The sequence below is a fragment of the Aethalodelphis obliquidens genome, unplaced genomic scaffold (assembly GCF_003676395.1).
Source record: "Aethalodelphis obliquidens isolate GAN/ISIS:26980383/991018 unplaced genomic scaffold, ASM367639v1 scaffold4, whole genome shotgun sequence".
Classification (NCBI taxonomy): Eukaryota; Metazoa; Chordata; class Mammalia; order Artiodactyla; family Delphinidae; genus Aethalodelphis; species Aethalodelphis obliquidens.
Window position 1 is genome coordinate 83719922 of NW_020837948.1, and position 72089 is coordinate 83792010.

Below are 72089 nucleotides of genomic sequence, written 5' to 3' on the forward strand. Positions count from 1 at the left end.
ATTAAGTTAAATGAAGTCATAGGGTGGGCCTTAATCCAATGTGACCGGTGTCCTTTTTTTTTTTTAAATAAATTATTTATTTATTTATGGCTGCATTGGGTTTTCATTGCTGTGCGCGGACTTTCTCTAGTTGTGGCGAGCAGGGGCTGCTCTTCGTTGAGGTGTGTGGGCTTCTCATTGCGGTGGCTTCTCTTGTTGAGGAGCACAGGCTCTATACATGCGGGCTTCAGTAGTTGTGGCTCGTGGGCTCTAGAGCGCAGGGTCAGTAGTAGTGGCACACAGGCTTAGTTGCTCCACAGCATGTGGGATCTTCCCGGCCCAGGGCTCAAACCTGTGTCCCCTGCATTGGCAGGTGGATTCTTAGCCACTGCGCCACCAGGGAAGCCCCTGACTGGTGTCCTCTTAAAGAGATACCAGGGATGCATGTGTACAGAGAAGGCCACGTGGCAAGACAGCAATAAGGCAACCATCACAAGCCAAGGAGAGAGGCCTTGGAAGAAACCAAATCTGCCAGTGCCTTTATCTTGGACCGTCAATCTCCAGAACTATGAGAAAATAAATTTCTGTTGTTGAAGACAACCAGTCTATGGTACTTTGTTATGGCAGCCCTAGCAAACTAATACAGACATATTATCCAATTTAAAAATGCACAAATGATTTGAATGGGCATTTCTCCAGAGAAGATATACAAATGGCCAGTATGCATACGAAAAGATTCTCAACATTGGGACTTCCCTGGTGGTACAGTGGTTAAGAATCTGCCTGCCAATGCAGGGGACACAGGTTTGAGCCCTGGTCTGGGAAGATCCCACATGCCACAGAGCAACTAAACCCATGCGCCACAACTAGTGAGCCTGTGCTCTAGAGCCCGTAAGCCACAACTACTGAGCCCATGTGCCACAACTACTGAAACCCGTGCACCTAGAGCCTGTGCTCCGCAACAAGAGAAACCACCACAATGAGAAGCCCACGTGCAGCAACGAAGACCCAACGCAGCCAAAAATAAATAAATTAAAAAAAAATATATATATATATAAAATTACCATTTAAAAAATTATAAAAAAGATTCTCAACATCATTTGTCACTAGGGAAATGCAAATCAAAACCACAGTGAGACACCACTTCATACCCATTAGGATGACCGTAATAATTTAAAAAGACAATAACATGTATTGATGAGGATGTGAAGAACTTGAAACGCTTGTACATTGCTGGTGGGAATGTAAAATGGTGCAGTCACTTGGGAAAACATTTGGCAGTTCCTCAAAAAGTTAAATATATACTTAATAAATGACCCAGCAGTTTCACTCCCAGGTATATAGAGAATTGAAAACAATATGTTCCCACAAATACTTGTACACAACTGTGGCTATCAGCGGTATTAATAACAGCCAAATAATGGGATCAACCCAAATGCTCATCAACTGATGCATGGATAAACAAAATGTGGTATATTCACACAATGAAATATTATTCAGCCATAAATCAGGAATGAAGTACTGATTCATGCTGCAACATGGATGAACTTTGAAAATATTATGCAGACAGTAAAGGCCACATATTGTATGATTACATTTATGTCCAGAATGGGCAAATCCATAGAGATACGGTGGTTGCCAGGGTCTAGGGGGAAAGGTGAATTGGGAGTGACTGCAAATGGGTATGTGGTTTCTTTTTGGGATGATGAATATGTTCTGGAATTAGGAGTAATGGTTGCACTCTATGAATATGCTACAATACTTTACAAGGCAAATTTTATTATATGTGTTTTATTCCAATTAAAAAAAAGAATAAGCCAGAATCAGCATTCCGGGTGGTGAACCTGAAGTAAAGGATGAGTGAGATTATGCCTTGACTATTAGTAATGCTGACTTCTGAATGAGGCTTTGTTTTTCCTCCGTGAACATGGGTGATGAATATATATATTCATTTATACGTAAATTTAGATGTTGTCTCATTGTCCATATATGGAAGAAAAACAAAAGCTTCTCTCACAGGTAAAATATTCTCTGAAAACATTGTTTCCTATTCATTGGTTAGCACGGTAAAGTAGAAAGAGCCAGATCTCCTTTTCCCTCAGCCGGAAATCACTAAGCCATCAGGACTGTGAAGATGACAGTCTAGCTTTTCTGATATCATCCAAAAATCTCTCTAAAAAAAAAATCGCAAAAAAAAGAATCATAACCTCACTCCTGGGGATTGCTACTCAGTGTGTTCTAATACTGGCAGCATCAGCATCACCTAGGATATACCCCAGACCTACTGAATCAGAAACTTCGTGTTTTCACAAGACTTGCAGATGACTGTGATGCATGCTAAAGCTTGAAAAGCACTGATCTAGAGAATTAACAAGTAGGAAGGGTCACAAGTTTATGCTAATTTTTTAATATTAAATATTTGGATACTTCACATGTAGCAAGTTAAGCATAATACTGTCTCCCGTACTATCCATACAGACTGGTAATTTTGAGTACACTTCGCACCCAGATCTTGGTTTCTAAATGCCCGTCTTCACTAAGTGGATCCAAGGCTCTGTGCTATTCTTGTAACTTTACCTTCGACATTATTTTAAAATAAAAAATTTTAAATATTTCAATTAAAAAAGATGAAAGATGACCTGAAACAAACACACAAAAATCACACAAGTTTTCCAAAACTGATGATATGGAACTCAGACTGAGTGTATTTATTTATTATAATCTCCAAAATAATTTCAGTTGGTACAACTGCTTAAAACCACATCACTATCAGGCTCAATTTAATTACAACCAAGCAATTCACAAAAACACTTTAAGCAACAAAACATGCTTAATATTTCTTTGAGAAAGTCCTTCAAATATGTGTACAGCATTACTGGGCGTTAACACAAAACTTTTAAAAGATGACCCTTACATGCCCAATTTCTGTACCCCTTCTGTTGTGACATCTGTGAAAGGCTAATTTAACCAATCCTTCCACGCCTCCAAGTAAAGCCCTTCATGGTGCAATCTGCCTTTCTCTTAAATTTTAAAGAATATTCTAGATCATTCCTTAGGAAAGTAAAACTATGCACAATTCTGGGGGGGAAACAAGCTGCTTAGACTTTTTATTTTTATATTATACACTTCAATTATGGGTTACTTATTAAACACTTTTTAAAATTTATGTTACATTTTAAAAAGTACCAGCTAGAGAAGACAGAAGTACAAAATATTTATCAGCATATTAGTTTCTCCTGAAATCACAGTTTTCTGGATAAATGCATGCAGCATCACTAAACGTTTTTTACTATGTATTACACATAGCTTAGAAAGAACTTTAATATTTTGGCCTGTAATTTTCGTGTCTTCAATAGTATTTTGCTTTATTCCTTTAATAGTGCTAAACTCTTTCTTTTAAAAATTTATCTTTTTTATAGATACGACTCTCACTGTGAATTTTCAACACCATAGCCTGAACTTGGTTATGAAAAATATCTAACATCTGCAACTTCAGCTGGTTATACTAGGGGAGAGGGGTTACCATAATTTTATTATACCTTGTATTAACAATAAACCTTCTCACAGAGAAGACGATACTTTAAATACTTTAAATCATATTTACAACAATAAAATTCACATTTCATGCTTTAGTGAGACACGTAAATCATCCATAAGATAGTCCTCCTAGTTTATTGGAATAGAGCCCTTCTGTACCTGGCCTTCTGCTGTGTGCCAGATATAAAGCTCTTGATGTTATGAAAATAGCAAACTTATGCCATCCTCCTATCAAGTAGAAAAACTGAGGGTACATCTTCCCAGCCATCAAGTTGTAACCGAAATCCTGTATCATAGCGAGATGGCAACCAATGTGCTTCAGACCTCGGGACCCATAGGAATCAACTTGATTGTTTGAAAAGTGCCCAAAAGCCAGGATATTCTCTAATGTGCATTGTAGAATGAAGAGGGCCCTTCTGAGCACGGCTAAACAGTTCATTTATGTGTCTATTGCACAGGATCTTAGAAGCTTCCAGAAATAGTGCTGTATTTCTTTCCTTCACTACTATATACATTTTTCTGATAAGTTCAGTGTTTCATTGGGAAATGTGACTTGCAGGGAGCTCCCCTTTGGGGCAGGTCCAGCCCTGCCACTCCCACCAACCTCGTCCACCAGTAAGACACTCTCCGAGTCCTGCCCCTGTGAGGAGTCTGAGGTTTCTGATATTCGCAGAGTCCTAAGTGATGTGCTGTCTGTTTGGGTCAGGCCCATGCCAGGCACACCCGGAAGCAAATTCCTGCCTCCAAGGCTATTTTCACTGAGGTCTGGCATGTAAAGGAGGGTCTGAGACGTGCTGCTGACCTCCTTCAGCTCCCGGGAGAAAAAGGAGCGAGAGTGGCTGGACATGGCAGAGGATGTCCTTCTACTGTCTGAGCAGTGCTGCCCCGAACGCTCTCTGCGCGAACCCCCGATGCGGCAGAAGAGGCATTTGATCTTCTCTATCGCTTTACTGAGCACTGTCTTCCGCAGGAGGATGTATATCCAGGGATCCAGGATGGGGTTCACAGCAGCAATTCGGATGGCCTGCAAATCTGGGTTTTTGCTGATCACTCGCTCCAAATTTGGCTGATATAACTGGTTGACGAACACCCGCACCTGTGTAAATGAGATGCCCACATTTTAGTGGTTATCATTAAGCAACTGGGAGAAACATTTTTATGCAACGTCTAACTTAGTAACATTAGGTAGCTGCCCTCTTTTCTGTTAATAAGTGCCAGGAAAAGAGCAGCATACACAATTAGCTTCAGAAGAACCACCGATTAACATTTATGTTTCAAGTCAGTGTAACTTTAATATATTTGTAACTACCTTATGAATATCTTCCCAAGATCAAAGAGGGTATAAAAGAATGCAATGTGTGTACAGGTAACATATGCATGAAGTTCCCTGGAGAAGAATTTTATTAACTTCATTTCTGTGAGTGCTTTCAAGTTTTTGTAATTCTAATGAAGTATCTTTTTTTCCCCAATAGGCACTCATTTCCTTTATGCCAGTTGGCTTTGTATATATTTAAATGAAACTTATTTTGGAAGTCAGCTAATCATCTAATCACAGAAAAGCCCAGAAATTTATTTTAGGATCTAGAAAGAATAGCCTGGAAACTTTTAAACCAATATCTGAATCTAGTATCATCTAGAATGACCAGAGAATAGTTTTTATTTTCTCTATATGAATCTGTTCCCCGGTTATAATAATCAACTAGTGTTATCAACTCTTCCTTCAAAAATCTTTTCTATAAGCTAACTATATGTCAATAAATAAATAAATACAATAAATGAAAAGAAGAAAAAAAGAAAACCTTTCCCCTTTTTTTCCCTCTAACTGCATTCCTCACCTGGCTAACTGTATCAACCACCAAACTAGCTTTCCCACCTCCGATTTCTGTTCTTTCCAATCCATCCTCCAAACTACCACCAGGAGGTTATTTTTAAAATGCAGATCTGATTATGCTACTTGGCTGCTAAGCCTTCACTGGCTCCCTGCTGCCTGGGAACTATAGTTTTGCTCAACAACTGCCACTCAGGGAATCCATCCCTCCTTTGTGTCTCTGGAGCATTTGAGCCAGTAAACAGCCAAGAGCACTCTGGACAGCCCAACAGGGATGACAACTCATTCTAGTGCAGTTTGAGCTATTCAAGGGAAGGGGCACGCTGCCAGCCCAGCACAGGCCGGGATGGCATGAATGAAGTAAACACAAGGAGACCCTAACAACCTTTTTGCTGTTGTGGAGTCTTAATTTTGACAGTTAAACGTTTTTGCTCTTACCGTAATCACTTATTTACTCATATTCTTTCATGCATTTAATCATTTAATAGTAAGCCTTTATCGTGTGTTAGGCGTTGTGGTGGGTTCTGGGCACAAAAAGTTGCATTAAAGACCGAACAACACTTGAAGGCAGAGAGTAACCTCCAGCGTGCAAAGCAGGAAGGTAGATCAACTATTGCTGGGGATAAATGATGAGGCATTTACAGGGGGCACAGCTAACCCAGACCTGGAGGGGAGGGCATCAGAAGATGCTTCCTGTGGGAGAGGAGCTTGGACTGAGTTTTGATGGATGAGTGGGAGTTTGCTGAATTTAGAAGGAAGGACATAGCATTTTATTTTATTTATTTTTGGCTGCGTTGGGTCTCCGTTGCCGCGCACGGGCTTTCTCTAGTTGCAGCAAGCAGGAGCTACTCTTCCGCTGCGGTGCGCAGGCTTCTTATTGTGGTGGCTTCTCTTGTTGCGGAGCACGGGGTCTAGGCGCGCCCGCTTCAGTAGTTGTGGCACATGGGCTCAGTAGTTGTGGCTCGCAGGCTCTAGAGCACAGGCTCAGTAGTTGTGGCGCATGGGCTTAGTTGCTCTGTGGCATGTGGGATCTTCCTGGACCAGGGCTCGAACCCATGTCCCCTGCATTGGCAGGCGGATTCTCAGCCACTGCACCACCAGGGAAGCCCAGACATTGCATATAGAATTACTCTATTTAAAATGCCAAGTCATGGAAGAATGAAATGATATGCCAACTTCTGGGAACTTCAGATGACTCAATGAAAAGAGTATGAATTTGTATAAACTGAAGGAAGACTATCATTTTATTCCTTAGAGGTAAAAGCACTTGTTTTTACCCTTTTTAAAAAATTGAAGTATAGCTGATGTACAATGTTATGTAAATTACAGGTGTACAATACAGTGATTCACAATTTTTAAAGGTTATTCTCCATTTATAGTTATACAATATTGGCTGTATTCCCTGTGTTGTACAATATATTCTTGTACCTTATTTAATACCTAATAGCTTGTACCTCTTAATCCCCTACCCCTTTGTTGCCCCCTCCCCCTTCCCTCTCCCCACTAGTAACCACTAGTTTGTTCTCTATATCTGTGAGTCTGCTTCAAAAAAGTACTTGTTAAATGTACACTTTCACATTTACTCCTGAAGAGCAGATCTTAGAAGTTCTCATCATAGGAAAAACATCTTGTAATTATGTGTGGGGATAGATGTTAATTAGACTTATTGTGGTGATTATTTTGTAAGATATAAAAATATTGAATCCTTGTTCTGTGCACCTGAAACAAATATATATCAATTATATCTCAATAAATAAATATATGTGTGTGTGTATATATATATATAAATTCAAAAAAACCCCAGAATTTTTCTCTTAAAGGATGATGATGATGATGATGTCTGGGTCTTACTTTTAATTCCACCAGGATCCTTTATATAAAAATCTCATTGTAATTCATATAAAAATAGTGGTTTTAAGATAACTGCCATCTGTCTTTAGTAATTATTTGATAATTATTATTGCCTTCAGTAATTATTTAAGGTTAGGGAGAAGTAAGAAGTGAGTCTCACAGCCAAGGAGGATGCATTAAAAACCATAAAAAGAAGAAAGAACTCATAAAAACATAGCTGGAGCCATTTAATTAGGGACAAATATCTCTAACTTTAATAAGAGTTGATGACATTGCCACTTTGCCATACAGTATAATAATTAATGTTCATGGTGTATGAGTCACTAAGAAAGAATAGGGATATTTTAGAGATTTATAACAAATTGGATAAAAATGTCTAAAATGTGTAAATAAATTTCATTAATCTGCAAAACTCAACTTATATGAAACTTATTTCTAGATGATGCTATAGATCAGTGAAGTGTAACTGCATTTCTGTTTCTTCCTACACTGGAGTTTAGACCTCAATCAACCACAGGCTTATAATCCTTTATCAAGAAGTTGTTATTGTTTTGTTATTCATTTGTTTTGTTTTTGGTTGTAAAACCTGAACTGACTAGACCATGAAGTGATTTATAATTTTATTTATTCTACTTAATGTGAATATTCCTATGTTTTGCTCCAGAGGTCCTGTTCCAGTTCTGATGGGGATATTACATTTTATACATTTATACATTTAGTATATTACTAAATTACTCTTCTGAAAGCCAAGAAGTTCTGAATTTAAAACACATCTGGTGCTAAATGTTTTGAATAAGCAATAGCAGTCCTGCAAATCTCATAGAATAATGCAGTCACATGGCTCTAAGATGAAATTATTACCTTGATCTCTGGAAGACAGCTAAATAAAAACTGAACTAGAATGAACAGCAGTATATGATGACTACTCTTAAAATATTAGAAACCATGTTTGGTTAAATACTATCAAGACAAAGGATGACTGATTTTCTATCCTTTCAAAAACCAGTGAAACAAAGCATCTTGGTTTCCTCCCACCATACTCTTTATTGAGGTTCTCAGCTGCGCCTGGGCATCGAGATTCCCTCAGGTCTACGGACCTTTTCTCAGATGAAGTGTTACAGAAACCTGGACGTTTTGAGAATCTTATTTAGATCCCCCACCCTGTTGGTGGGCGATTTTGGTCTGGGGCTCAGGTCTCCAGATGACTTCCATGTTGCTTTTTCTGCTTTAAGGCCGGCTGGCCTTCTGTTTAAGAATTATTTCCTGACAAGGGAATTATTGGTAAAAAGCATAAGATCTATATTTTACTCTCACACAGTAGGTTCCTAAGGGTAAAAGAAAGGATAGATTTAAATCTGTTAGTATCAGGCCCTCCCTGGTGTATAGTAGCCTCTAGTGAAAAATCTAAGGCAGGATTTGTGCGAATTTGAGACTTCCAACCTCTAGGTGGCAGTGTTGCTCCACTTGGGAGTTTGTGGTCCCACAGGCCGCTTAAGAAGCGTTTTGCAGGCTTCCCTTCCCGCAGTGGTTGAGAATCTGCCTGCCAATGCAAGGGAACACACGGGTTCGAGCCCTGGTCTGGGAAGATCACACATGCCGTGGAGCAACTAGGCCCGTGAGCCACAACTACTGAGCCTGCGCGTCTGGAGCCTGTGCTCCGCAACAAGAGAGGCCGCGATAGTGAGAGGCCTGCGCACCGCGATGAAGAGTGGCCCCTGCTTGCTGCAACTAGAGAAAGCCCTCGCACAGAAACGAAGACCCAACACAGCCAAAAACAAATAAATTAATTTAAAGAAAAAGAAGTATTTTGCCCAGCCACCTCCAAGACCCTCTTTCAGAACAGAATCTTGGTTAATTCTAAACTTTGCATTTCTCAAATTTTTTTTTTCAAATTTTTAACATAGAAATGTTTTGTTGCTAGTTGTTTCTCCCACCGCTTCCTTACTACTGAAAGGAGGAAGAATTTTGAACAGCTGAAATGGATATAGAAGGAATGAAATTTGTAGCTATTTAAGGGAATGTAATATTAGGAGTTACCATTCAATTTTTAAATTCCCATGACCTTTCAGAAAAGTCAGAGTGCTGTAAAAAAAAAATTAATAATGGACTTACATAATCAAAGGTGACGAGAGGCAAGGAAAGAATCATCTTTGTGGCTCACTTCATATTCAGCAGTAATTAATTCTGACTACTGTTAAGGGAATGAAAGAGCCTTATTTCAGAGTTCCGTGGTGGGGGGGCCGGTGCTTACAATTAATACAAGCTACTGAACCTGGTCATTTAATGTCTTCTCAGGAAAGGAGACCTCACGGGGTAGCATAAACGTGAGTTTGAAAAGCAACATTCCAAATTCGGGTAAAAACATTCTCAAAAGTTGGTCAAATCATTGGAAAAAAATCAAGATGAAAGAGTTTTCCTTTGCAGCATGTTCTCAATGGAGACTGACTTTAAGCAGAGAAAAAGAAGGCAAAAAAGAACAAAATGCCCACGTACTTCATAAGGTTTGAAAAAAACACAGCCATCTCTGCCTCACTTTAAAGGCTACTTGATTTGCTCTGCTGAAAGGGGGGAAACCCCAGATTAAGATGGGACCATCCACAGCAGGACTTCAGTGTCATGTAGGGAGGGGAAAGCACTTTTCTGCAATTCTTGTCCAATGGGCTCTTGTTACACAAATAAACATGTTCAGGCAGTTTTCAGTTTTGGAAGAGTGTGCTGCTGAGAAAACTGAACCTCTGAGTTGGAGGCGGGCGGGGGAACACCTTAAAAGAATTCACTGAATACAAACAACACATACAGTCTCTTGCAATTTTAAAAGTTAGTCTACTTTTCAGTAGCTGCAGATTTGCGCCTATGGCCTCTTGTTAAAATTGGCATACACGACAATATTCTAAACTTCTCAAAGATGACTAGACATTAGGATTCAGGAGCATTGGAACATAACTTGGAGAAAAGATGATAAATTCAAAATTAGATGTGATGACAGGAAAGCTATAAGGGAGGCTACATGTTGTAAAGATAAATGCCCACGTTCTGTTCAATTCCTGGCCCTGCTCCATAAAGAATTTATGAGCAAATTATGAAAGGGCTTAGTACAAGTATGTGGAGGCTTGGCCACTGTGGAATATACCAATAATTTTTAAACCACAGCTTAGAGGTAGCTTTGGGGTATATAGTTAATGACACGGTATCAAAAACACACACTTCCTGTTTAAGAATTAACTTGTTGGTGGGGAATGTCTAATTGAAAAAGAATGTTGAAATTTTGATTAGACTGATTTGGTAGTTGACTGTCGAGGTAGAAATGTTTTCCAACAAATGACAAGAACCTGTAACTGGATTTGTGTGCGTGTGCTCCTTGTTCTGTTCTGAGCACATAAAAGGAGTGCTCTGTGTGTGCTCAGTTATCTAACTGCCCTGTGAAGAGTCCAAAATTGACACAGCTGTTACTAGAAATGCTTACCTTTTTTTTTTTTAATTTAGTGACAAAAAATATCTCTAAGTAAAGGAGAGTGGAGAGAGTGCTTGGCTGTGTGGTGGAGTGAGAGCTCTGTTCTCCTTCCCTCTGCCTCACTAACTGGCCATTTTAACTGCAGGCGAATTGCCTCGTCTCTGTAGGTCAGGTCTGTACATTGAAAATTTATTTCTGCAGTGTTTGTTTTTTTAAACTCTAACTTTCAACATTCTAATAGGAACCTGCAAGAATCACTTCAGCTCTGGGGGAAAAATATCTTATTAGCAGATGTTCCATAACCAAGCCTTGACAGGTCAGCACAGCATGGCGAAAGGAACATTAGACTAGGACTCACCCACAGCCACCCAGGAAGTAGCATGATATAAGTCTTCATCTGCAGTTGAGGAATCCTAGAGCTTTTTTTAAGACTCAGATGAGATGCAGGGAAAACACCTTACTTTTACGTGCTGCTTTGCAGTCTTCAAGGTACTTACTACTGCTGGGTCTGCAATTTTATGTTATGGCTAAAAATCTGCTTTGGGGCATTGCTATTTTTTAATTTAGCCAAATATATTTGAAAACAATAATCAGATCCTTCAGGTTCTGCTGTAATCGTGCCTGGATTTATGGTATTCCTCGTGTACCTCTAGATGTGATTTTTACGCATCTGAAACCCCATCAGTTGTTTTAAGATTCCAATTTCAGTCTGCCTACAGTAAACAAAAATCTACACAGCTTTCCTCTGCTCTAATAAACCTTTACTGATCAGATGCGGATGAAGTCTTTATGCAGACAACTAGTTTATAGTAAGGAAACAAATAAACACTCACAGGAAGCTATTTTCCTGAAGACCTAAGTTTCACCTGTCCCAGGCAGAAGATGAATCAAATTGGCCATTCTGCCCTTAACAGAGATGAATGCTTGCTACTTCAAAGTAAGAAGAAAATAAAAGAAACGAGTAAGCAATAAATACTGCCATGGCTTGCCTGTGCATGGGGGGAAAATGCCTTTTCAAATCCTACAGTGTAACTGTTTAGCCCTGAGGCAAAAGATTGGATTATAATCATTATCGTAACATTAGTAACTGCAAAATTAGGCACCAGACGTTGATCCAGCTGCAGCATTTAACACCAGGACCTTAGGAGGCTGTCTCACATATTTCTAAAGAATTCAATCCCTTTTATTATCTTAAGCATAGATTCTTTCATTTCTTTAGCTTCTCTTGTATTTTAAAAACCAGAGCCTGGTTATAAATAGAATAGACAAAATGACAACCGCCGCCTTCCCACAAAACCTTGTCATGTAATGTTCCCTGTCCATTGTATTTACATCTTTTCTGTTCATTGTTTATGACTCGCTTTAGAAAATTTTGCAACTTCAGCACAGTTCCTTATATATCCACAACTAATTTTCCAACCTTTCTCAAATTTCCATTCCAAGTTCTATTTATGCAACATATATATTTTGGATAACAAATTAAAATTTACTTTTGATCCTAAATTCAATACCAACTGCCCTCTAAGAGCCACTGTAATTTTTCCTTCCCTGGTGTCCAAAAGATAAAAAATGTGGGTCCTTTGCAGTGACTGCTTGTTTTCCTTATATGTTGTGAGTCACGCTTTGCTAAACTGCACATAAACTGTATTTGCTCTATTATTTCCAAAGCATTTTAAATGTTTCGAAGGGTTTGATTTGCCTCAGATAGGATTAGTGACCAACTTTATTTGATAAAGTTAAAAGAGATGCTTCATTAGTTTCCTTGGAACTGAAGATAGATCTGACTATTTTAAATGTCAAAGTTCAGAAACTTTCAACTTAAATTACAATATGAATAAGAGAAACATGAAAAACAAGAAAGTTGTAAAAATAACCCAAGGAAGGTTACAGTTGTGGATGTTTCCCTTTTAATTCTTTCAGTAATTGCTAAACTGTGGCTGGGTGAGTAGTACAATGACACCGTTCTTATCATTAATTTACAATTAAATTGATTCTGAAATTAGATTTTAGTGGCCAAAACTAAAGGCTAAAAACTGAAGCTGCCATTACTTGTACGATTCCTTATTCCTTACAAAGGTATGTCCATGTGATTACTTCTCAGCTGAGCCATTGTCAATTTTCAGGGTAAAATGACTTAATATCTACTACTTGATACTGACTTTATATAGAGTATAGTCCCTGTTAGTTAAAATGTGGTTAATTTGCAAACCACAAATACAGCTCCTATAATTTCTTGCCTCTTACTTCTCAAATAATGTCAAAGGCTTTGTGATAAATGGCCCTGCACCATTGGGTCAGATCTGCTATTTCAGCTCATAAGAGGCTTGAAGAAAACAATTCATCTGTGACTGTGCGGTAATCAACAGCTTCACATGCTTATCTCCAAGCAAAACACATTTTAAAAGTATGTGCATGTCGCTAAGCTTCTGGCTCTAATTTGTCAGTTCCTTCAAGTGCATGTTCTGCAAACAACAACAACTCACTTTGGCATTTACTCTTCTGTAAAACATAACGCAGAGGCCACAGAAGGAAGCCCCAGCAGGAGCAGAGCTGTTTCTTCCAAAATCTCACTTTATTCTGAGTTGCCATTACAGACAGTAAAATATATTTATGTGGCTCGATCAATTCTGTAAATTATACTGGGTCCTGCAATGGTTTAAAGGCCCTTCTGGCCAATTATATTTACTTCTGTTTATACAAATTGGCAAGAAGCTACTGTATGCTGGCTCTCAGCCACTTCGAAGTTCCTTCCATTTACAGTCAATTTTACGAGAGATATAATATTTTTATATTAAAGATCCCCCAAACGGCATTAATAAGGGAAAAGAAGGAATAATAAGCTGTTACATTTATTTTCTTTTGCTCCCAGTCAGCATAAAAAAAAACCCAAACTTTTTTGAGTTGATAGTTTAGAATTTCCAGGAATGAGGTGTTTTGAGAGATGGAAAAACTCAGAACTAGTTGCTTTCAAGAGAAACTCTAGATACAGTCGTATGTGCATCTGCCCATGGGTTTCTAGTGCAAACAGAGGAGAACTAGGTAGGCTTTCAACCTTCCGGCTTATGACATTTTAAAACACTTTGAAAGTTAATCCAAAGGCAATTTAAAAGAAGGTGGTGTCCTGAAAATAAAGTGTACCAAAACTCAAATACACGCACTGCTGCAAAGGCCAACATTACAAGCGTTCTCGGAGGGAGACATGACGTAATAGAAGAGAGGCAGGGTTTGGAGTCAGAAGGGTCTGAGGTTCATTTCAAGCTGCACGGCTTTGGCTTGGCAATAAATAAGATGGCCATCTCTAAAACCCCATTTCTCTAGAAAGGCACTGTACCTCTCACAGCTGATGATTCGAATTCAATACCCCATGTACATCAGCCTGCCCTTAATATGCCCCCTGAGAAACCTTGCTTTCCTGGCCCCTAGAGAGAATGACGGAACCCGAGTCTGGACCATGCCTGTGTAGGGCCACATGTGCACTGCGATGTGCTTCTCACCATGGTAAAGAGCAGGGAGTTCAGCTTGATAGACTAGCTCTGCTGGATTATTTTAAGCAAGTCACTCCCTGTGTAAAATGAAGGAGTTAGACTAGACCAAAATGCATCCAATGTCTCTTCTAGCTCTAAAATTCTACATAAGCTACCAAAAAAACCCGACATAAATAAAAACCCCACTATTGTAAGGAGTGTACACCAAAGAGATCACCACCTGATGTTTCAGATTCTGCCCTAGACAGTGCAGAGGACGGGGCTAAGTCACACTACAACGGTTTCCCCTCCGCATCTGACAGAGTGCGGCGGGTGTTCCCGGAAGGCTGAAGACCAGTGTCAGGCATCAAGGGGTAGGGGCTGTCCCGAGAGAGTGAGAGAGTGAGAGAGAGAGAGAGAGAGAGAGCGCGAGCGAGCGAGCGAGAGATTGAGAGTGAGAGAGAGAGAGAGAGAGAGAGAGAGAGAGAGAACCCGGGTTTCGGGGAAGGAAACGGCGATGTAGGGGAAAGGCACCTGCTGCATCTCTTTAGCGACGGGGCCTAAAAAGAGGTCGGGGCTGCTCTGAGAAGCAGACCGTGCAGATCCAGCCCCTACCTGGAGGAGACGCGTTGGTGGCCAAGGAATGAGAGGAAGAGGAGGGAGCGGGAGATGGAGGAGGGAGGTGGATGCAGGAAAAGGGCCGAGTGGAGCCCTGGCCCCAGCCACTCACCACAAGCGGGATGGAGCAGATCAGCACCACTAGGGAGGTGGCGATGAGTAAGATGACCATCTGGATCTCGGCGCCCGCGATGCGGCGGAAGCTCCGGCGGCGGCGAAAGTCGCTGAGGCGCGGCAGGGCGGGCGAGGCGGCGGCCGAGGAGCCCCGGCAGGCGGCCTGGACCACGGCGGCGGTCGCGTGGTGCTGCTCGGTGCCCAGCGAGGTGCGGCGCATGAACTGACGGTGCATGCGGAGCAGCGCGCCGCACACGAGCACGTTGCAGAGCACGGTGGCGAGAATGAGGAAGGAACTGAAGCCCGCGTACATGTAGGAGAAGGCGGCGTGCGCCGTCACATTGGTGGTCCAGTCGATGAAGCACCAGGTGTCCGGGTACTGCAGCCGCGAGCTGCCCAGGCCCATGTTGGGCAGCGCGCAGAAGAGCACGTTGGACGCGTAGACCGCGAAGAGCGTGAGGCCCGCCAGCCGCTTGTCCACATAGTGGCTGTAGAAGTAGGCGTGGTTGATGGCCAGGTAGCGCTCGATACTCATGGCACAGATGATGCTGAGCCCCGACAGGCCGAAGAAGAGCAGGATGAAGGTGCTGTACTCGCACAGCGCGGGGCCCCCGGGCCACTGGCCCTTCATGTACGTGGCGATGGTCACCGGGCTCACCAGCAACGTGCCCAGCAGGTCGGTGACCGCCAGCCCGCATACCAATGTGTAGAAAGTCGTCTCCTTTTGCTCTTTGCGCGACTTGCACAGCACCACGATGGCCACCAGGTTGCCCACCACCCCGAATATGAACATAACCGCCGGGATGGTCACTGGGCTGTTCAGTCGGTCGGAGGCCAGGGCGGATGCATTGCTTCCAGGGGTGGCCATGGTGGTGGCCGGCGGTACACTGCCTTGGAGCGCGAGGCTGGGTCTGCTGTTGGTAGGAGAGAGACAAGACGCGGTGAGCGGAAATTACCACTTGCAAAAAGGTGTCAGACCCGCGCCCAAGAGACAATATGCTGATGAGACCAGGGGAGCAACTCGATCCTACTTTGTGGATTGTAGCCACTTACCAACTGCGGCTACCGAAATCTCCAGGCTCCGGATACGTCCTGCCAGCAGCACCACTCTACTGGCATTAATATTTATACGTTAGTACTGCCATTCTCTCCTCCTCCAAGCCAACTCATCCACTGCCAAGATGAACAAGACTTATCTCAAGGGAAAAGTGTTTTGCTCGTTTTCCCGACAGATTCTGAGTCAATAAAAGTCTCACTGAAACCAGGTTACGGAAGATAATTTGGAGAGCGCGCTCTTCCCTCCCTGGCTCGGCTCAAGGGGCGCCCGCCCACCGCTCTCTGCCCAGTGCCTCCAACCCTATCTCACCTGTGGTAGCCGCGGAGGTGGCAGCCACGTAAGCCCCCAGGGTCAAGCCTCGGATATCCTGGACACGCCTTCACCCTGCCCTCAGCCTTGCCCCGCTCAGTGTGGAGCTTACCAAGCCTTTGCCTTCTCAGAGCCTGCTCTCGGTGGCTGCCAATTTTCCGGTACAGGGGTCAGAGCGGTCAGCTTTCAAAAACTTGGAGAACCAGAAGGACAGCGAAATGGGTCAGTGAAGCCTGATCTTGGATTTTTTTTTCTTTCTCCTTTCCTTCGTTTCTTCAAAGACGATCCAAGCTTTGCGAAGCCCGCGGGTCTCGTCCGCGGACGGACGGCGCTCAGGTGTACTGCCGCGCGCGCAGGTGGCACCGAGCCTCGATCCCCGGCTCGGGCCGCCTTCCTTCCCAGCCCAAGGCAGCGCGGGCGGCTACCGGGGCTGGCGGCTGCAGCTGAGGCCGCTTTTGGCGCCCTGGGGGCGGCTTGAGGTCCACTCGGCCTGAGGCTCTGACCTGGGGCCGTTCATCTTCCTCTCGCGCTGCCTGTTTGGAGCTCCGCTCTTGCCCTTCCAGCCTCTGTACAAACTTTTCTCCTGCTTCAAGTTTCCCTGGCGGAGGCGGGGCCACACTGTGCGCGGCCCGGGCGCCCATTGGCCAGACCGGGAGGGGGCGGGGCGCGTGCTAGCTCCTCTGCGCGGCGAGGAAGCTCCGCGGGTTGGAGGGAGGGGCTCCGGGCTGCGCGGATCCCACCGCGCCTCGGGGGGCGGCTCCCTGCAGTTTTCCCGCCCTCCAACGAGGTAGGGGAGGGGGTGTTGGAGACTTGGTCCTCTCGCCTCAGGCAGGTGGTGCGGAGAAGCAGTGGTCCGCGGGAACCCTGGGGAAGCCCCAGTGCTCTTCTGTGCACCCTCTTAGGTACTCTGAAGTCGGCATCCAGCGGGGCCAGCTCTGAAACCGGCATCTCTTCTTCCTCACTGCCTCCCGCTCCAAGTGGGCTGTTTCTCGCACCTACTTCACGCGGGTCGCAACATCTGGGTGCTGGGAAGGGAGGTCAGCGGCTTAGGACTCTACTTTGGAACGCCCGAGGTGTGTGTGTGCGCGCGTGCGCGCGTGGCCCGGGGAGGAGAAATAGGGTGTGTGCGCGCGTGACCCCGGGTCAGCAGTAGGGTGCGCGCGACGGTTGTGGTGGGTGGATGGGCGGGTGGGCGCCAGGCATGGGCGGGGAAACAACGAAGAATCCATCTTCTCACCAGGAAAGAAGTTAGTTGGCCCAGGCCGTGGGCTGCTCTCGGTAGGGCAGTCCCAGGCAAAAATTAGGAGCCGGGACAGCAACCGCTCCCGGCGCAGGTGGCAGAGCCCTGCGGCTGCGGAGAGGTGGCGCGCGGTCCCCCAGGGGAGGGGTAGTGAGGGGGAAGGGCTGCCTGTCTAACCGCGGAGGGCTTTCTCCTCCTCCGGGGAACTTCTCCGCCTGGCGACAATGGTTAGACTGAGCTTCGTGTCTTGGCCCTGTTACGTTCGTGTTTAGATACCTTCACCACGAATCCTTGGAAAGGCTGATGCAGAGTGAGACTGGGATTTGAAAGTAAAGGAATCAACTCTAACCCTGGTCAACTTGGAAAAGCCCAATTGCTCTACCTTTTTACTTTGAATTACACTATAATTTCTTCTGTGATGGGAACAGTCTTTTTGACGACGCGTTATTCACTTCTTTCTATTCTACCTCCTGAAGTAAGAACTGAAAACTAAAAAAAGTGGTTGTAAAACTTTATGGCATAATAACTGCTTCACCATTTTTTTTTTTTTAAACCATGAAGTGAGATTGTGTGAGCCTTCACAATTTCAGTTCCTAAGAAAACCTCTTTCCAGGGGTTGTATACATGCATTTTAACATATTGCATCTCCTCACAGGGTAGGTAAATAACTTGATTCTTCTTACGATGAGCAGGTACTTATGCCTTAAATATTTCATGAATGAACAAACCTAAGAATTTATCCGGTTCTCCAGTTATTCTCAAATGACACAGTAACAAATAATAGGAGAAACAAAAGAGGGCATTTCAGATTTCAACTAATTACAGGACATATTAGAATTGTATTTACACATTTTGTGTAAGGCACCATGTGGATATATTGATACATCATTCTGTTGTTTGTATTGTTTCCTCATGCATATCAGGGATTCAGAAAGAAAAACACATTTGTTACCCAGTATAAAATAATTGATGGCTATTTGTCAGTTTCTCGGAGTCTTAATCATCACTATAACCACTCCTGTTGTCTGTGCTTCCCATGAGTAGTAAGCTCTAGGATTGTGTCAGCACTGAAATCAAATCAACACTAGAAAAAGGAAACTGCACCTTCTAACCCCCAGTCTTCTCTGACCACATTGTATCACTATTACCCTGTCAGGTGGTTGTCAGTCACAATATGAAGATGAAGTGGGAAGTTCCACTTATAATCAATCACTTTCTGCTAATAAAAATTTTTTTCCAGTTCTCTTTCCACTTGAAGTTCCTAAAATGGAGAACAATTAGGATTAGTACTTGTCAACTTTTCACGATGAAAAGTATATTAAATGTAAAAATTGAGGCACACTGTTGTTAAAATTGAGGCACACAGGTGTTAGCGTGTCGTTGATAAACTGGGCTTGTAATCAATAGAGCTGTGTTTCTTACTAGTCCTTTACATTTTATTTCCACAGTAGCTTAGGAAAATGAAAATAAATAAGAATCCAGAATACAAGACTAAAAAAATGTAGGTTTACCTGTAACTTCTTTTGGTGCATGATTCTTAAAACTTAAGTTTAGCCTTCAGAAGTAGAAGTTGAAGATTTGGGAAACAAATAATTATTTTATTTTCTTAACTTGAAAAGCTGAGACAGTGTAGTTCAGTTTCCCTCACACTCTGCCAGGAATCTACATTGCACAAGGAAATGAAGAATCGCCTTGATTATGTGGACAATTCTTTTCACTGTTTGTATATTTTAATGAAAAGATTTTTTTTCTAAGCACTGTTTGCTATCCTCCCTTGCATTGCTGCCTCAGTCCCTATTTCTCTGCACTGGAAGCCCCTAGTTCAGTTCTTTAGAACTGTCATTAAATCCTCTCTGAAGGTTTGCACTAGTCTAAGAATGGCCTGACTGATCAGTTTGATTGCGCTCTGCTAGCTAATTACTTGACTACTCTTTTAAGTAAATACCATAAAGGGGGAGCTCGTTTAAAAGCACAGTCTGCTTGCAGGGTACCAACCATGTTCCCTTTGGTTGAATCTTCCTTGGGTCAAAGGAATGGGCAACAAAGGGGCTAATTCCTGGAAGGAAGGCAGCAGGACGAATCAGATCTGGCCTGGATCCCCTACTAAGCCGAAGTTGGCCACATCTTAGAGCGTTTCTAAAGCGCTAACATTCACGTAGCAGAGCCTGTGCAAACTGTGTTTGCTCTCTGTCATTCTGGACAGGCCATTACGGATATTCAAAACAGTGAAAAAAGCATCTGTCTGGTACAAATAACACAGTGCCTTTGGATACATCTGCCTTCTACACCCTCACCCAGTTGGTTCAGTAAATTAGAAGCATGGCATTAACCTGACCTTGGCCATGAAAAGAGGTCCACGGTTGTGGTTGTGGTCCTAAGGACTGCCCTCCCTTTTTAGTGGTGCATTTCAAATATGCACCTAATTATTTTCATTTTATAAGCCTAAATTTTGTGCTGAGTCTAGTGCTTGGAGCTGTTACATGTGTCAGTACTGTGATTAACTCCCCAGCGTCTTCATGTGGGGATAAATTACTGCTGTGGAGGCTGGTGGCCACCAAGTGACAGCCTCAGGCTGCCTTCTTCTCCGACAGTTAACACTCCTCAACGGCATGGCTTTCTACCCTTTTATTCTTCCCCTGTTTTTTCTCCAAACAAATATTTCCACTGCATTCCCATTGTGAACTGGACTAATGGACAAAGAAAGGAGATTACTTACCTAGTGTTCCTCATTTTTGAAGATACAGGTGGAGAGATAAAGCCTTATGAGTCCAGGCATCTCTTCTACAGGAAGATGGACATTCTGATTATATTTTAGTTTCTTCTCACACCCCCGGAATTGCTGTATTTTTTAGCACTTCAGAAAATAACACAGGGACTCCCTGGTTTAATCATCAACACCAGCGTCATCTGTAGCTTGTTGGCTGCTTTCCACAGAGCTTTCCCAGTTGCACTCGCATGTGTTCTTATTAGCAACCCCCGAGGATGTTAGGTAGGTGTGATGGAGACTCATGTTTCACCAAATGCTGTTTGCATTTCTGCTTTAACACATAGCTGGATGGTGTGTCCCAGACTTCTTGTGGTCAGGTAAAGCCCGTGTGACTGTATTCTGGCCAGTGGAAAATGGGAGGATGTGATATGTGCCACTTCCAAGCCTGGTCCCTAAAAGACCCTGATCCTCTGTGCTCTCTGTCTTCCCTTTTCTGCCAACAAGATGCAAGGCCCTGGTGTATGGCAGAACCACTAGATAGAAGTTGACCGGGTCTCTGAATGCCTGCATGGAGTAGGGACCTCATTCCAATCCCAGCGACCTTCAGTGGACAATGAAGTGCAAGAGAAATAATCCAGTGAGATTTGAGGGACCGATTGTTTGGGCAGTTAGCTTATACTGACTAATACAGTATAATTGGAATCATCTGTCTTCAGTAATGAGCTTGTGGGCACAGAAAAGCTATGTGACTTACTCAAAGGCACAAAAATTAGTGAGGCCAGCTGAAATTTACCCAGTGCTTAGTCAGTGAGGCACTGTGCTGAATGATTTATGCATATATCATTTAATGCTCACAAGAAACCCATGAGGAGGGTACTACACTTAGTAGGCCCAGTTTACAGATGAGCAAACTGATATTTGGTTAAGGAATGTGGAGGAGGAATGTGGAGTCTTTCTTAAAAGACTACACAGCATCTGGGGATGGTGGTGTGAAGGGTCCCACAGTGTAAGTGGCTGCTGGTTGAGGCATCCTTACCATCTTGGTTAGGCGTGACCTTGACTGAGTTTGCTGCTGCCAGCCGTCCTATTGACTCCTCGTGTGACTGATTGTTTTCCAATAAATTATTTTCCTGCTTAAATTGACCATACTCAGTTTCTATTGCTTGCGAATAATAACCCCACACAGCACAGAGAGGTTGAGTAAATTACAGATCACAGTAGTGATAAATGGCAAAGATTTTAATCTAGGTCTGTCTGATCCCCAAACCTCTATCCCTAACCTCTATATTTCTTAGCCCAAACTGGAACTCCAGCCATATGACTCTTTGTGTTCTTTTTCTCCCCCTCAATATCATTGGCCTTGGGATAAAGAAAGTCTGGCTTCAAGGTCATAGTAGGTAAATTAAGTTGCCTAAGCCTTAGCAAAAAGGAGTTTTTACTAAGTTGGTTCCTTTGCAGTTTAAGTAATATAGTAATCCATACAAACAAAATATCTGGCACATATTAAAAACAATAGTTACTATTATTACGTACAGTTATGTTGCCCAAGTTTATTTCTAATGATTATATGATTAGTTGTTGTGCATAAAATGTTTAGAGGGCATAATAATAAGTTGAGTATATATTACTTTTTTTTTTTTTTTTTTTTTTTTTTTGTGGTACACGGGCCTCTCATTGTCGTGGCCTCTCCCGTTGCAGAGCACAGGCTCCGGACGCGCAGGCTCAGCGGCCATGGCTCACGGGCCCAGCCGCTCCACGGCATGTGGGATCTTCCCAGACCGGGGCACGAACACGTGTCCCCTGCATCGGCCGGCGGACTCCCAACCACTGCGCCACCAGGGAAGCCCGGCACTAGCAGTTTTTGCAGGACAGGGTCCCAGTGGTACCCTGGATAAGCTGATGCCGGGTCAAGGGACCCCATAGCTATAGATAGTATCTGGTAGGACAAGCTGAGTCCTTATGCCTGTCGAAGAACAGCTTCTTTCCTCACAAAGATGCTTGTTCTTTTTCTTTCCATTTTTTACTGGAAATGTTCCCCTCCTGGTCCTCCTCCCCTCTGCAAGGTCCCCACATTGGCTCCCTGCTTCCAGGCGGGTTTGCATTCATCTCTCCCAAATAAATGTGCTTCAATTCTTCTTATAAACATCTCAAAATTTAAAAATTGGAAACTTATTTTGGAAGAAAACCAGATGAATTCTGTGTCTGGGTAATATTCACTAATATCACCTCAATAGCTAGACTGTGATTACAGCCAATATTAGGTATATACCCTTGAGAAATTATCTAATTAAGTTAATCAATATAAGTAGGCAATAAAAATCATCTCTTTGGGGGCTTCCCTGGTGGCCCAGTGGTTGAGAGTCCGCCTGCCGATGTAGGGGACGTGGGTTCGTGCCCCGGTTCGGGAAGATCCCACATGCCGCGGAGCGGCTGGGCCCGTGAGCCATGGCCGCTGAGCCTGCACGTCCAGAGCCTGTGCTCCGCAATGGGAGAGGCCATGACAGTGAGAGGCCTGCGTACCGCAAAAAAAAAAAAAAAAAAAAAAAATCATCTCTTTGAAAGTAATTCTTTCCTTTTCATCAAGGGAAGGGAAGGAGATTGCCTAAATTATCTGAATTAGTACCTTAATTCTCTTTTTGTGATTATATACACAACTAGTCTTTTGATATTTGGGGCTAGGCCCAGGCAAAAATAAGTTCTTTCAAAGTAATATAGGGGGCTTCCCTGATGGCGCAGTGGTTGAGAGTCCGCTGGCCGATGCAGGGGACGCGGGTTCGTGTTACTGCTAGTGCCCTAGCACAATGCGTGGCACATCCAGAGTAGAGTGAGTGTTCAGAACTTACCCTCTTGACCTTTGTCATCCATACACATTTCACTTTGCATCTGGTCTCACAGCAGTCTCTTCACTTCCAGTACCTATATGCATATAGATACGCATCCAACCTAAAGAGACATACACAGAAGTTGCTGCCCTCATCCCACCAATGAACACATTCCTGCATGCATCCTCAGACACAGATCTCTCCAGTTGACCCAGAACATGGAAAAACATGTTTTCATTCTTCCCTGAGCAAGGTACTTTACCTGGTGTACTCATTGTGCTTGAATTGACCAGCCACAGACATTTCTTCCTTTCAATCTGCCATTCATTCATCCATTCAACAAGTACTTGTGTAAAAGGCTGGGTTAACCTCTGACTGCATCCTTTGAACAAAATAAACAGTTCCTGCCCTCACACAGCTTGCTGTGTAATGGGGGAAAGCTTACTGTCCAGAAAGGAAAACAGACATTCAAATAAGCACACACACTTCGATATTTACAACTTGGGATCAATGCTATGAAAGAAAAGAAAGGACAGCCTTCATTTAGATTTGAGAGCAGGAATGGCCATTCTGAAGAGGTTGTATCTCCTAACCAGGGTATTGTTTGTTTCCCTCCAAAATGGCTCTCTAGGTAACAACAGGTTATCTTCCATTCCAAGTACAGGAAGCTTTAAGCGTATTCTGGCTCAGAGCTTCACATCCACTCTGTCTGATGCCTCAGAGAAGACAGGTGCGCGTCCTACGGGCCAATATCTAGAACAGAGAAGGTTGCTGAGAATTCAGACAACAGATCTTAAAGAAATTAGGAGCTGAATAACCCGAGTGAGGTGCATTGAAGTAAAGGAAATCATCAAAGTTTGAAAAGAGGAAGCTATGACCAGAGAGAATCTGCTACTTGACTGTGAACTCCTGAAACAGAGGTTCAAAGCTCTTAACTGGGGAGGGCGAGGTGGGAGGAGAAATGAAGCAGGATTGCTTTCTGAGGATAATACCAACTTCACTGTCTGTTGAAGTTCAAGCCAAAATTAGTCTCAGGCCTGGCCTGCTCCTTGCATTTCAGGTTAGTAAGTATTGGTCACAAAGGAAACTAAAAGTATAATTAAAACTTTGCTGTAGTTTAAGAAGGCCTAAAGGTATGAAAGTCACATTCAACGAATAAGGCTGTTCGTTTTATAGGAAAACAAAAAGCTACAGTGCTTGATCTAACAAGAAATGAGATTTGATTGTATAAACAGCAATTTTAAAAATAAATTTATTTATTTATTTATGGCTGCATTGAGTCTTCGTTGCTGCGTGCGGGCTTTCTCTAGTTATGGTGAGCGGGGACTACTCTTCGTTGTGGTGCGTGGGCTTCTCATTGCAGTGACTTGTCTTGTGGAGCACGGGCTCTAGGTGCATGGGCTTCAGTACTTGTGGCTCACGGGCTCAGTAGTTGTGGCTCGTGCGCTGTAGAGCACAGGCTCAGTAGCTCCGCAGCATGTGGGATCTTCCTGGACCAGGGTTCGAACCCATGTCCTCTGCATTGGCAGGCAAATTCTTAACCACTTAAGAATACCACTTAACCACTGCACCACCAGGCAAGCCCAGCAGCAATTTTTTTAATATGACTTTCTGATGTCAAGTTGTTTTGTGTATCTTCCTATGAAATAATAGATTATATATTAAAAGAGCTATAAAATTTGCCTAAGACATTTCTGCAGTAAGATTCATTCATTTAATGTAACAGAAGAAAAGCAAGTACATTTTTGAAAATTGAAGTATAGTTGACATACAATTTTATGTTAGCTTCAGGTATACAACAGTGATTTGACATTTGCATACATTATGAAATGATGACAGACATATTAACCATCTGTCTCCATACAGAGTTATTACAATATTATTGACCATATTCCTTATGCTGTATATTACATCCTGTGGCTTGTTTTCTAACTGGAGGTTTGTATTTCATAATCCTCTTCACCTATTTCTCCCCACCACTCCCGTCCCCTCTGGCAACCATCCATTTGTTCTCTCTCTCTCTGAGTCTGTGTTTGTTTTCTTTGTTTGTTTGTTTTGCTTTTTGGATTCCGTATATAAACGAGATCATACTTCGCCTTTCTCTTTCTTTCTTTCTGAGTTATTTCATTTAGCGTAATACCCTCTAGATCCATTTTGATTGTCACAAATGGCAATATTTCATTTTTGTTATTGCTGAGTAATATTCCATTTTGTGTGTGTGTATATATATATACATATATATATCGCACATCTTTTATCTGTTCATCTGTCGATGGACACTTAAGTTGAGAAAGCAAGTACGTTTTGAAGATATTGAATATGAGCACTGAGAATTGAATACAAATTCTTTTTCTCTCAATCGCGAATTAGTGTAAAAGTGTCAGTTGCTAAGAAGTAAAAATTTTGTGAACTTTTAGTAGCTGAAAGAACAGCATACACGTCTCAAAACTGTCCTGTTGTGTTAATGATTTGTCTTCATCTCTGATCCTATTACACTAATGCTGCAGGGATTTTAAAAGATCCGCTGACAGTCTAAATTGTCTGAAGTGTAATTCACTCTAAACTATATAAATTGAATTTAAGCTTTCATAGCAGTCACTTCTTACTGAGTGTTCTACCTATGGATTAAACTTTTTCTTATAGCCAAACAAACTGTCAAAAGAAAAAGTATTATTTAGTTTTGTTTTCCTTTTCCTGGCTTGCATCCCATTTAAAATTTTGTTTTCCAAATTGAACATTAAAAAAAAATGCCACAAAGGAATAGAAATAAAATATGTCTTCCTCTTGAGGAAGAGGCCATCCTCTAGGTGAGGTTTTGCCTGGACTCACATAATTTTGGAGATCCTGTTTACAGACTCCTTTAGGTTCTTATATGTTGCACAGTCACTTGGACTTGAAGGTGTGGTGCTAGAAGTGCCCATTTTATGACGTGTTCGTAAGTCCGTGATTATCAAAGCAAGTCCAAAGGTCTCTCTTTTTGGCCCAGATGACAGACCAGTCAGCTTTAAACCCCAAATCAAATATTTTAACCCTTGCCAAGGACTGGCCTTAGGAAAGATTAAAAAATACATTTAAAAAATTCAGTACATTCTATTTATTAAAGATTTTCTCTTGCTATTTTTTTTTAACATCTTTATTGGAATATTATTGCTTTACAACGTTGTGTTAGTTTCTGCTGTATAACAGTGAATCAGCTATATGTATACATATATCCCTATATCCCCTCCCTCTTGCGTCTCCCTGCCACCCTCCCTATCCCACCCCTCTAGGTGGTCACAAAGCACTGAGCTGCTCTCCCTGTGCCATGCAGCTGCTTCCCACTAGCTATCTATTTTACATTTGGTAGTGTGTATATGTCAATGCTACTCTCTCACTTCGTCCCAGCTTACCCTTCCCCCTCCCTGTGTCCACAAGTCCATTCTCTACGTCTGCGTCTTTATTCCTGTCCTGTCCCTAGGTTCATCAGAACCTTTTTTTTTTTTAGATTCCATAAATATGTGTTAGCATATGGTATTTGTTTTTCTCTTCCTGACTTACTTCACTCTGTATGACAGACTCTATGTCCACTCATCTACAAATAGTTCAATTTCATTTCTTTTTATGGCTGAATAATATTCCTTGTATATATGTGCCACATCTTCTTTATCCATTCATCTGTCAATGGACACTTAGGTTGCTTCCATGTCCTGACTATTGTAAATAGTGCTGCAATGAACATTGTGGTACATGTCTCTTTTTGAATTATGGTTTTCTCAGGGTATATGCCCATAGTGGGATTGCTGGGTCATATGGTAGTTCTATTTTTAGTTTTTTAAGGAACCTCCAAACCGTTCTCCATAGTGGCTGTATCAATTTACATTCCCACCAACAGTGCAGGAGGATTCCCTTTTCTCCACACCCTTCCAGCATTTACTGTTTGTAGATTTTTTTGATGATGGCCATTCTGACCAGTGTGAGGTGATACCTCATTGTAGTTCTGATTTGCATTTCTCTAATGATTAGTGATGTTGAGCATCCTTTCATGTGTTTGTTGGCAATCTGTGTATCTTCTTTGGAGAAATGTCTATTTAGGTCTTCTGCCCATTTTTGGATTGGGTTGTTTGTATTTTTGATATTGAGCTGCATGAGCTGCTTGTATATTTTGGAGATTAATCCTTTGTCAGTTGCTTCATTTGCAAATATTTTCTCCCATTCTGAGGATTGTCTTTTTGTCTTGTTTATGGTTACCTTTGCTGTGCAAAAGCTTTTAAGTTTCATTAGGTCCCCTTTGTTCATATTTGTTTCTATTTCCCTTTCTCTAGGAGGTGGGTCAAATAGGATGTTGCTGTGATTTATGTCATAGAGTGTTCTGCCTGTTTTCCACTAAGAGTTTTACAGTGTCTGGTCTTACATTTAGGTCTTTAATCCATTTTGAGTTTATTTTTGTGTATGGTGTTAGGGAGTGCTCTAATTTCATTCTTTTACATGTAGCTGTCCAGTTTTCCCAGCACCACTTATTGAAGAGGCTGTCTTTTCTCCATTGTATATTCTTGCCTCCTTTCTCAAAGGTAAGGTGACCATATGTACAAGGGTTTATCTCTGGGCTTTCTATCCTGTTCCATTGATCTCTGTTTCTGTGCTATTATCATACTGTCTTGATTACTGTAGCTTTGTAGTATAGTCTGAAGTCCAGGAGCCTGATTCCTCCAGATCCGTTTTTCTTTCTCAAGATTGCTTGGGCTATTTGGGGTCTTTTGTGTTTCCATACAAATTGTGAATTTTTTTGTTCTAGATCTGTAAAAAATGCCATTGGTAGTTTGATAAGGATTGCATTGAATCCGTAGCTTGCTTTGGTTAGTATAGTCACTTTCACGATGTTGATTCTTCCAATCCAAGAACATGGTATATCTCTCCATCTGTTTGTATCGTCTTTAATTTCTTTCATCAGTGTCTTATAGTTTTCTGCATACAGGTGTTTTGTCTCCTTAGGTAGGTTTATTCCTAGGTATTTTATTCTTTTTGTTGCAGTGGTAAGTGGGCGTGTTTCCTTAATTTCTCTTTCAGATTTTTCGTCGTTAGTATATAGGAATGCAAGAGATTTCTGTGCATTAATTTTGTACCAGCTACTTTACCAAATTCATTGATTAGCTCTAGTAGTTTTCTGGTAGCATCTTTAGGATTCTCTATGTATAGTATCATGTCATCTGCAAACAGTGATAGTTTTACTTCTTCTTTTCTGACTTGGATTCCTTTTATTTCTTTTTCTTCTCTGATTGCTGTGGCTAAAACTTCCAAAACTATCTTGAATAATAGTGATGGGAGTGGGCAACCTTGTCTTTTTCCTGATCTTAGAGGAAATGGTTTCAGTTTTTCCCCACTGAAAATGATGTTGGCTGTGGGTTTGTCATTTATGGCCTTTATGATGTTGAGGTAAATTCCGTCTGTGTCTAATTTCTTTTTATCATAAGTGGGTGTTGAATTTTGTCAAAAGCTTTTTCTGCATCTATTGAAATGATCATGTTTTTTCTCCTTCAGTTTGTTAATATGGTTTGTCACATTGATTGATTTGTATATATTGAAGAATCCTTGCATTCCTGGGATAAACCCCACTTGATCATGGTGTATGATCCTTTTAATGTGCTGTTGGATTTTGTTTGCTAGTATTCTGTTGAGGATTTTTACATCTGTGTTCGTCAGTGATATGGGCCTGTAGTTTTCTTTTTTTTTGGACATCTTTGGTTTTGGCATCAGGATGATAGTGGCCTCGTAGAATGAGTTTGGGAGTGTTCCTTCCTCTGCAATTTTTTTGGAAGAGTTTCAGAAGAATAGGCGTTAGCTCTTCTCTAAATGGTTGATAGAAATCACCTGTGAATCCATCTGATCCTGGGCTTTTGTTTGCTAGAAGATTTTTAATCAGAGTTTCAATTTAAGTGCTTGTGATTGGTCTGTTTATACTTTCTGTTTCTTCCTGATTCAGTCTCAGAAGATCGTGCTTTTCTAAGAATTTGTCCATTTCTTCCAGGTTGTCCATTTTATTGGCATATAGCTGCTTATAGTAATCTCTCATGATCCTTTGTATTTCTGTAGTTGTCACTTCTCCTTTTTCATTTCCAATTCTGTCGATTTGAGTCTTCTCCCTTTTCTTCTTGATGAGTCTGGCTAATGGTTTATCAATTTTGTTTATCTTCTTAAAGAACCAGATTTTACTTTTACTGATCTTTGCTATTGTTTCCTTCATTTCTTTTTCATTTATTTCTGATGTGATCTTTATGATTTCTTTCCTTCTGCTAACTTTGAGGTGTTTTTGTTCTTCTTTCTCTAATTGCTTTAGGTGTAAGGTTAGATTGTTTATTTGAGATGTTTCTTGCTTCTTGAGGTAGGATTGTATTGCTGTAAACTTCCCTCTTAGAACTGCTTTTGCTGCATCCCATAGGTTTTGGTTGCCGTGTTTTCATTGTCATTTGTTTTAGGTAATTTTTGATTTCCTTTTTGATTTCTTTAGTGATCTCTTGGCTATTTAGTAGTGTATTGTTTAGCCTCCATGTGTTTGTATTTTTTACAGACTTTTTCCTGTAATTGATATCTAGTCTCATAGCATTGTGGTCAGAAAAGATACTTGATACGATTTCAATCTTCTTAAATTTACCAAGGCTTGATTTGTGACCCAAGATATGATCTGCCCAAGATATGATCTGCGCTGAAGAATGTTCCATGAGCACTTGAGAAGAAAGTGTATTCTGTTGGTTTTGAATGGAATGTCCTGTAAATATCAGTTAAATCCATCTTGTCTAATGTGTCATTTAAAGCTTGTGTTTCCTGGGCTTCCCTGGTGGCGCAGTGGTTGAGAGTCCACCTGCTGATGCAGGGGACATGGGTTTGTTCCCCAGTCCGGGAAGATCCCACATGCCGCGGAGCAGCTGGGCCCATGAGCCATGGCTGCTGAGCCTGCGCATCCGGAGCCTGCGATCCGCAATGGGAGAGGCCACAGCAGTGAGAGGCCCGCGTACCGCAGGAAAAAAAAAAAAAGCTTGTATTTTCTTATTTATTTTCATTTTGGATGATCTGTCCATTGGTGACAGTGGGGTGCTAAAGTCCCCTACTATGATTATGTTACTGTCGATTTCCCCCTTTATGGCTGTTAGCATTTGCCTTATGTACTGAAGTGCTCCTATGTTGGGTGCATAAATGTTTACCTTTGATATAAATTGTTATATCTTCCTCTTGGATTGATCCCTTTATCATTGTGTAGTGTCCTTCTTTGTTTCTTGTTATAGTCTTTATGTTAAAGACTATTTTGTCTGATATGAGAATTGCTACTCCAGCTTTCTTTTGATTTCCATTTGCATGGAAAATCTTTTTCCATGCCCTCACTTTCAGTCTGTATGTGTCCCTAGGTCTGAAGTGGGTCTCTTGTAGACAGCATTTGTATGTGTCTTGTTTTTGTATCCCTTCAGCCAGTCTATGTCTTTTCGTTGGAGCGTTTAATCCATTTACATTTAAAGTAATTATTGATATGTATGTTCCTATTACCATTTTCTTAATTGTTTTGGGTTTGTTATTGTAGGTCTTTTCCTTCTCTTGTGTTTCCTGCCTAGAGAAGTTCCTTTAGCATTTGTTTTAAAGCTGGTTTGGTGGTGCTGAATTCTCTTAACTTCTGATTGTCTGTAAAGGTTTTAGTTTTTCCATCATATCAGAATGAGATCCTTGCTGGGTAGAGTAATCTTGGTTGTAGGTTTTTCCCTTTCATCACTCTAAATATGTCCTTCCATTCCCTTTTGGCTTGCAGAGTTTCTGCTGAAAGATCAGCTGTTAATCTTATGGGGATTCCCTTGTATGTTATTTGTTGCTTTTCCCTTGCTGCCTTTAATATTTTTTCTTTGTATTTAAATTTTGATAGTTTGTTAATATGTATCTTGGTGTGTTTCTTCTTGGATTTATCCTGTATGGGACTCTCTTCGCTTCCTCAACTTGATTGACTATTTCCTTTCCCATGTTAGGGAAGTTTTCAACTATAATCTCTTCAAATATTTTCTCAGACCCTTTCTTTTTCTCTTCTTCTTCTGGGACACCTATAATGTGAATGTTGGTGTGTTTAATGTTGTCCCAGAGGTCTCCGAGACCGTCCTCAAGTCTTTTCATTCTTTTTTCTTTATTCTGCTCTGTGGTAGTTAGTTCCACTATTTAATCTTGCAGGTCATTTATCCGTTCTTCTGCCTCAGGTATTCTGCTATTCATTCCTTCTAGAGTATTTTTAATTTCATTTATTGTGTTCATCATTGTTTGCTCTTTAGTTCTTCTAGATCTTTGTTAAACATGTCTTGTATTTTTTCCATTCTATTTCCAAGATTTTGGATCATCTCTACTATCATTACTCTGAATTCTTTTTCAGGTAGACTGCCTATTTTTTTCTTCATCTGTTTGGTCTGGTAGGTTTTTACCTTGCTCCTCCATCTGCTGCATATTTCTGTGTCTTCTCATTTTGTTTAACTTACTGTGTTTGGGGTCTCCTTTTCTGAGGGTGCAGGTTTGTAGCTCCCATTATTTTTCGTGTCTGCCCCCAGTGTGTGAGGTTGGTTCAGTGAGTAGTGCAGGCTTTCTGGTGGAGGGGCCTGGTGCCTGTGTTCTTGGGAGTGGGGCTGGAAGTTGTTTTTCTACTGGGAAGGACCGTGTCCGGCGGTGTGTTTTAGTGTGTCTGTAAACTTAGTATGATTTTAGGCAGCTTCTCTACTAATGGGTGGGGTTGTGTTCCTGTCTTGCTAGTTGTTTGGCATGGTGTGTCCAGCACTGGAGCTTGCTGGCCATTGGGTGGAGCTGGGTCTTAGTATTGAGACGGAGATCTCTGGGAGAGCTCTCGCTGATTGATATTACATGGTGCCGAGAGGTATCTGCTGGTCCAGTGTTCTGAACTCAGCTCTCCCATCTCAGAGGCTTGGGCCTGACACCAAGCCGGAGCACCAAAACACTGTCAGCCACACAGCCAGGTACGTGGGGATTTTCTTGCCTTTTGGGAAGTCTGAGGTCTTCTGCCAGCGTTCAGTAGGTGTCCTGTAGGAGTTTTTCCAGATGTAGATGTATTTTTGATGTATTTGTGGGGAAGAAGGTGATCTCTACGTGTTACGCCTCCGGCATCTTGAAGGTCCCCCTGCAGTAGGATACTCCACTAAAGACGCCAACCTCTGCAAGAGCTAGAGATGCAGAGGCATTTTTTTCAAAGGGTTTGTAGCTTGCCTTTTTTTTTCCTTTTTCTTTGTGCTTCGTCTAGTTTCACTTGTTCACAGGGTGCTTCATGCAGAGGCCTCATACCTGGCACTTCTGATCAGAGTGCCTCGTGAGAAATGTCTGTGCTGACACCTCAGCTCGCGGGCCGGGCTGTGTGCCTCCCTTGCTGTTTTTAAAGGGTTAGTTTTCTCTCTTTGGATATTGACAAAATGTGCTTTTGCAGTTGACATTTTTTCCCGTATTTTTCTGAGATGAGATTTGTGCAGGAGGGTTGGAGGATTGGTTCTACTGTTTTACACATCTGCCCAAGCATTCACTTTTACAGAAAGATGCCTGAGATCTCTGCTGCTTTATAAAAGCTCTATTTATTAGAAAGTGTTCAGTTCTGTCCAGGTGATCCCTACATTGCTCTGTAGTGATTAGTGGGACACTCTTTTTGTTTTTAGGAGTTTGAGGAAATCATTTGTCTTGCAAAGCCAGTATCAATCCTATGATCCCTGAACTAATGTGCTAATTGTAGTGGCATTTTAAGCTTGGGCAAATGCTAATGTCTTTTCCCCCCACTTCCAACCATAATAATGATAAAAGCTTTCCTATAATTCAAATTAAGGCTCTCTCTTGGGAGCTTCCTTCTTATACAACTTCTCTCTGCTCTGCAAAACTGCCTCCCGCCCTTCTTAGGATAGCTGTCCCTGAGCCCTGAATCCACAAACCCAGGAATCCAGCAGGCCACTGGTCTAAAAGGATTGAGAGAGCAATGCCAAGCAGAGCTTCCCTTCTTCTCTTTCCCCCTTTCTTTCCATTTCTCAGTAAATCAACAACCTCAATAGCTAACATTTAGTAAGCACTAACCATGGTGCCAGGCAATGTGCAAAGTGCTTTTAGTGAATTATTTTCCCTATGGTACAAATAAGGACCCCGAGAGAAGTTATGTAATTTTCCCAAGGTCCCAGAGCTCATAAGTGCTGTGGCGGAGAGTGTGTGCTGCTGACCACTGAATTACAGCATCTCTTCCTCCCCAGTGCTGACCAGGGGCCCACTCCTTAACACTTCACCCCATCCCTTAAAGCACAAAAGGGCAAAGCCGCCACATTTCAATAAAGGATAAAGGTAAAACTTCTCTGAGCAATGATGGTATACTTAGTGCAGCTACCCACCACCCATCCCTGGGTGCCCAGGAAGCGGGTCCAAAAAGCAGGAAGTAGAAAATTCTTCACAGTATTTCTGATTGGAGCTTATAGGCACTTATTTTAATTTTCTATTTTATGTGGAGTAGTTTACCACTTCTGCAACTACCAAGGGTATTTATAATAGCTTCTGTGAAGTTTAAATGATCAAATACTTCCTTATACTCTGTCTTATTCTGTTCACAAGCACCCAACCAAAGTCAGTTTTCCTGCTTAAGCTGAACCTGTGAATGGATAAAGTGGAGAGTAGAGTGAATAACATGAAAAAAACATCGATGGAGTATAAACTATGTGCCAGGGATTATGCTAAACGCTTTATATTTATCTTAGATAAGCCTATGGTAAACCAACAAGGGAAGTGGCATTATTGCACCTGCTGCTCTGTGGGGATGTAAAGTCAGTCAGAAAATCTGCATCTCTTTTATGGGAGATGGGGTAGGAATGGGCATAGGCAAGAAAGATTAGCATAAACTCAGATGCAAATGGGGGGAATGGGAGATACATCACCTACCCCTTTTTGTCTTTCTATTCTCATTATAGATATTTCTAATCCACAGAACCATTCCTTCCTTCAGGGGCTCACCACAATCTACTAGTGATGGCACAAGAGATGGAAACTTATTTGCCATGCTTGACCTAGCATATGCTGTGTGTAGAATTGACTCCAAGAGACCCTAATACAAGGTGTTTTTGTAAACTTTGAAGATATGTTGATGAGGTCCTCCTTGCCTAGGTGATTATGGAAGGGCTCTGAAGATCTTTCATCCGGGATTTTTGCTTTGGAGGGCGAACTTTTTGCCAACAGAATATGAAAGGGATATAGCAGGAGAGAGATCATGATCATTAAATATGTAACTAGAAAAAAATCTCACCTAGGACAGAGGGTCCTGCAAGGCATATTCACCTATAAAAACAGTACTTCAAGAATGTCTGGAATGTATCTAACATTATCATACATGCCTTTCTGCAAAATACCCACATTTGCAATTCAGAGAGCAGCTGGACACAAACTGAAGAGGCAGGAACAGATTGTATTTGGGTCCAACTGTGACATTTAAGTTTTCAACTCTATGAACCAGCTAAATCTTCCATTACTTTAAATAGAATTTCGGGAGCCAAGTAGGGAGTAAATGATTTTAAAAAATAGATGAATTGCAATAATTAAAACCTAACTTTATTTAGTAGATACTTTGTAATGTTTAAACATACACGAAAATGAATATTTGGACAATTGAATCATTTGAAACCTGTGGCTTAGAAGTTTGCTATAATAACACAGCCCTTTGGGGAATATTTCCCTGAAGGATCAAACATTTATATATTATCTCTATTTTATCTTTTGTTCTTGATGCTTGTGTATTTTAATAATTCTCACTCATATAAGGTAGGAGACACATTTTAAATTATATTTATACAAGTTGAACTCTTGTTTATCTCCCTTACTGAAAGAGTGAAACACTTTCTTTATTATGAATACAGTGCAGTGCACAATTAACTCTAGAACCAGAGAGAGGAGAAAACACAATCTTTAGTCTGTTTGTAGCTGCCTTAGATATTCTAGAGAATTCAGCTTATTCAGGATGATTCTGTTGCAGTGCATTAGTGTTTAATGTGGACACTTGCAAGAGCTGACTCATTTTTCTGAATGTTTTCCTGGCCTCCAGTGTTTGGTGAGGAACCTTAGAAGAACACAACTTTCTAGTTAATAAATATTTTTGAATGAGAACATAAAAAGCATTCTACAGAATAAAAATTTACTTGATAACTTGATAACCTCTGTAAGGTGTAGAGGAAGAATATATCGAGATTTTGTTGTTGGGAAAAAAGTAAGTATTTAAGAGTAATATACTCAACATGATCTGTGACTTGGTGCATGGTTGGATGAAGGAATACCTTGTTCTTAACACATTAGCATTCTTCCTTACTAATGGACTGCTTAATTTCATTAACAGGAATACTGAAGATAAGGTATTGCAGCATTTTCTTTGTCTTGAGTCCTAGTTCTTAATTTTATTTGAAAATGCAAGAAAAGAAATATTTGTACACTTTGGCTTTAAAGCACTAGTTTAGTAGCTACGGGATGTTTTCCCCATGATAACAAAAATACTTAAAAATGCCTAAGAATGAAAAATACTTTTTAGTTTTTTATATCAAAGTATTTGAAAAGGGGGAGTGTGGGAAAGAGAGAAAGGAAGAAGGAAGGGAAGGGAAGGACCAGGAGAGAGAGAGAGAAAAAAAATGCCTAGGTGGTAAATCTGTTACACATTTTCCCGTGGTCACATCCGCAGACCAGTGTGATGTTATGGACCTGTCACTCTTGAAGTTCCACTTAGAAGTCCCCAAGGCAACAAAAACAAGCCTTCATAAAAAGCCTGTGTGTTATCAACTACAATCAATAATGTAGGAGATTTGGATGACTTATTAGAAGTGATTTATACGTTTTTAGAGTGCCAATATTATTGCACGGTTTCATTATAAACAAGGTGAGTTTCCTTTACCCAAGAGAATGACGTTTTGAAAATGACAAGAGGAAATATCGATTTTCTACCCATTCTTTTTTCCGACCATAAAAATATTCTAAGTGTTCTGATAGGGATACAAGGTAAATTATTATATACAATATCTATTTTTGTAATTTATGGGCTCAAAAAGAAAAACTGGTGCCTTTTGAAAATTAATACAACTCAGAACATGTTTTCAATACTGATTCTGCCTAGAAAAAAGGATTTCATGGTCAGATAAATTTTGGAAATACTGCACTATATTCCCTCTTTAGTTCCTGAGGTGTCTAACCATTAAAAAAATTCAAAGCTCTTTAACTTCATTTTAGTTAGCATCCCCTAGGTTTATTGATCTTGTACTCTTTCCTCACTAATACCTATTAACATGATAAAGATTAGAATTCCTTGGAACACGTGTGGGAGATCTTTCCAAATATGGCAAAGGATGGTTTACTTTTCTGAGGAATAGTTCAGAGACAAACATTGTAATTTCAGTAGATACATATTTATTTTGATGTGTTAGGAAAAAATACACATCTCATTCATGACTGAATGGATATTGTTGCTTAGAATGAAGCTAAGTTAATGTATGAGAAAGGAGTATATTCAAAGAGAATATAAAGTGAATAATAGTAGAGATAATATATAGTGTGGCAAAATCATTCAGGTGAATGTCTGAAGATTGGGAAATGCTGGTTTTATCTATAAATACAGCGGTCCCCAACCTTTTTGTTACCAGGGACTGGTTTCTCGGAAGACAATTTTTCCATGGACCCGGGAGGTGGGGGATTGTTTTGGGATGATTCGAGCACATTACATTTATTGTGCACTTTGTTTCTATTATTATTACACTGTAATATATAATGAAATAATTATACAACTCACCATAATGCTGACAGGAGGTGGAGCTCAGGCAGTAATGCGAGCGATGGGGAGCGGCTGTAAATACAGATGAAGCTTCACTCGCTCACCCGCCGCTCACCTCCTGCTGTGCGGTCTGGTTCCTAATAGGCCACGCACCAGTACCGGTCCATGGCCCAGGCGTTGGGGACCCTTGTGTAAATAGGTTGCAGTACTTTGGATGTGCATATTCAAAACTTGGGGGGAGAGGGGAGTTAGTGCTCTGGTTCTGGCTTAAAATAATTTTGTGACCTGGGAGGAGAAGCCCGTTCTAGACCTCAGTTTCCTTGTAAATAGGGAGAGCTGGATTGGAGATCTATGGTTGACTTCAGCTCAACATTGTTGGTGTGACAGAAGGTTATCATGGTGGTCTGATCTGTTAGCCCCTTTATGCACTCTGAGACTCAGGGAGGGCTCTTTTATTTCTGCATAGCCGGAGAATTACAGCCTGCATTACTATCGTTACCAGGAAAACAGTGGCCAAATGTTGCCCTGACCACACCTTAGTGAATGAATGTTGACCAGGCTGTCATGCTGATGCCTTGGTTCCGGGGTAGCAGTGGAGCAGAACGCTTCATTCTATGGCCTGCCACTGTTTGAGACGTACTTTTGTCTTTTTCTCAAAGTAGCCAAACCAGATTGCTGGATTTGAGCTACCTTTGTGTGAATGGAGCACCTTGCAGTTCAAGCTCCAGGGACATCCCTGTGTGACTGGCTGGAGGACTGGACTATCTGGAAGATAGAGCTTACTCACTTTTTTTTCATGCCCCCCCCATTTTTTTGTTATTTTGGAGAATTGACATCCATTTAATTTATTGAGTCTTCCAATCTGGTCTTGTTTTAAATTTTTTAAAATGTGACTTTTTGGTTACATTTATTGCTAGGGTTTGTTTGTTTTGATTTTTGTTTGCGTTTTTGATGATCCTGTATTGTTTTGTGAATGAGATCCTGTGACCTGATCCTGTAACATTTCCTAACTGCTTATTGTTAGGGCAATATAATGTATTGGCTATGTGCACAAACTCTGCCAGGCTCTGTCACTTACTAGCTGTGTGACCTTACAGAGTTACTTAACCTCTCTATTCCTTAGGATTTTTTTAATCCTTGAAATCAGGATAATAATACTAACCTCCCTCAGGATTAAATGAGTTAATACATTAAAAAGCATTTAGTACAGTGCTTGGTACATAGCCCTCAAAAAGTGTTAGCTGTTATTATTAGAGCTGGTGTCCAGGACAGCCTTGTCCCCTCTGACCTCAATCCTTGGCTAATGGAACACTAATCAACCAGAGTCAGGTGACTAACATTGCTGTTATAGATATCATCATTAATGTACAAACTCAGGTTGTTTCTCTAGGGCAAGATGAGCTAGCGCATCCCCAAGTTGTGGACCGTTGTAAACCATAGACATCCTGACTCCTGAAACTACAGTTAAATGTCAGAAATGTCACAAGCTGATGTTTAATCCCAGGCTGTTTGGTCATCCCCTTTAAAAACCCCCTAACTCAAAGACCAGGTTAGAGTGAATCTGAGGCCCGTCTCCTACTCCCTTGCTTAGATCCCTGCAATAAAGGCTCTACTTTCCTTCACTACAACCTGGTATCAGTAGGTTGGCTTTGCTGGGTGTTGGGCAAGTAGACCCCAGTTTGGTTCTGTAACACTGTCAGTTGATTGTCTTGAAAGTTCTAGGTGTATAATTATATCACATGAAAAGGATATCAGTTTAGGTGCATTCTTCCTTTCTTTTGTTTTGAGATGATTTCTGTGTCTTTGTATTGATGATCCCAACCTTCTTTTACATAATCTATATACCATAATTTATAATTAATTTTATGTCTTTTTTTAAAAAAAAACCTCACCATTATACATGAGCATGTTTCATGTTGATAAACTTTTGGTAAATATGATTTGTTATGAATTTTATAAAAATATAACATATATTTGTATATATTAGTATATAAAATTTATGTGCAGTTTAAATAATGATGATAATCAGACTATCTGTATATGCAGCAAACTTAAATAGAATATTAGCAGGCACTTAGGATACCCTTGTGCCTTTTCCCAGTTGCATCAAGAGTTTTGTATCAGATGCAAACTATTATATATAGGATGAACAACAGGGTCCTACTGTATAGCACAGGGAACTATATTCAATATCCTGTGATAAACCATAATGGAAAAGAATATGAGAAGAATGTATACGTATATCTGAGTCACTTTGCTGTACAGCAGAAATTAAACACAGCATTGTAAATCAACTATACAATAAAATTTAAAACAAGAATTTTGTATCAATTATTTCCTTGCTTTTCTTTTTACGTTTATAACCAGTGTATACTTATCGCCATATAGATATACTAAGATTTCAGTAAGAGTTCCGCTATTGTGATTATTTAGTTGGGTTTATATTTTGGGTGTTGGGAGTAGAGCTTTTCTCATACTGAAGATTACTTCCTTGGGATAGATTCAAGAAGTAGAATTACTAGGTCAATGAGTATGACTGTTTTAAAAAGCTTTGGACAAATATTGATTGTCAAAATGCTTTCCAAAAGGCTTACATCCGTTTATATTTCCAAAAAACAATGTATATGAGAATGACCATTTCAGTTCAACAGCCATCAATACTAAGGTTATTAGTTTGAAAGACAAGAATATCTTGTTAAAGTAGTTTCATATAGTTCCTAATGAGGTTGAATTTTTTTTAAAGACCAATTAAATTTTTTTTTGAAGAATACTTTGTATAGAGAAGTGTTTCCATATCACAAGTGTTTAGCTTGAAGTTTTTTTTTTTTTTTTTTGGCCTTGCCATGCAGCACGTGAGATCTTAGTTCCCCTGACCTGGGATTGAACCCATGCCCCCTGCAGTGGAAGCGCAGAGTCTTAACCACTGAACCACCAGGGAATTCCCTTGAAGAATTTTTATAAAGAGAACATGGCTTTGTAACTAACACCTAGATCAAAAAACAGAACATTATCTGGAGATAAAAACAGAACATTAACTGTCCTTGTGCTCACTTTCAGTCTGAAGACCATTTTGTATGTGAAAACCTCTGGAGAAAGAAAATTGACGTTGCTTTGACCAATTTAGTTTTGACAGCCAACAGCAAGTTTTCAAATTATGAAGAATGGAAGATTTTGAAAGATTTGTATGAGTTTAATACTGTCACTCTCCTCAAAGTAAAGTAATAGATTTATACTTCTGCCTGAAAATCTCTCTTTGGAAACGGTTTGATGTCCTTTGGCTATCAAACCAGATAACTTTGCATATACTTAGAGTTTTTATCAAGCCATGATAGTGTATCCTATAGTACAGATACTTAAATTCTAGTGTATATAAATTGGGTTTCCCTCAATGCTTTTTAAGACACAGGTTCAAGGTGCCCAGCTAGGACTTACTGAATCAGCCCTTGTATTTTCATGAGCATCTCGGGTGATGCTGAGGCATGCAAACGGCTCCTGAACCACTCTTTGAGGAATGTTGCTCTAGAGGATAAATGTCTCTAATTGAAGAAAGGAGTTCTGAAGCAGCTACCGTCCAAGAAAACCCTTCTACATAGCGTGACCTCAGTTTTGTAAATGTGCAGTCAAGTATGTTTCGCCCTTTCTTCCTTTCTAGCCTTTCCTAGCGTAGACCTAGACACACGGTATTTAACACAGGAGTGGTGCAGTTTAGGTAACCAGAACAGGAAACATCCAACTCAAAACACACCCCTTGATTGCAACATCTTTGGAACTGACCTGGTAGAATAGGTCTAGCTTTTCAAAGGATCACCCTTAGCTTATTTACCTTGGCAATCTTATGGGCATATTATCTGTATAATTGTGGTAGCCAGGTAAAGCACTGTAACTTAAGATTTTACGTGACTATACAAGTGGCAATAAAATGGAAACAGACAAACAACGGACTCCCTCCCAGATAGTATTCTATTTAACCTAAGTTCACCTCTTTGGTGCTGCAGCTATGTAATTGGATCGTTTTATAAAAGTCTTGATAATTCACATTGTTAGTCAAAAGAAAAGTTCAGAAAATTATTCCTCTGTTTCCTTTCTCTAGACACTGACTAACATTAGAGTTCGTATGCTTTTGGAGAGTCATTTTAGAAAAAGCAGAATGACTATTAAGCAGTAAAATATTAGGTAATAACTCACAGAAAAATTTATATGGAATTTGACTTTGACTTTTTGACCAGGGATTGAACCTGCGCCCCCTGCATTGGAAGCGTGGCATCTTAAGCACTGGTCTGCCAGGGAAGTCCCCTAAATTTTCTTGATTAGAAGTTTTGCTTGTTCTGTTAGACTTGATGGATTAAAGTCTTAGTGATTCTGACCCCTTGGTATTGCTTGAATCCATTTACTTCTCTCCATCTCCACTACCAAGGCTGATCCACTTTCTTTCCCCTCCTGGTCTACATTCAGAGGCTCCTAACGGTTCCCCATTCTATTCGTGTCCTTTTCTAATCAATTCTCCATGTGAACTTCAGAGCGGTCATTTAATAAAATACACTGGATCATGTTATTCTTCAGCCTTCAGAGCCTTTCCTCAGCTAAAAACTCCTCATCATGGCCCACAAGTTTCTGCATCATCTGCTTCTGGCCTCCCTTTCCAACCTCAACTCAATCCCATCTCCCTCCTGCTCATGACACTCGAGTCACATTGCCTCCCTCTCCCCTTGGTTCTTTGATCCATCCATGCCTTCCCCTAACTCAAGGCCTTGGTGCAAGCTCTTTGCTCTGCCTGAAAGTCTCTTCCCACAATTTCAGCTGGCTAAAGCCTGCCCCTCTTTTAGATCTGTGCTTAAATGCCACATCCTTATAGAGATCCTGCAAATCAAAATTGCATCTCTCTCATTTTTCTCCTCATTGCATACTCTTTTCTCTCAGTACTTACCACGATCTGTACATATAAATGCATGTGTTTGTTAATATCTGCCTTTCCCACTAGTCTATCTTGAGAGAAAAATTATGCTTATGTTGTTCATTACTATATCCAAGTGCCTACGAGAGCACCTGGCCCTGAATGAATAAAAGTAAAGATTTGTAATTACCCAGTGTATTAGTTATCTACTGCTGTGTAACAGATTAATGCACAAACTTAGATATTAACTTCAAATGGATGGCTGTGGTTCAGAGAAGCTTATGAGTTGTAGTCAAGGTGTCAGCCAAGAGTGTACACATCTGAGGGCCTGGGTGGGGCTGGAGGATCTTTTCTAAGAGGGCTCACTAACTAATTTTTCTGTGGGTTATTAAGGCTGTTGGCAGGAGGCCTCAGTTACCTTCCACAGGGGCTGCTCCGTAGGGCTGTTTGAGTGTTCTCCTAATGTGACCGCTGGCTTCTCCCAGAGAGATGATCCAAGGGAGAAGGAGATTAAGGAGGAGGCCATCTATAACCTAATTTTGGCTCTCACATATTGTTACTTTTACTGCATCTTATTTGTTAAAAGCAAGTCAGTGAGTATAGGTCACTCTTAAAGGGAGAGAAAATAGCTCCATCTTGGAAGGGAGGAGTATCAAAGAATTTATGGACGTATTTAAAAACCATCACAGTTCTTCCTCTGGCCACAAATTACTTTTACTGTCTCCACATGCAAAATATACTGAACTCTTCCCCTTACCCCCGAAGAGTCTCATTCACTTAAATTATCAGCTTAAAATCCACGATGTTGGCTTCAAAATCAGGTCCAAGTGTGGAGAGATTCCTTGGGTGTAGTCCCCTTTAATACCATTCCCCTTGATCTGAAGATGTATAAACTGAAGAGACATGTTATCTACTCCTCCTGCAGCCAACATGCAATGGCGAGATGAGCCTGGTGTAACCACTGTAGACCCCCCTGTTAAGAAAGGGGAACATGCAGTGTGCACAGGAGTGCTTGGTCCATGGCAATTCTGAAATCCAGCTGGACACAGGTTGAAGTTCTTGACTAGGAAGCAACGCATGGAAATAATTATTCATGGCTCTTGGTTCCACCCTCTGCTCTTATTTCCAACCTGTGAGCCATTGGTTTTGTTTGTTTAGTGAAAGGTAGTATGTATCTGCAGCTGAGTAGTTTTGTTTTTTTCTTTAATAAATTTATTTATTTATTATTTATTTTTGGCTGCATTGGGTCTCTGCTGCTGCACACGGGCCTTCTGTAGTTGCGGTGAGTGGGGGCCACTCTCTGTTGTGATGCGCGGCCTCATCGCCGTGGCTTCTCCTGTTGTGGAGCACGGGTTCTAGGCATATGGACTTCAGTAGTTGTGGCGTGCAGGCTCAGTAGTTGTGACACACGGGCCTAGTTGCTCCGCGGCATGCGGGATCCTCCCGAATCAGGGCCTGAACCCGTGTCCCCTGCACCGGGAGGCGGATTCCCAACCACTGCGCCACCAAGGAAGTCCACCTGAGTAGTTTTTTGCAGCTTACTTCCTGCTCGTAGAAGTTTGGGGGTCTAATGGCCTTTTTTTCATTTTTCACTCTCTCTGTCCCTCTCAGTCCAGGCTGGTGGTATCTCTGCCAATGTGATATATGTAGAAACATAACTATTTACAAGGCACAGAAATTATATGGAGAAAGAGATTAATTCTGTGTGGGCAAGGAGGGACTGGGAAGGCTGCAAGATGAATGAGGCCTAAGGGGCATTTTCAAGAATGAATAAAAATCCATTAGGGAGACCACACAGAGAGGAGCAATCTAAGTATAAGGCAGAGTGTGTGCGGAAGTACAGTGGACTCAAAATGTAACATATCTCCAGGGACATACACATAACTTGGTATTAGTAGAACATGTGACATGTCAAGACTTTGGGGTTTTTCCTGTAACTCATTATTTCTCAAAATATGGTCTACCAACCTCCTACATCGAAATCATTTGGGCATTTATTAAAACTGCAGCTTTCTGGATGTTGCTCTAGACTTGCAGCATGAAACTCTCTGGAGGAGGGACTCAAGGATCCCTGAGTTTTAAGAGTAGCTGCTCTAGGCCATGGGTCTTAGAAGGTTTTCAGTAGGAGGTGGATTCCATGGCATGATTTGCATTTTTGATAAATTACTCCAGGAGCTGTGTGGAGGGTGGTAAGATGGTCAGAAAGGGAGATCAGTATGGAGGCTTTTGCGATGGTCCGGGTAAGAGATACTGAAGGCCTACAGAGATGAAAAAAGGAAAATTGAGAGTTTTAAAGATAACGGAGAGAACACGAACACGAATATGATACAGTGGGGTTTTTATGTATATGCATATAGATGTGTAAAATTGACAATGCATAAATGTTTCAAGTTTTGTGAGAACACAGCGGGGTCAGAAAATAACACTAGTTGTTGGGGGAATGAGAGATGGGGAAGAGTGGGAGTGATATTTGAACTAGGACTCGAAGTATGAATAGGACTTTACAAAACAAAGAAGGGAACTTAGGTGTAGCAAAGCAGCATGCATAAAGCAAAGTGAGGACCTGACACGCTTTAGAATAATAGGAAGTTGGGTTAGATTTGAATATAGTTGCTTAAGGAAAAGTGGTGGCACATGAGGCAGAAAAGAGAAGGTAAGGTCACCAGAGAGGGGCTGGCTGCTCACCAGGCTGTTTCTTCCTCTTCCTGAGTGCAGCCATTTCCTTTGCACTTAAATGAAGCCGTGTGGTAGAGTCCTCACAATTGCCAGGTGGTTGGAAGCGATCCACACCATTCTAGGTCTCCATCTCCTACATGCTAATCTCCATCTCACTGTAGACATGCATGGCAACCTTAGAAGCCACTTGTTGGAGATGGACAAAACCTGGGTTCCTGAATTACCTTTTGGAGCATAGGTGCCCATGGATAAGGGACATCCATCTTAGATTGAATATAAGTAGGAGATAGACTCCTGTTTGGTTTGAGCCATGGCATATGAATGCCACGCAAAGGAATCTGGAATTTGGTTATCTCACAGGCAAGGAGGAGTCAACAGACATTTCAAATAGGGAATGATGTGATCTGGTTTGTTTTCAGGGGAAAATCACTTTCAGTATGTAGTAAAAAGAAGTCTCAAGGGGTAATGTGAGAGTCTTCCACAAATGTTCAAATGTTGTCTTGTGTGTGTATACATTACTGTATTTAAAATAAATAACCAACAAGGTCCTACTGTATAAATAAGGTCCTACTGTATAGCATAGGGGATACATCTCAGTATTCTGTAATAACCTAAATGGGAAAAGAATTTGGAAAAGAATTAATATACTTGTATGGGTATAACTGAGTCACTTTGCTGTACACCTGTAACTTACACATCACTGTTAATCAACTATATTCCAATATAAAATAAAATGAAAAAAAAAGCTGTCTTGTGAATGGGGGGATTAGCTCCGCTAGGGGTAGGGTGCAGACCAGACACTGAATGCATAAGTGAAAGTTGCAGGGGAAACAAGTACCACTCAAACTAGAAGGAAGAAATTTCTAAGAGAGTTGCTCCTACAAGGGTTTCCTCAGTGAGCTTCCTCTTTCTGAAGAGCTATCCCGTGGGAGGCTGGGGGACTTCCTGTTCAATTTTTTGGTGGAAGACTGAAATAGTATACCTCTAAGGTGTTTTTCAGTTTTGGGATTCCAAGACCTGAAAATAAAATCAGACTTGGGATCAGATGGCCAACTCACCAACTGAACCCACATTTGTTAATGGTGTGACTTGGGGCAAGTCACTTAGCCTTTCTGGAACTTGATTTCCTCATCAGTAAAATGGGGACAATAATAGAATCTACCTAACAGGGCTGTAGTGGGGGTTAAATAGTTAATAATGCCTGGTATATAATACGCACTTAATAAATATTAGCTGTTTTTGCTATAGTCCTTAAGGATGTGTCCTCCCTACCCCACACAGTGTAATTCATCTCTTCATTATATATATCATTACACATATTTTCACATTAGTTATCTAAACATAGACTTTGAATTCTTTTGTTTCATTTTGTGTGTACAGCCACAGTCACCCTTTCCATGTATATAAGTTTGAACCTGCAACCAAAATTTAGCAGCTACAAAATTTGCATTACCTCCCTATCTACTTATTAATACTACTTTCTGTTTCCTCAGGGTCATCTCCAGCAATTTGTTAAACAGGCTCAGCTATCACATGATTATGAGAATGAGCACAGAGGTTTCAAACATTTAACCACACACCCACACACACCCACACATACATATACAATTCTCATGAAAAATAGCCTATAAATTAACTTTAATAAAAAAACAGACAGAAGTTAATTTTCTTACTAACTTTGCATCTTTTTCCTGAAACCTGTCTTTCTTTTAGTTTCTGAGAATATGGCCCACGTTAATTTGCACAATTGTATGAAATATTATTAGAGAGTTTTAGAGAAAACAACTAGATTATAATATACTAGTCTTTTGATTCCCAGGAATATAGCTCTTGACCATAAAAAAAGGTGATTAACATGATATCTATTACTTCCTATTTTTTGTGATCTGGCTGGCTGCCTTGGCTTTAAGGAGAAGACTGGACTTGACCTTACATTGCTGGGAAAGTTTATTAACTTCGCCTTAATTAAACCAGTGCCCTATAGTAGGAGCAAGGTTATCACTGCCCCTTTGTTACTTTTGGCAATCCTCCCATTTCTCTTTTGTGATAAATTACCCACCCTTTGGCCTCTGATTATCCACCAGGGAAACAGGTTATTGCTGTGTAGAACAGAGGGGGAAGTATATTATCGTTTAATTTTCAACTGCAAGGGTTGGCATATTGTATCAGGAACAAATAAATCTGAACAGTTAACTTATCTAATGTTTAAGCAATTCTGGGCTTCTTTTACTAGGACTTTATGGAAGGCTGTTTGCAAAGGCTGATATTCTGCTCTTACTGGCAGATATCCAGGTTGTGAGGCCATGACTTGGGTCTCCAGCCCCAGAAACGAAGACGGTATCTTTTCTTCCAAGGAGTGAGACATTTGCTAGAGTGGTGCTCACAGAATAAGGAGGTAGCCTGTACAAGTATTGCAAATGTGTTTTAGAGGAGATTCCTCCATTTAAAGCAGGGCAGGGCTTCCCTGGTGGTGCAGTGGTTAAGAATCTGCCTGCCAATGCAGGGGACACGGGTTCAAGCCCTGGTCCGGGAAGATCCCACATGCCGTGGAGCAACTAAGCCCAACTAAGCATAACTAAGTTGTGCACCACAACTACTGAGCCTGCGCTCTAGAGCCTGCAAGTCGCAACTACTGAACCCGCGTGCCACAGCTACTGAAACCTGTGCGCCTAGAGCCCGTGGTCCACAACAAGAGAAGCCACCGCAGAGAAGCCTGTGCACCTCAACGAAGAGCAGCCCCTGCTCGCTGCAACTAGAGAAAGCCCGCGCACAGCAACGAAGACCCAACACAGCCAAAAAAATAAATAAATAAATAAATAAAGCAGGGCATTTACACGCCAAATTGTCAACAGTGAATCTTTCTTTGGAGGAGGATTTGGGGAATGGTCAGCTTCCACTTTTAACTTTACATATACTCACATTGTCTGATTTTTTTAAAAAATTGTTGATGCAAATTACATTTTTAAGAAAATGATGATGACGAAAACTAGTGGCTCTCAAAATTTAAAATGTTTTTAATTTTGGAGAGACGCTCTGACTCTGTATACTGTCGTTGCTAAAAATAAAAAGGTGGTCAGTTTTTGCATGTATTTCAGAAATGACCCTGTCACCAGGGTTATAGTTTAGAATTAGGCTTGATTGAGTAGAGAAAAGGAGAGTAAATATGACATAGAGAGGAAGGTAGAAAATGAGATAATATGTACAAACCAGAATTCTTGAAGTGCTGACTCTAAGAAATTGGCTTTGTTGGAGAGGAAGGTGAGCCTCTCAAAATGAATATGTTAATTTGCCAGGGTTGCCACAGACTGTGGCTTAAACAACAGAAATTTATTTTCTCATAGTTCTGGAGGCTGGACGTCTAAGGTATAGGTGCCAGCAGATTCAGTTCCTGGTGAGGGCCCTCTTCCTGCCTTGTGGACGGCTGCCTTCTTTCTCACATTGTCCATATGTGGTCTTTCCTCTGTGGGTGCACATCCCTGGTGTGTTCTAATCTCCTCTTCTTATAAGTTCACCAATCACGTTGGATAAAGGCATGCCTTAATGGCCTCACTTTAACCTAATTACCTCTTTAAAGGTCTTATCTACCTCTTTAAAGTTACATTCTGAGGTTCAGCCTTCAACATATGAATTTAGGGGGGGAGGACACAATTCATTCCATAACAATGGATAAATTCTCCCAGAGCTTGTTGTTATTCTTACAGATTTCAGTGAGAATGAGTTGGGAATGAAAATGACTATAACTGTTCAAACAAATTGTAGTTTACTGAAGAACAATGGATAATCCCTAACCCATTGTGCAAAATAAAATTAAAACTGAAAATTAAATTGAGATGTAAACAAAGTTAGTCTACACGTTCTACGTACAATGGGATAGTATTTAATGTATGAAGAACGATCAAGAAATGGCTCATTTACAGGGGAGGGAAATTATCTTGTTAAGAAAGCTGGTATTTCTGATATTTGTATGGTTTATTTTGAAAACTCGCTACCATTATAGTCAAGGGACTTATGTTTATTATTTTTTAAAGAAAAGCAGACATGAAAAGAAACTATAAACATTAAACACACTGAAGCTTTAATAGAAGACGTTATTCAGTAATAAAGAAAATATTCAGCTGGTATCCAATTCGAAATCCTTTTAAATCCTAATCAAAGTATTTTAATGAGTGTATATTTAAGCAAATGTTTATTTGACTATACGAAGAATTGAAAAGTGATAGCACCACAAATTATAAAAGAAAATAAGAAACTTTTCACAATTTTCTAACTTTGAGTATTCCAGGAGGTTTTTAGATTCTTTCGTGTTTGGAATGCTGAATGTCAAATTATTTCTAGAAGGATCTTTTTTTTTTGCACTTGCTGTCAGCCTCCCAATTTGACATGTACCATGCATTGCTCATGTTGTTGCATTTTTTCTGTTTGAATATTGTCTCCACCAATAAGACAGTAAGCATCTTGAGAAGAACTGTGACTAATTCATGGTTTTTGCTCCAAAGCCTGGCATATAGTAGGTAGCTAGTGACGTATTTTACTTATCAAGGTCAAGTAGTATAGAAATGTTCTCATACATTTGACTCTATTTTGTAAAACTGTGAAAATGTAAACTGAATTATGATAAAAATTATCAGGTGATTGCATGGTTGAACCTTTAGCTCTTAGGTCAGTTGTCCAAATAATTATCTCAGATCCCCAAATACTTTAACCTGAAATGCCTAGAAAATGGAGGTTAAAAGGTTGTTTTAATTTCTTTTCTCAAATTTCCTGTGTTAGGTATAGCATAGTGGTGAAAATACGAACTTCTGGGTTCACAATCCCAGCCTTGCCACTTACTAGCCATGTGACAATGGGCAAGTTACTGTATCTGTGCTGAGTTTCTTATCTGTACAATGGGATAATATTAATACCTACCTCTTAGGGTTTTTCTGAAGATTAAGTGAACTAACAGTGTAAAGCTCTTAGAAGAGTGCCTAGTGCATCCTAAGTTCTGTAAGTGTTTGCTTTTTTAGATGTCATTATTAGTTCCCTGAAATAGATGTAGACACTTTCCTGAATCCCAACCCAACTAATGTATTTGTCTCCCACACTTGTGATGTTACTCAATTAAACAAGCCAAATAAAATTATGTCATTGGTGAATGCATTCCACAAGTAAAGTAAATTTTAACCTGGGACATTAAAATGCATGCTTCCCAGGCCAAATCTGAGAGAGTTTACCAGCGTAGCAACAACGGCATCCATTCATTCAGAAACTGTGGCTCCCTCGGTCTTTTACAGTGAGTACTATGTGCTATGAATGCTCAAAAAATGAGCAGATTAAAGTGTAGTCCAGACAGGATTGATCAGAGCTCCCTTGTAAGGAATCACGTCAGAAATTTGATTAGGGCACAGAATGAGCTTTTTTTCAGGTGTGGCTTCCATGCTGTGGATCACTTAACAGAAAGGATGGAAGATTCGGCAGGACATCAGGAACCCTCACTTGGCAACCTTTCTAGGGCCAACAGGGCAATGTCCAGCAATTAAGGGGTACATTCTCACCAATAGGTCTATGGAATCATAAGGAAGTTGTATGCATGGGTCTGGACTTATAGTAACTGAGAGATACTGGAAGCCTGTGGGAGGTTTCCTCCCCCAGCAGCTAGGATACCTTTCTTTGGTTACAGTCCTGAAGTTAACCACTGGGATTTTATAAGAGGTCCTAACACTAACTGGCTGTATAGCTTTGGGCTTGTCACTCAACCTCTTTGGACCTCCATTCCCTCATGGGTAAGTGAGGGGATAGGGCAAGGTGTTCTTTAAATTCTCTTCCTAATCCAATGTTCTATGATTCTGCAATGGAAATAGAAGCATAGTCAATAAGGATCTATTTCACTAACTCACCAACACCTCTTCATAAAAGCAAAATCAGAGTTTGGGCAATGATATAGTTAATTCATATTTTTAAAAAATCCTGTTCTGTGATTATACAGTGAACTAAAGAACTGGGAATGAACTAATTTAGACTTCTAATTCAATGGTTTTGGGTTTTTTAGCATTTGATTTTTAGGAGAAAGAAGCAAATCCAGAGAAAACAATTTATTATAAAAACCAATATCCCAAAATCCATTGTCAGAGCCTAGCAAGTTTTTGCTCCTATAATTTTCACGTTGTTAATATGCTACAGTTATAGTTGATGTTCAGTAACATGTCCCTAAAATATCCAAGGCAGACTCAATTACTTAAACTAAGCTATACTTAGAAGTAAAATGTCCCAATATATTGTATAACCTTGCAGGTATATTCTAGAAAGCATTTTGGTCATAGCAACAAATCAAATGCATTTCCTGTAAAACCTTAATGAGAAAATTCAATTTTCCAGATCAGATTTTGATGAGCAGTGTTTCATGGTACTTTCACTAATAATCTGTGTGCATTTATGCAAGTCACTTCACTTCTGTTATCCTCATTTTCTCAGGCAAACAGGGTAAGAGACAATGTCTAAGATGCTTTTTTATCTGTTAAATTCTACTTTCTATTCTATCTCTATAAATTCTAATTCTATTCTATCTCTAAAATTGAATTCAAGTCCTCTACCAATTCTTTCTTCTTTTTGAAAGGTCCTTCCAGTCATTTTTATTCTGATTCTTCCCCAAAAAACTCCCTCTGCCCTGTGTAGTCTATTACCAGCAGATACTATTATATGCTTTCATGGACAGTGACTGGCAAAGGAAATGTTGACTTCTCCTTTTCTGCTTGCAGAGATGTATCTTGGGTGGTTTTATCACCCCCATGAGCCCCCATGAGGTGCAGATGGCTAAAACTTGAGTTAGTTTCCTGATGCAAGGCTGACACTTTCCATCAGTTTAATCAGTCATATACCTAGCAAATATATGACAGACGAGACATAGCACTTGGCCCTAAGAAATGTATATTCTTTACTTAAAAAGTTGGTGCTTATATATCTGGAATATTCAGAGAATTCTTAAATGCCAAACTGTATAGCCCTAACTGTAATTGCATTAGAAGTGCATGGAAGGGAGATTTGGGTTTGGAGTAGTCAGCAGAATTTGAGGGAGGAGCTCTGACTTGCAGAGCATATTTAAGGAAGAATAATATGTATGAATCTTTAATGCCTTAACTCAATCAACAAAGATTTATTTAGTGGCTACAGTGCATTGAACTCCTCTAAGTGCTGGGAATACAGCAGTGGGCAAAATGGGCAGAAACTTTGCCCACACAGAGCTTTCATTCTAATAGAGGTGTGTAAGAAAAAATAAATAAGTAAAATGTATATTATATCAAATGATGATAAGAACTATGGAATTAAAAGGATATTTCAGTTAGTAAGGTAGGAATAGAGAATGATCTAAGTAGTGTTATAATCTGACCATATCAAGCTAACACTCTCACTTTATAAATGAAGAAACTAAGGCTCAGAGGGGTTAAGTAACATAGCTAAGGTCACCCAGTTTATTATCAAGACAGGAATAAAATCCAGGCTCACCAGTTCCTACATAATGTTCTTTCCAATCACGCACACCCGTTCTAAATGGTCAAGTCACACAGTTTAAGATGTGGGAGTGAGCAGAGCTTGTGTAGGACTTGAAGGGGCAGACACTTTGTGCTGGGGGGAAGTGGAAGATATGATTAGTTGGGAAGATAATGCCAAATCTGGAAAGCCAGACAGGGAATTTTTTTTTCGGGGGGGTTGTTGCCCATCTTTTATTTTGTCAAACATTATCAACATCATTTCATAAAAGAAAGGACATCCTATCCCCAATAAACTTAGAAGCACATATTGCAGAATAAGCAAGTTTGCCCTAAAACAAGACCATTAGCTATTTCCATGGACCATCCTTGATTTCTCCATCATGCTGCTGAGTAGTGAAAAGTCGGTGTTCAAGAACACCTCAGATGATGGTGTTCTATCAATAGCTTCTATGAAAGCAGGAATCTGGCATCCTCAGTGGCCATATGGCAGACCGGGAAGTTTGATTTGATGTGGGGATAAGAAGGAAATGAATATAATGACCCTTAGAAAAGTTTGACAATATTTCATTGATTATAATTCATCAGATTAAAAAAATGCTTCTCTATGTGAATTCCCTCTCCTCCTCTTCTTCTTTCCCTCATAGTTTCCTGAAAAATAATTCCTTTGCCTATTGCTATTCACCATCAGGTAGAGCAGTTGTGTGTTCTGAGAATATCAAAGACACGATGCTATAGTGTATCTCAAAACTAGAAAGAAGGTATTGGGTAAAAATAAATATTTTATTGCAGCTCCACTTTTAGAGATTAAACTGCTGGTGAAATGAGTGTAGAATGAGAACTAAATCTAGACATTAGATTTAGATAAAATGAGCAAGTTGAATCAGATGTAAATTAAGAGATGCTGTTACTCATACTTTCATCATAAATTGGGAGCTAAGTACTTAAGTTCCTTCAGGAGCTAATACATAAATTATAAACCAGATCATACATTTCCTTAAGTGCAGCAGTCATGGTTGCTGATTCATTTTCACTTCAAGTTTCCAATAATTAAGAGAGAAAGAAAGAGAGAGAGAAACCACCAACAGAATGTACAAATGAGAATTTATTTGCAGATCTGAAGATGCCATAACAGCAGTGTAGGTGCAGGAATAGTTTTGGTTTTTACTTTTCTTTGAGGAAGAACAGGAGCTTCAAGTAGGAAGATAATACATGCACTAAAATACTTACCACAATTTCAACAATCAGAAAATTATCAAATAGGGCAAATAAACATTATGGCTGTAGCAGCTGATAGCATATTAGATATGGGTGCTTACTTTGGCCTAAATCTGAATTTTGGATATGATGGGTATTTTGGAAAGGCCCTAGGAGCTTTTGTGTAAGGTTATAACCAGGGAATATGAGCCTTTATTATATGAGGGTCATGGAATACATTCGAGGATCTAGCTAGGCATTTTGGGGGCCAAGCAAATTTTTAGGAAATGCTCTAAGCCCATGGCTCTCTAAATCCAAGCAAATTTCCAACGTAATACAAAGGCTACTTAGATTTTTATGTCCTATGATTAGGGTAGGGGTGGAGATATTAGCTCTCATACTCGCTTATAGGTCACTGACTCTTGCAATTTTCCCACCAGAAGACCAGAATTACTTGTGTAATTAATGCAATGTAACTGTTACCAAAGTGGGTCCCTCCTACACATTCACTGTATTTCAGGCTTCTGGCCATCTTGGGGTAATGATTCATAAAACAAAAAGGCTCTAAGCTACATGAGCTGCTTGTATATTTTGGAGATTAATCCTTTGTCAGTTGCTTCATTTGCAAATATTTTCTCCCATTCTGAGGGTAGTCTTTTCATCTTGTTTATGGTCTCCTTTGCTGTGCAAAAGCTTTTAAGTTTCATTAGGTCCCATTTGTTTATTTTTGTTTTTATTTCCATTTCTCTAGGAGGTGGGTCAAATAGGATGTTGCTGTGATTTATGTCATAGAGTGTTCTTCCTATGTTTTCCTCTAAGAGTTTTATAGTGTCTGGCCTTACATTTAGATCTTTAATCCATTTTGAGTTTATTTTTGTGTATGGTGTTAGGGAGTGTTCTAAATTCATTCTTTTACATGTCGCTGTCCAGTTTTCCCAGCACTACTTATTGAAGAGGCTGTCTTTTCTCCATTGTATATTCTTGCCTCCTTTATTAAAGATTAGGTGACCATATGTGTGTGGGTTTATCTCTGGGCTTTCTATTCTGTTCCACTGATCTATATTTGTGTTTTTGTACCAGTACCATACTGTCTTGATTACTGTAGCTTTGTAGTATAGTCTGAAGTCAGGGAGCCTGATTCCTCCAGCTCCATTTTTCTTTCTCAAGATTGCTTTGGCTATGCAGGGTCTTTTGTGTTTCACAGATTGCCAACAAACACATGAAAGGATGCTCAACGTCACTAATCATTAGAGCAATGCAAATCATAACTACAATGAGGTATCACCTCACACCAGTCAGAATGGCCATCATCAAAAAATCTACAAACAATAAATGCTGGAGAGGGTGTGGAGAAAAGGGAACCCTTTTGCACTGTTGGAGGGAATGTAAATTGATACAGCCACTATGGAGAACAGTATGGAGCTTCCTTAAAAAACTAAAAATAGAACTACCATACGACCCAGCAATCCCACTACTGGGCATATACCCTGAGAAAACCATAATTCAAAAAAAATCATGTACCACAATGTTCATTGCAGCTCTATTTACAATAGCCAGGACATGAAAGCAACCTATGTGTTCATCGACAGATGAATGGATAAAGATGTGGCACATATATACAATGGAATATTACTCAGCCAAAGAAAGAAACGAAGTTGAGTTATTTGTAGTGAGGTGGGTAGACCTAGAGCCTGTCATACAGAGTGAAGTAAGTCAGAAAGAGAAAAAAAAAAATACCATATGCTAACACATATATATGGAATCTAAAAAAAAAAAAGGTTCTCATGAACCTAGGGGCAGGACAGGAATAAAGACGCAGGTGTAAAGAATGGACTTGAGGACACGGGGATTGGGAAGGGTAAACTGGGATGAAGTGAGAGAGTGGCATGGACATATATACACTACCAAATGTAAAATAGTTAGGTAGTGGGAAGCAGCTGCATAGCACAGGGAGATCAGCTCGGTGCTTTGTGACCACCTAGAGGGGTGGGATAGGGAGGATGAGAGGGAGATGCAAGAGGGAGGGACATGGGGATATATGTATACGTATAGCTGATTCACTTTGTTATACAGCAGAAACTAACAGCAATGTAAAGCAATTATACTCCAATAAAGATGTTTAAAAAAAAAAAGGCTCTAAGCCATGAGAAAAATGTTTGTCACTGAATGTAAGCCTGCTGTTGGAGGTCGGAGGAGGAGTTACCTTCAGGTCTTCATCCATAATACACAGAATATGCACAGTAAGGTGTAGGCACTCGGTCACAAGTACAGAAACTTTGAGGCACAAGGAAGATGGTCATTACCTATTTTACTTCCTTTCAGTATTCATGCCAAGTGTTTATGTCTGAGATAATTGAATATATATGGGAGGAAAAGTTTAGATACCTTAAAAACCCTTTCAGGGATCTATATAATGCTACATAGCTCTCCTGCTGGCTTATAATGATGGTTCTGAGTGGTCAAGAAATTATTTCAATCCATTTACTCTGTTCAGTAAGGTAAGTAAGAAGATAATGTTTGGGACTTCCTTGTTGGCACAGTGGTTAAGAATCCACCTGCCAATGCAGGGGACACAGGTTTGATCCCTGGTCCGGGAAGATCCCATGTGCCACGGAGCAACTAAGCCCGTGCGCCACAACTACTGAGCCTGTACTCTAGAGCCCGCGAGCCGCAACTACTGAGCCTGCGTGCCACAACTACTGAAGCCCATGTGCCTAGAGCCTGTGCTCCTCAACAAGAGAAGCTACTGCAATGAGAAGCCTGTGCACCACAATGAAGAGTAGCCACTGCTCACCGCAAGTAAAGAAAGCCTGCGTGCAGCAATGAAGATCCAAAGCAGCCAAAAATAAATAAATAAATAATAAAAAAAATTTATAGAGAAAAAGAGGATAATATTCAACTAGCTTTCTGTCAAAATGGTTAAGACGAAAGAATTGTGTCTTCCAAGAGGTAAACTTAGGTTATGTAGAAAATTCATTTGTATTAAGGGCTTCGTTCCAAGATGAGGGGAGAAAATTGGTATACTTATGGGGCATGTATACTATATACTCAGCCAAGTGACGGATACAAGTGGTGGTGAAGGCTCTAGTAGGTGTCTCAGGACATGAAAGCTGTCACCAGGGTCTTGAAGCTTTGTCCTGTGTCTGCCAGCATGTGAGATGTGAGGCAAATGGAATTCTGTGCTCCGGTAGAGTTGGTAAGGGCAGGAAGGACAGGAAGGGCTTCATGCTTGGTAGGGCAAGTTGGAAATCTGAACACATTTTCCTAATAGTCTTTAGGTTCTTCAGTAGGAAAAGATTTGCTTTTCTATAGATAGAATTGCATGAACGGTGATGAGTTGCCAAGACTGGCTCACGTTAGTCTTTGTGTTCTACAATATACCTGAGGTACTGAGTTATAGAACTCCCACTTAGAAGCTTTTGGAAACAATTTCCTATGATGGAGTTCCCAAAGCAATTGATTCAAACCATTTATACTCTAAGGGTCTTGAGAAATGTGGAATTTGGGTGGTCAGGAGTAGACAGGGACAACCCAAATTGCTGAACTTATAAGGACAGAGAAAATAGGGTGGGGGAGGGAAGGAGAGTGGGCATTCTAGGCAGGGAAACAGCAAGGCAGAATGCACAGAGCAGTGGTTCCCAACCTTGACTGCACATTTGAATCACCTGGGAGGCTTAAAAAAATTACTGATGACTAAGGTTCTCTCCAGGGATCAGCCTTAGCATCAGTATTTTAAGAACTTTTGAGGTGACAATGGACCACATAGGTTGAGAATCACTGACTTAGAATCTGGAATGAATCTTATGTGTTTGGAGGACACGAGATCATTTTGCAGAGAAGTCCCCCTTCCCCTTGTGAAGCAGCCCATGGATAGGCAGGAAGTGTCTCAAAGGACTCTGAAAACTGTTCTCATCTGAAGGATGAATAGAAGGCCACTATTTTTTTTTTAGCAGTAATAAAACAAGAATAATGTAGTGTTTTGTGGCATTTATTATGTAGGCAGGGCTTTGTAGATTATTAAATATAGAGATATGGCTACTAGTGAAGAGGCTACTGCTATAACTGAGGCATGAGATCGTAAGGCCTTGGGTAGGAGCTGTGGGAACAGAAACAAGGGCACAGGATGGAAGAAACTTTGAAAAGCTGAAACACTAGCTTGTGTATCTTGATTACAGTTGGTACTTAAAACTTGTAGAGTAAATGAGTGGAAGGAGCTAAGGAGAAAAAATCATCAAAGAGGACTTCAAAGTATGAGGACCAGGAGAATAACACTACCATGACAAGGAATGGGGGCAGGCAGGAGGGAGGAGTTGCTTTAGGTGGAAAAACAGATTCCATTTTGGATATGTTACATTTGTGGGAACAGTAATAATGACAACAGCTAACAGTGCCTACTCTGCCTGCAGGATGGAACCCATGCTTACTTCTCTCGCCCCTCCCGAATTCAGGGTCTCCGGTCATGGTCACTCCTAGTTCTAGGGTTTTCCCACAAGCCTTCCCCTAACTTTGCTTGGGGTCTAGTTCCTACTCTTCTTTGACCCCACCCTACTCATACTTGATGCCTCCTTAATGCACGATTTTCTTGCCATGCTGCCACCAAAATTCATTTCCCTGTGACATCATTTGGCATCTTGTCTCTAGACGTTTCCTTAATAGCACATATCTTGTACGGCTCACTCCCCCACTAGAACCTCCGTACAGGCAGAGACCTTGTTTATTTTGTTTACCGCTGCACTTCCAGGGGCCAGCACTGTGCCAATCACATGCCAGGTGCTTGAAGACCTGAATGAATATGTGCTAAGCATTTTTCATGCAGTGTCTCTTTTCACCTTCACCACAGACCTATGAGGTACATATTATTATTAATCCCATTTTACAGACAAGGCAAGAGAACCTATCCAGAGTTACACAGCTGGTATGTAGCAGGGCTGGACCATGAATTCTGCTTTCTCCGGTGCCAAAGCTGTGCTTTTTAACCTCTAAGCTATTCTCCCTCAGCCAGATGATTAAATATATAAGAGCTTGGGAACACAAGCACCACTGTAAGAAGACAGAAAGGAGGAGATGCAAAAGAGAGAAAGAGGAAGTCTTAGGGAATTGGAGATATTTGAATATGAAGGGACCTTAAAGTTCACGGAGCCTTCAGGGCACAGGTGCATCAAATTGGTCCAGGAGGTTAAATGCCTGTACCAAGGTCACACAATTGGTTATAGATTGGGAGTGTGCTAGGTCCCAGGCTCCCGGCTTCTGATTCTGTGCCCTCTCTATAGGCAGAGCAGATGCGAGCAAGTTGTTTGGGACAAAGGAGTAGACAAGTTGCTTTGACTCCAAACTCAGTTTGAAGACAGAGAGAAAAGAAACTAGGAAGTAACTGCAATGAGTATTGCGGGTAAATGAAGTACTTTATGGACTCTGGTATGGCTCTGATTACACCATAACTGTCTTTTGTTGTAGCAACAGAATTAACTTGCCTTTGATGTTGGTTCCTTAGATTCCTTTCATTTTGGTTCATTTCATCACTTTGTCAGGATGATTGGTAAGGAGGTAATAGCTATGCCCTTGCTTCCTGAAAAGATATGGGGCTTTTCTGATACTTTGGGTTGTTGTTGCCAAAATGTAGTCCCTATTCCACTCCAAACTGCCCCACCAATTTTGCCAATGAGAAATTAAAATAGAGGTGACTCATCACTTTTGGGTAAGAAAGTGGGGTAGCTAAGAAGTAATAAAGAGGAAAAAGGGAGGTAAGTATGTTAACTTGTTACCAGAATTTAATTTGGGTTGTATGTCCTATATTATATAGGCCCAGGGTGACATAAACCTGTCGATGTGACATAAATTTATAAATTTCTTATTCTCAAGAGCACCTGAGTGAGGTACCTAGCTTCAGACTTTCCCTAGGGTCAGATGAATACCTCCAGAACTCTTATATCTAATTTTAGACTTCTAAAACCGGGCAGAAATTACCTTCACTTTGGGAAGAAGAGAGAGATGCTTCCTTTTCTGGGACCTCCTCCTTAGGGTATCTGGTACATTGCCACATCACTGCTTACATCACTGCCAGGCCCAGGTCGAAGGGAGGACCAGAAATCCGAAGTCCGAGGCTCAGTGCCCTGAGCGGCACTTTATTTATATCAGTACAAATGATGTAGACAGCTTTTACTTTATTTCTCATCAAGGTTATTCTCTATGTCCAGAACTTGGCTACCCAGGCTGGCATTTCCCTAATGTAACGTGTGCCGCCATTTTCCCTGAGGTGTTGCCTCCCCATCCGCTTTCACGGTGTTGATGTGAGAGAACAGATGGTTAAGAGTCAGATGGTGCCACTGTATTATTATTATTATTATGTGTGTTTGATGGAAACTGAAGTCTAAATTAGTATAATTTCCCTGAAGTTACGACTAGTGAGAAATTCTCTTACAGTCTGGCCTTTGCAACATTTCTCTAACAAAGCCAGGAATTTATCTGACATCTGTTTTCTATGGAACTCAAAGTGATTAACATGTGATCTGATTATTTTCGTAAGTCCCTGGATGTAGCAGGCGACAGGGCTTATCTGCCTAATAGAAATGTTGGACCACCAGAATTGAGGTGAAAGGTTCCCTCCAGATCATTTCTTTCTTTCTGGTGGAAACTTGAGATTTCTTGCCTTTCATTCAGGTTTCCCGGTGGCCTTGACTTCACAGGGCAAGGTGTGTTTGCGCTTTAGCTCAGTCTCCTAAAGATAAACTTTCCCCCAGAGGATTGTAGTTCTCCATAATACTATAATGAAAGTGGAACAGGAATGCATTTCTCAAGGTCTACACTTATTCTACTTGCTCACAGAGTGAAATAAAATCAGGAACTGGAGTCAAAGGTTCTAGAATTTCTTACCTTAAAAGCAGCTGAGGGCTTCCCTGCTGGTGCAGTGGTTAAGAATCCGCCTGCCAATGCAGGGGACACGGGTTCGAGCCCTGGTCCAGGAAGATCCCACATGCCGCGGAGCAACCAAGCCCGTGTGCCACAACTACTGAGCCTGAGCTCTAGAGCCCGTGAGCCACAACTACTGAGCCCACGTGCCACAACTACTGAAGCCCGCGCGCCTAGAGCCCGTGCTCTGCGACAAGAGAAGCCACCGCAATAAGCCCGCGCACTGCAATGAAGAGTAGCCGCCTCTCGCCGCAACTAGAGAAAGCCCACGCGCAGCAACACAGACCCAACGCAGCCAAAAAAAACCCCCAGCAGCTGAAAGGCAGAATGAATGTGAGTGAGGCTTATAATTAGGGCAAGCATATGATTTATCTTGTAAAACACGACCCTCTGAGAGTGAAAAAGGGTACTATAACCCTACCACAGGTTTAAAGTGGGACCGTCCTGGGTAAACCAGGGTCGTGTGGTCACTCTGCTTTATACTGGTGGGAGCAGTAGGGTGTTACCTCCCAGAGCTGAGTGCCTGGCACATTGCATTCATTAAGCTGATGTATAATAAAGTCCCATTGTAGGTGCTGTTGAGAGAAACAGATGTATAATAGGTATACCTCTCCTGCCCTCAAGGAGTTGTGAAAGAGATAGCTGGTACTAAAAGTCAAAATAATCTGGTATAGGGCTCCCCTGGTGGCGCAGTTGTTGGGAGTCCGCCTGCAGATGCAGGGGACACGGGTTCGTGCCCTGGTCCGGGAAGATCCCACATGCCGCGGAGCGGCTGGGCCCGTGAGCCATGGCCGCGGAGCCTCCGCAATGGGAGAGGCCACAGCAGTGAAAGGCCCGCTTACCGCAAAAAAAAATAATAATAATAATAATCTGGTATATTCTTATTTATTTCGCTCTGTTCTCACTATTTTCAGCACTTCCTTATTTGAAAGGAAATGCTATAATAATGTTGTTAACTTGATTTAGTGAGATATAGTTTACAGAAATTCAGTTCTCTTTATAAAATGCTTTTATTTCCCAGTTGAATATACAAATGTTTTCAACTATATTCTTCTTATGGATCATAACAATACTAGGTCTGATAGACATATTTTAATAATAAAATAGATTATTTTTTTACAAAATTGTCTCCATTTAATGTAAGTAAGCATATTACATTGTGTAGTGCTTTCAAGTTAACAAATTAAATAACATAAACATGCTCTCAAATATCCACCAGGCACATAGGGGCTACTCAGAAAATACTTGAATAGTTTCCCTATATTTATTTATTTTGTTCAAGGAATCATTCATTCAAATGAAATCTTACGCAGGATTAACAAACAAAAATTATTATAGTAGAGTTTTTTATGACTAAAAGGAAGACACGGTCTTGAGTCCATACCTCCATTTCTTATAACCCCTATCTGTTGGAGCAGATATGAAAACTATTCATCAAAGATATGGAAAAGGTCACTTGTTGTGCAATATGGCCAGGATAGGCACTCACATCTCCTGGCTCCAGGGCAGAGGCTTTTCTGTTACAGCCAGAGCTAGATTAAGGGGAGTGAGAGGTAAGTTAGCCAGACAGCTCTGGAGCAATCCAATTGATCAGGACATTACTGGAAAAGTAACATAGATGGAAGATCTGAACATAGATCTGAACATATGTACCAGTATTCTTCCTGGAAGACTATCAAATTTAGTTGGAAGAAGGAGGTAGGGAGATGAGAGCTATTTTGGAAAGTCACGAGCATGGGAGATGAGGTCCCACCAAATAGTATGTTTGAAAAACTGGCAAATAAATAGTCCTGGAACTGCTTTCAAGGGAGATGGATCAAGTGTTTTGTGTCATTGGTTTGAGTTTGCAGATTTGGGGCCAGACTTACTAATTGGAGAATTGAGGAGAGAGCTTTCTTTCAAACAAATGTTGAATAATTGTTTAAAGGATCTTAGTTTTGAAAGGATGCTAAATAATTAACCACCCAGGACCTAAAAGTCTGTGTCCAATCCAGATCACTGAACTCTGATTATCTCATCTGTGAGTCAGAAATTGAAACTCTTTCCCTTAGAAACAGATATATGTTAGATTGTGAAATTGTAATCATATAAACTGAGAGAGTGCAAGGTTTTTTCTAATATTGCCCTCACTGAAAGAAGGTAAAAATATATCAACCTGATAATAACTTTTAAAGAATTGGCTCAAAATTTTGGGCCACTTAAATAAGTTTAAAATTGGCTTCTGACTGCAAAAATCAATCAATCAATATTAATGAATGCTTCTCATGCTATTATAGTAATATTTCCCAAACATTTTTGATTACAGCATGCTTTAAGAAATACATTAGATATCACAACCAAGTATATAATTGACCAAAAAAACCATTTTTGAAATGTTTGAAAAGTTTATGAAGTGGCCCTTACCTTTACTATGTATGTCACTTTTATGTTTTTTATTCTATTCTATTTTGTTTAAAAAGTTCTGGTCATGACCCACTAAAATGACTTCATGACTCTCTAATGGATCATTACATAAAATTTGAGAAACAATGCTATAAACAATATGAGAGGAATCAAAGGTAAAGTTCCTGAAAAAGAGGGACTTGTGGTCTACTTGGGGAGAGAAAACTAACTTAACAAACCTTTGAGTGTATTTTAAGACTATGATTAATTAGTCGCTAAATTGCATGATGCAGTTTAAGAATGATGGATGTTCAGCTTTTATTGGTGTGTTTTCTGTATCGAAATACACATCTAAGATAAAGAAGACAACTTTCGGGCTTCCCTGGTGGCGCAGTGGTTGAGAGTCCGCCTGCCAATGCAGGGCACACGGGTTCGTGCCCCGGTCCGGGAAGATCCCACATGCCGCGGAGCGGCTGGGCCCGTGAGCCATGGCCGCTGAGCCTGTGCGTCCGGAGCCTGTTCTCTGCGACGGGAGAGGCCACACAACAGTGAGAGGCCCGCGTACCGCAAAAAAAAAAAAAAAAAGAAGACAACTTTTAAAAAGTATGCTTATTTGAAACTGTATTTCATGTTTCCAAGATGCACCTTTTTACATATTCTTACATCTCTGAAACTGGGGTGTTATCTTACCATTGATGATATTTTACAACTGATTCATTTGTCATTGCCTGGGCATGTGCAATCTTGGTTGTCATTGCTGGTAGCATGATTGGACAACTGAAACCTTTCACCATTTTAATCTATGAACCATTTGAAGAAGGAATATTAATCTTTTCTAATAAGGAATTCAATCCAGTCTAATAAGATCAAGTAAGTGTCAGCATCAAATTTACAGAATATTGTTGGTGGCTTGGAGAAAAAGCTCAGAAGCAACAATGGTGCAGACTTCCAAAATAAAAGACTGCCTCTCCAGTACCACGGTTGACACAAAAGTCAATGTAGGGACTTCCCTGGTGGCACAGTGGTTAAGACTCCGTGCTCCCAATGCAGGGGACCCGAGTTCGATCCCTGGTCAGGGAACTAGATTCCACATGCATGCCACAACTAAGAGTTCAAATGCCACAACTAAGGAGCCCGCCTGCTGCAACTAAGACCTGACGCAACCAAACAAATAAATATTAAAAATAAAGTCCATGTAATATGGAAAACACTAACATCAATAACTGTCAAAAGGTGATTTAGAAGAGCTGGACTCTAAATTTGAAGAAGTATTAGGGTTTTCTTCACCAATTAATTTTGCTTATACATTCCTTTTTTGTTTATATATGAGGGATTTATAATAAAAAGACTATGCTTAAATAAGTCTAAGAGAGCTTCTTAGGGAGGCTATAAAATGCAATTTCTAAGTGATAAGAAAGCATTGTGTCATTGTTTAATTGCAGCATTCTTTCTTATTAGCACATTAAATGCCAATCACATCTTATACTTACCATCAGTCTTAAGAAAATGCAAATTAAATACCACTACATACCTACTAGAATAGGTAAAATTAAAAAGATTGACAAGCCAGTTGTTGGTACGGGTGCAGAACAACTGGAGCATTGCTGGTGAGAATGCAAAAATATACAGCTACTTTGGAAAACAGTTTGCTACTTTCTTAAAAATTTAAACACACGCTTAGTGTATGTCTCAGCAATTCCACTTCTGGGTACTAAACGAAGAGAAATGAAAAACATGTCCTCACAAAGACTTGCGTGCAGATGTTCATAGTAGCCCCAAACTGGAAACAACCCAAATGTTGTTTCATAAATAAATTGTGAATTGATTAACTGTGGTGTATAAATATAATGACCTGGTATTCAGCTATAAAAATGAATAAACTATGGATACATACAACATTATGGATAAATCTAAAACGTGAAAGAGCCAGGTGCAGAAGTCTTCATAGTGTATAATTTCAATTATATAAAGTTCTAGAAAAGGCAAAACCATAGTGATAGGAAGCAGATCAGTAGTTGCCAGGGACCAGGGACTAAGGCGAGGAGACTCTACAAAATTGTTTGAGAGAATTTGTTGTGAAAATGGAAATATTCTTTGTCGTGATTGTGGTGGTGGTCACACAACTGAATCCATTTGTCAAAGCTTATTGAATTGTATACTTAAAATTTGTAATTTTTAAAAATGTAAATTGTACATGAGGGAATCACCAGGTAACATCCTGTATGTTGCCCCAGTGGAGGACTTATTTTTAATATACAAAGGGTAATTTAAGTTTTATCTAAGATCCCCTTAGAGGGTCCCACGTTCACATGTCTTTAAGGTTTTACTGTACTCACTTTGGCATATTGCCACACCAACCTGTGAACCTTTCGGCACCAATATTACCCTGATGCAGTTGCTGATATGAAGGAAACAGGTTACTTGGCTTCGTTTGAATGCATTGCTATGGGTGTGTGACAGAGGCTGGTTGGAGTGTGCTGCTACGGATGTCCCAATAGAAATGCCTGAGCCACCATGCCACAGGTGTGTCAGCCTGTGTCCTTATAGGTTGAGAATATCCCTAAAAGGAAATTGAAGCTTAATTCTTTGGCTAGAATTCCTTGTATAGGAGTTTGGATGCCTAAACTAGAAGAAGCCATAAAGTCACAGGGCATTCAGAGATTTCTAAAAATAGTTTCCTTATGAAAGAGGGGGAACCATGGGCTTTTCAGATGGCTTCAACTGACTCTATATTTTCAGACCACATCTACATTCCATTATGTTTAATTTTTTGGATCCATTCTCATAGCAACAGAGAGATGAAATGTGGTTTTTACTTTGGTAACTGGGTTGCTGCTGTATAGTCAGAAGGAAATTTTATTTAGTGCCATCGTTCAGTGGGCTGAAGCCCTGGTTTTTAATGTATCCTGAAGGAAGACCAAATATCCATTAAATTAGTGGTAGGTGGGAGGAAAAAGAAGTTATTAGGCAAAAATATGAAATACTCATCTATCAAGCCACTAGTCAAATGTCATAGGCTTTCTGAAGTCTTTCCTGGCCACTCTAACTTCCCTTTTTGTTCTCCTACAGCACTTGGACTGTCCCCCTATTATAGCAATGATAACATTGCATTAGAGTTACTTGTGTACATGACTGTTCCTCCACCCAGTTATGGTCTTGTAGAAGACAAAGGTAATATTTTTCAGATTGTATCCCTAGTGCCTGGCAGAGTTTGACATATAGTAGGTGACTGGTCATTGATTGTTGGATCATGGAAATATGGAGATGTAAGAGAAATGGAGAATTTTCTTAAATGGATGTATCCTAAATAGCATGTATCCTATATTAGCTCTTTTGGTCAAAACAGACAATATGGAAATGTGCTCCTCATTTTATAGTAGATGAGGAAGTGTGTCATAGAGAGGTTCAGTAACTTCAAGCGACACAGCTGGCGAAGGTACAAAGCCAGATTCAGCCAATTCTCAGTTCCACGTTCTTTCCAATCCACCTCAATGTAATTCACTTTAGAACCATGGAGGAATAGAAGTTATTTTCTGATTGTATGGAGAAAACACCAAGCAAAATAAGCTTCCTTTATGTTATGGTGTATGTTGATTCCTTCTGGCATGTTTAGAATACTGCAAATGGAGAAACGCCTTTATAGTCAACGTAAGATTCTTGGTATCATGAGACTTCAGAGAAGATCAAAGAACTGAATCTTCCCAGGGGAAGACTTTATAAACAAAGTAATGTTTTAGTGTTAATGTCACATAATGACAACTTTTATTAAGTGCCGTATTTGGACTAATGTCACGCCTATGTTTATAATTCATCAGTTTTTGTGAGTTAGATGAATTTCTTGTATAATACAAATAAAACTGTGTTTGACCCATAGTGTAGCAAGTGCTCAATATTCTTATTCCTTTTTTTTTTTTCCTTAACGTTCTTTAACCAGGTTTTTTTCTTCTGGCCTGCGACATTCAGAGGAAGCAACTGAAGTGCTTGTTACGGTAGCTGGAAGAACCAATGGACAATTTAAAAGAAGTTATTCTGCTTATAGGGAGGTTCTAGTAGAGAGGGTTGGCCTCTCAACTCTCTCAAGAGGATAAACTGATCTTAACAGGTTGCTACATCAGGCTTTAATAATGAAGCTTCCACTTGGTCTTAGAGAGGGGGAAGATCCATTAAGTAAATCACTCTTTTTCTCTCTTTTCCTTTCAAAAGCAGACACTAGAAGAAGCCAGTGGAGGAAGGTCACAAGAGAACCAGGCAGTGCGGCTGCTTTCCCAGTAACTCAGAGGCATCAGGTGGAGGCAAAAGAGGCAGAAACAAAAAAAAACAAAGGTAACTTTTAAGCTTCTGAGAACTGGAAGGTGACATCTGAGAATGGCATGGAAAAAGACAAAGGTGAAGAGCATGGGGAGTGAGAGAGAGCACGGGTCTATGAATAAACTCGGTGGTCTGCATGGGTTTCAGTCTAGCCTGTCTTCCCTGTTTCCCATCCAGGTAGCTTTCATGTCCCTCAGTTTTTCCATTAGTAAAAAGAAGGTGAGTGACCACTGAAGGTTCCTTGGTCTTTTGGAATAAGAAAATGCACCATTAGCTAAGATGTCCATTAATCTAACTATCACCTTAGTTCTAGCCTATGGATTTAGTTAGCATTATTTTCTTTGATGATTTTTAATTACTCTTTCAGACCCTAAGCACTTTGGCAGGGATATGGCAGGGAAAGTTGCTGTAAATCTAATTATGAACTGTATTGCTCTAATTGGGGTAGAAGCCCGCAGGATCAATTAAATCCTCATTTCTTCTCCTCTCGGTTCATATGATCATCATTCTACGTAGGTATAAAATCTCAGTGTGGCATAATTATGTAATTTTTTAAGCAATAGAACCCCAGTTCATTAGTAACATCCTGGTTAGGAGAGGCAGGAGTCTAAAACCTTACTGGGAACAACACTACGAGTATTATGAGAAGCTAGACTGTCTTTTTTCTTCTTGTCTTTCCACATCACGTAGCTCAGGCCAAGGAGCATAGAAGGAGTGTAAATGGTTGCTATGGAGACACTAATGCTTGATCTACCTTGTTATCTCCATGTTTAGTTGCTCATGGTCTATCGTAACTTGGCAGGTAGGTTGAAGTCTACATTCAAGCTTCAAGAAGCATTGAAGTTACAAAGGCTTCTGCAGAATGAGAGTTCCAAGATGCATTAGGATAATTAATCCTAGCTGCCACAACAAATAAAACCTTGAAATCTCAGTGGCTTGCCAAATAAATGCTTGTTTCTTGCTTACTTCCCTTTCCATCCTGCAGCTGTGGAATCTGGAACATGCAGCCTCTGTTTTTGTTGGTGGTGGGAAAACAGAGATGGCAGAGGTGCACTGGCTTTCTCAGCTCCCTTGGCCTGGAAGTCACATGCATTTTCTACCCAGAGTCCTTTTGGCTGGAATTAGTTATGTGACATCAAATGTACCTATAATGAGGGCTATGAAATATAGGGGAGTTAAGGAATATTTGATGAGCACTGTCTTTGACACATTAGGATTTCTGTAGGGGATTCCACTATACCTTTAGGTGCTGAGCTATAAATGACAAATAATGTAAACATACAGATGAACCAGACAGTTAGTTCTGTGGGAAATTCTTTTTCTTCTTAATTTAAAATTAATTTATTAATTTTTTCTTTTTTTTAAATTGAAGTATAGTTGATGTACAATGTTATTATATAAATTACAGGTTAAAACATAGTGATTCCCAGTTTTTAATACTTATTAACTTTTAAAATTGAGGTATAATTGACATATAACATTATATTAGTTTCAGGTGTACAGCCTGACTCGCTATTTGTATATATTGCAAAATAATCACTGCAGTAAGCATGGTTAACATCTGTCACCACACATGGTTACAAAAATTTTTTTTCTTGTAATGAGAACTTTTAAAATCTACTCTTTTAGTGACATTCAAATATGCAATACGGTATTATTAACTATAGGCACCATGCTGTATATTACCTCCCTTATTTATTTTATAACTGGAAGTTTGTACCCTTTGATGCCCTTCACCTATTTTATCTGCTCCCCACCCCTGCCTCTGGCAACCACCTATCTCTATATGTGAGTTCAGTTTTTGTTTTGTCTTGTTTTTGTTTTTTAATATTTCACATATAAGTGAGATCATATGGTATTTGACTTTCTCTGTCTGACTTATATCACTTAGCATAATACCCTCAAGATCTATTCATGTCACAAAAGGCAAGATTTCCTTCTTTTCTATGGTTGAATAACATTCCATTGTATACATATACCACATCTTCTTTATCCATTTGTCCATCAATGGACACTTAGGTTGTTTCCATATCTTGGCTATTGTAAATAATGCTGCAGTGAACGTGAGGGTGCACATGTCTTTTCAAGTTAGTCTTCATTTTCTTCAGGTAAATACCCAGAAGTGGAATTGGATCATATGATAGTTCTATTTTTAATTTTTTGAGGAACCTTCATATTGTTTTCCTACCAATAGTGCACAAGGCTTCCTTTTTCTCCACATCCTTGTCAACACTTGTTATTTTTTTGTCTTTTTGGTAATAGCTATTCTAACAGGTGTGAGGTGATATCTCATTGTAGTTTTGATTTACATTTCCCTAATGATTAATGATACAGAGTGTCTTTTCATGTACCTGTTGGCCATCTGCATATCTTCTGTGGAAAAAATGTCTATTCAGATCTTCTGCCCACTTTAAAATCAGATTTTTTTGCTACTGAATTGTATGAGTTCTTTATATATTTTGGATATTTGTGCCTTATCAGCTGTATGATTTGCAAATATTTTCTCCCATTCAGTAGGTTGCCTTTTCATTTTGTTGGTGGTTTCCTTAGCTGTGCAGAAGCTTTTTGGTTTGAGATAGTCTTACTTGTTTATTTTTTGCTTTTGTTGCCTTTGCTTTTGGTGTCAGATTTTAAAAATCATTGCCAAGACCGATATCATGGAGATTACCTCCCACATTTTCTTCTGGGAGTTTTATGGTTTTAGTTCTTAAGTACAAGTCTTTAATCCATTTTGAGTTAATTTTTGTGTAAGGTGTAAGATAGCAGTCCAGTTTAATTCTTTGCATATGGCTGTCTGGTTTTCCCAGCACCATTTATTGAAGAGACTGTTCTTTCCTTACTGTACATACTTGGCTTTTTTGTTGTAAATTAATTGACCATGTACACATAGGGTTTATTCCTATGCTCTTTGTTCTCTTCTTGATCTGTGTCTGTTTTTATGCCAGTACCACACTGTTTTGATACTGTTTTATTACTTTATAATATAGTTTGAAATCAGGGAGCATGATGTCTCTAGCTTTATTCTTCTTTCTCAAGATTGTGTTGGCTATTTGGAGTCTTTTGTGGTTCCATACAATTTTTAGGTTTGTTTGTTCTATTTCTGTGAAAAATGCCATTGGAATTTTGATAGAGATTTCATTGAATCTGTAGATAGCTTTGAGTAGTGTGTACATTTTAACAATATTGATTTTTCCAATCCATGAGGACAGAATATTTTTGTCTTTTTCCATTTCTGTCATCAGTGTCGTAATTTTCAGTGTACAAGTCTTTTACCTTTTTGGTTAAATTTATTCTTAGTTTTTTTTGGATGCAGGAAATTCTTTTATTAAAATAAATTAAACATGAAAGGCAATTTTTTTAATCTTTTTTTTTTTTTTTTTTTTTTTTTTTTTTTTTTTTTTTTTTTTTTTTGCCATGTCATGGTTCTCCAGAATCTTTAACTGGATTCTTCCATGGAAGTCCAACTGAAAAAAACTATACAAGTGAGTTACAGTGTAGATTTTAAGTTGCAAATGTTCTTTTGTTATATGGTTCTCATTCAACCAGCAGAATATTTTCTTTTTAACTCAGTATCTGTATTAGTCTACTAGGGCTACCATAACAAAATACCATAGACTGGGGCCTTAAACAACAGAAATTAATTTTCTCACAGTTTTGGAGGCTGGGAAGGCAAAAATTGAGGGGCCAGCTAATTTGGTTCCTGTGAAGACAGACAGTCACCTTCTCACTGTGTTTGCACATGGCGGAGAGAATAAACCTAACTCTCTGGTGCTTTTTCTTATAAGGATACTAATTCTATCAGGTCAAGGCCATACCTTTATGAGCTCATTTATCCTTAATTACTTCCATAAAGGCCCTATCTCCAAATACAGTCACATGGAGAGTTAGGCATTCAGCATATGCATTTGGTGGGGGGGGAGGGGGGCATAAATATTTAGTCTATTATAATGTCTAAGGATTTCTTGTAAGAGATGAGTTCCTCTTGGCTAAGGGATGAATAAGAGCACAGAAGAAGTTACCAGAATGTCTCTCAAAAGAATCCTCCATAAAACAAAAGAGAACCAAAGTTTCATACTAAAGGTCAATCTGGAATTTTATATTGTTCAGGATGTTGAAATAAGATTTAAGGAGGCTGGTTCAAGTTGTTACAATTTTTCAAAGGCCCATCCACCTGTCAAGAGATCTGTGGGCTACATTTTATCTCTTTCTTACTGGCTCTAAGAGCTGGTGTTTCTTGAATGTTACATTTCTGTACAACATTCTATTTAGTTTGGATTACACTTGTGTGTCTTTGGCTCTAGGAACCCAAGAAGGGTCTCATGTATTTCTCCAGAGTTAGTTTCAAAGTTGTGCCCCTGAAAGACCATGTTTTCATGCAAACAGTGGTCACTTGGAAATCCTTAAAGAGAGCCTTCAAATAATAGAGAAATTAATAGAGAAATGTTTTGTTAATGATTAGAACACGTTACAATAAAACAATAGGGTAAACTAGCCACAACTCCACACAGAAGCCAGCACGAAGCCAGGGAACTGTCATTTGGTCGTCTGAAGCATTTCCTTAGGTTTTAGAGGGCTGGTTGGCAACAAACTCACATGTGTTTGCTTTTGGCTTCGACTTTTATCCAGTCTGAGGTCAGCTCTTATATAATAGTTCACTGGGATTTCACCTTTCCCTTACATCATTTACCACATCATAATAATTGATGGAAGCCACTTTTGAAAATAGCAAATTATATGGCTAAAGGAACGTATTATCGAAACAAGTGCCTTGTGAGCAGCGTGGCTAATAAATGGAGAGATTTCCATAAATTTCCAGTCTTTGTTCTTACTTTCTACTCAGTCCTCATCATGTTCAGGAGGCAGCTCCCCACAAAATGAGAGTCAGAACCCCCTTTGCTGCCAGGCAAGAGTCAGAGCTGGTCTACTTTAAGACACTTTTATTTCCATGGGTTAAAAGACATTTAATATTATATTAAATACCAATTAGTTAATGGTTGTAAAGGTCTTTAAGAAGGAAGTTGCACCCATCGTTATGAGTTTGAGTTATTACCTTTTCATTATTTATAAAACACCTGGAAGTGCAATTATCCTTGTTTTTTTAGAAAATTATTTTGTGTGAACTCAACAGGATATTGTGATAATCATCTGAATTAGTGAGTCTCCTAAAGCTGTAATTAGACCAGAGAAACAAGAGGGGGATGGGCTAGACCAGAGGCTTGGCTAAGGGCCAGGGCTGGAAAGGAGGTACATGCAGGAAAAGGACTGGGGTGGGCGCGTAAGTGATTGCAATGACCTTCTTTCTGCCACTGGCTCTAGATGAGAAGAATATGATGGAGAAAAGGGAACTTGCCCCACAAATCAGCTAAATCTATAACTTTGTCATAGGTGCAGCCCTCTCTTGGCCTCAAGTATTATAAGTACAGCATAGAAGGAATGTGGGCTTTGCTTTCAAACAGCTCTGGTTGGAATCCTAACTTTGTTTCTTAGGAGCTATTCGACCTTGGACAAATCACCTAGCCTCATTGATCTCAGCTTC

At 40.2% G+C, this 72089-nt stretch overlaps 2 protein-coding genes across 3 annotated transcripts; both read right to left on the bottom strand.

The window, feature by feature from the left end:
- Window positions 1–2658: 2658 nt before the first annotated feature.
- Window positions 2659–16758, bottom strand: PTGER4 (prostaglandin E receptor 4). Of its 2 annotated transcripts, none has more exons than XM_027101213.1 (3): window positions 16209–16316; window positions 14841–15756; window positions 2659–4612 (listed from the first exon to the last, which is right to left on the bottom strand). In XM_027101213.1, the coding sequence occupies exons 2-3, from the start codon at window positions 15708–15710 to the stop codon at window positions 4022–4024; spliced, it is 1461 nt and encodes a 486-aa protein (XP_026957014.1). In that variant the 5' UTR covers window positions 15711–15756; window positions 16209–16316; the 3' UTR covers window positions 2659–4021. The 2 variants fall into 2 exon arrangements, with proteins under 2 accessions (XP_026957014.1, XP_026957013.1); XM_027101212.1 differs by lacking the exon at window positions 16209–16316 and adding an exon at window positions 16321–16758 and having other exon boundaries at window positions 2662–4612.
- Window positions 16483–16875, bottom strand: LOC113617608 (uncharacterized). Its single transcript, XM_027101214.1, has one exon. The coding sequence runs from the start codon at window positions 16847–16849 to the stop codon at window positions 16541–16543; it is 309 nt and encodes a 102-aa protein (XP_026957015.1). The 5' UTR covers window positions 16850–16875; the 3' UTR covers window positions 16483–16540.
- Between the last annotated feature and the right edge of the window lie 55214 nt (window positions 16876–72089).

What these genes read in the sequence shown, in the direction of transcription:
- PTGER4 (XM_027101213.1), bottom strand. Translation starts at nt 15,710, where the DNA reads ATGGCCACCCCTGGAAGCAATGCATCCGCCCTGGCCTCCGACCGACTG. An exon ending in TCTGCTCCATCCCGCTTGTG is followed by an intron (nt 4,613 to 14,840) that starts GTGAGTGGCTGG and finishes TCATTTACACAG; the next exon opens with GTGCGGGTGTTCGTCAACCA.
- LOC113617608 (XM_027101214.1), bottom strand. Translation starts at nt 16,849, where the DNA reads ATGGGCGCCCGGGCCGCGCACAGTGTGGCCCCGCCTCCGCCAGGGAAA.